Source organism: Narcine bancroftii, chromosome 3, assembly GCF_036971445.1.
Source record: "Narcine bancroftii isolate sNarBan1 chromosome 3, sNarBan1.hap1, whole genome shotgun sequence".
Classification (NCBI taxonomy): domain Eukaryota; kingdom Metazoa; phylum Chordata; class Chondrichthyes; order Torpediniformes; family Narcinidae; genus Narcine; species Narcine bancroftii.
The window spans coordinates 350,172,848-350,244,936 of NC_091471.1; the positions used below are offsets into that span (position 1 = coordinate 350,172,848).

General features: G+C 39.2%; 1 protein-coding gene across 4 annotated transcripts; it reads left to right on the forward strand.

Annotated features, from left to right (window-relative positions):
- Window positions 1-1,032: 1,032 nt before the first annotated feature.
- Window positions 1,033-56,632, forward strand: pecam1a (platelet and endothelial cell adhesion molecule 1a). 4 transcript variants are annotated; one of them, XM_069929716.1, is made up of 14 exons: window positions 1,033-1,108; window positions 2,279-2,308; window positions 21,527-21,829; window positions 24,165-24,458; window positions 26,187-26,471; window positions 36,180-36,476; window positions 38,502-38,774; window positions 40,200-40,271; window positions 40,375-40,396; window positions 41,621-41,649; window positions 49,457-49,507; window positions 51,670-51,729; window positions 52,570-52,595; window positions 56,424-56,632. In XM_069929716.1, exons 1-14 carry the CDS (start codon window positions 1,069-1,071, stop codon window positions 56,523-56,525), a joined length of 1,884 nt encoding a protein of 627 aa, XP_069785817.1. In that variant the 5' UTR covers window positions 1,033-1,068; the 3' UTR covers window positions 56,526-56,632. The 4 variants fall into 4 exon arrangements, with proteins under 4 accessions (XP_069785817.1, XP_069785818.1, XP_069785819.1 ...); XM_069929717.1 differs by having other exon boundaries at window positions 38,502-38,747; XM_069929718.1 differs by having other exon boundaries at window positions 38,502-38,588.
- The last annotated feature ends 15,457 nt before the right edge of the window (window positions 56,633-72,089 follow it).

Here is a 72,089-nt window from a genome sequence, read left to right on the forward strand (position 1 = left end):
AATGGGACCCAACAGTATCAGACAGATATTTTCGCTGTAAAAAGGAAACGGGAACAACAATTCATGCAATTTGGGCTTGTGAGAAAGTGGAAAAATTTTGGGAAGATCTAAACCACATATTAAATAAAATCACAAAAAGCAATATACCAAGAAACCCAGAGATCTTCCTCCTAAGTAATAAGAATTTGGACTCGATTTGGACGGAGCACAAAAAAGATTTGTTATGATAGCCCTAGCTGTAGCAAAAAAATGTATTATGTCAACCTGGAAATTAGAAAATAACTTGAGAATACAACAATGGTATATAGAAATGAATAAATGTATTCCATTAGAAAAAATAACATATTATTTAAGAAATAACATTACAATATTCAAACAAATATGGGAGCCATACATGAAACACAATAGAGAAATCCTACCATGGACCTCCACCACCTAAAATGACAGAAGGAGAAGATAACAAAAAGAACTGACTCAGTAAAATTTCTTGTTTATTTTTATTAAGTGACAACATTGTTTAACGGGTTTAATGTATCTTATAGATTGAACTTCAAATAAATGGGGAAGGGGTGGCGGAGGGAGGGAAGGGAGGGGGAAAAAGGGGGAGAAAATGACACTGTATATATTTAAGAAGAAAAATGTTTGTATGTATCTTGGTCAATATGGTTTATAGTGTGAAAAATAAAAAAAACAATTCTTAAACAGTCAAAATACTCATGATCACATTGTGGTCATGGGATCTTACAGTGTTCAAAATGTTGAATGCACTTCCAAACAGCTGAAAATTAGCCCATATATGTGTTGAAGTTTCTTTCACAGCTAATTGAGATTTGTACTTGTCTCTTGGGAACTGGATTTTAATACCTTCATCAGCCTTCCTCAACACTTTTACCAACCAAAGGGAAACTCTGCTTCTGATAATTCTGAGTGCCTCTATTACAGACATATTGTTTGTTCCTAGTTCAATTGCACATGCTTTCACTTTCCTCTTGAAGTTTGAGAACCGATTTATTTTTTTTGATAGCTCGACTGGAAATCATTTCCTCTTTTTGAAGCACTGTGAAGAATATGTTGAAGGCTGGTATCTTGGTTTTGTCCGAGCTGTTGTGTAAGTTAAATACAATTTTATTATTTAGAAAAGGCAAATGCATGTAGCATGATAAATCCTGTTACAGATGAGATTTAGAATGTTTTAACAAAGGGAGAATCGGGAAATAATTCTGACTCTATGCGTTTCCTGAGTGAACAACACAGTTATAACGACATTAAAAGTCTGTGTTCAGTCTACAAAAAAACATGTAAATCCCTTGAAATTAGCTGAATACTGTGTATAACTGAATGTAAAGTATAAATTATTTGATGTTCCCATATCATTATTTAAAACAGTGGCAATGTCTTTACAAAACAATTGAGGTGTAAAATTATTTCAGGGTGCAAAGGGGTCAAAAACCAAAGTACAAATGTTGGTGCAAGAACTAGTGGGGGAAATGGGGATTTTTTTTTCACCAGGAGGTAATGGTAGAGACACTCTTCACATTTAACCAGCATGTGGATGTATATTTGAAAGGTTGTGCCCTCTGAGCGACAGACATAGTGCTGGAAGAATTGGAATCAGAATCAGGTTCATTGTCATGAACCCTCACCCCCACTACCTAGGCCATCCCCTTTTCATACTGCTACCATCAGGAAGGAGGTACAGGAGCCTGAAGATGAACACCTAACAGCACAAAATCAGCTTCTTCCCCTCTGCCATCAAATCTCTGAAGAGGCAATGACCTATAGACATTACTTCACTTTTTCTCTTTTTTGCACTAATTATTTGTTTTTAAACGTTGTATTTACAGAATTGTAATTTATAGTAATTTTACACCTTGTTCTGCACAATACTGCTGCCACAAAACAACACATTTCGCCACACATGTTCCTGATTCTTAAGATGAGACATTTGGAAACTGGACTTGTCTCCATCAACTGACACAAAGATGATCAGCAGAATGGCTTCTGTGTAAACTCAGTGACTCTAACAGGGATGGCCAACCTTTTCATTTTTAATTGGTAACAGGCCATTTCAGCCCACGAGTTTGTGCTGCCCAATTAACCTATATCCCTGGTACGTACTTGTGGGCTGAAATGGCCTGTTACTGTGATGTATGTCTAAATTAAAAGATTGCCCACCCCTGCTCTAAGGTATGAATAATCATTGCAGTTACTTATATTTTGAACTGATGTGAATGCAAAACTGAATTATCGCAGCAAAACTATATTTTTCTTATTTCAGGTGCGGTTGTTACTGCAGACTTTTCAAAAGGTAAGGATTGTTTTTGATCTCTCTGGATGAAATTGATATGCTGAGGAATACAAAAAAAAGAGCTGCTTAATTTCAGAAATCATGGTAGTGTTCTGTAGAAGGGGAGAAAGGTGTGAAAGCCATTCTCAATCTGTACTGATTGCATAAGGAAACTTCCAGCGGATCCTACAATGTCCCAAGATTCTTACTCTGATTCATTAGGTCTATAAATTAATTAAAACTTTCAAGGAAAGATCACATTAACAGAAAATTAATGAAAATAAAAATGGGTTGCTATAATTGTCCAAGAAACTTGTTGTTTTTAATACCCATGCAGGAACCTTATGTGCTTTCCCCTAACTTATAGAATCTTTGCTTAGTTCCCATTATATCTTTCTCATTTATGTTTGCAAAATATTGTACTTTAATTTCTTATTTAACAACAATTTATTCTTCATTTGATGAATATGTAAATTTTTTATAACTATTATTTCTTCCTCCAGTTGCTCTTCTTCTTGTATATAATCTTTTTAAATCTTAGGTGTTTAACATTATCTGACCTCTTAAATATGCTTTCAGTGCATCCCATAAAACAAACTTATTCATTACCGAATTAGAATTAATTTCAAAATATATCCATATTTCCATTTGAACAATATAGAATTAAATCTTTATCGATAAACTGATTCCTCTCTATCTTCTATTGATATTGCTAAAAATAAAGGTGAATGATCTGATAAAATTCTTGCATTATACTCTTTTTATTCTTCCTTGCAATTGTGCCAATATTAAGAAAAAAATCTATTCTGGAGTAAAAATTATGTCTTTTTGAATAAAAAGTATAATCCCTTTCTTTTGGATGAATTCTCCTCCATATTAAACTCATATCTTTCATTCATGACTGTGTAATTTGGGCAGCTTTACTTTTAATAACATTTCTCCCAGATCTATCCAACAGTGGGCCAAGGCAAAAATTAAAGTCTCCTCCTATTAATACATTTTCATCTGCATTTGCTAAATTCAAAAATGTTTCTTGCACAAATTTCTCATCATCTATATTTGGTGTGTATATATTACAAAAAAGACCAAAATTCAGAAAAAAATTGACAATGTGTACCATTATATATCTACCTACTGGATCTGTGTAATAATACTTTGTATTTTAACTGGAAGGTTTTTATTAATCATAATTGCTACTCCTCTAGCCTTGGAATTAAATGAAGATGCTACAACATGACCAACCCAATCTCTTTTCATTTTTGATGTTCAACTTCAATTAAATGTGTTTCTTGTAGAAAAGCAATATCCACTTTCATCTTTTTCACATATACCATTAATTTGTTTTCTTTCAATTGGATTTTTAATCCCATAATATTAATACTTACAAAATTTGTCATTTCGCCCATTAATTATTATGATAATAATACCATTACCTCATCACTTCCAACTCCTAGTTCTACTACATTATCATATATAGGAATATTGTTATCATCTGTTCCAGATGTAAAGAACATGAGAAAAAGAAAGGAAACCCTGGAAAGATAGAAAAAAGAGAAACCCCGACTAATATTGTTACACAGAAAAACAACATCCCTCCATGTTACGGGCAGTGGCCTGTGCCACAAATGCACACATGAATTGGCAGCTGTCAACCCCTCCCTCCCAGCTCTCCCAAAAATGTTGTCACATTTCATTTATTTAAACATAAACCGATCACCCTTTATCAGTCAAAACTGTTATGGTTAAAAATGTCTTTCCGGTTGCACTCTGCTGCGCAGCCCTCATCTCCTCTTCATGACAAATATCTGGCAAAGAGTCAGCATACTGTTTAGCCTTCCTTGGTTCCACAAAAAAATTGTTTTGACTTCCTGGAACAAAAACCTTCAGGGTGGCAGGATATCTTAAAACAAAAGCGTAGCCTTTTTTTTCTCCCTCAGTTCATTTTTAATTGGATTAAATTTCTTTCTTTTCTTCAGCAATTCAATATCTGGATAGAAAAACATCTTATTTCCATTATATTATAAAGGTCCTTGTCTTTCCTTTGCTTGTTTAACTGCTAGTTGCAAAACGAAGTATTGGTCGCGGGTTTTGATCTGGTTGTGGTCGAGGTCTTTCTATTTCAATATCTCCCTGAAATTCTTTAATTCTAAGATTTTGTGGGATTCATCGTTGCAAAAATTGGCATCTCCTCCATCCCCTTCTTTGAGTCTCATGATTTTTATATTATCTTTTCTACTTCAAATTCAGCTTCTTTAACTCCTCCTTCCATCTCTTCAAATATTTTTTGCATATTCACCACTACTTCTTCTGCATGTTTAATTCTAACATCTGATTTTTCCATTAAGACTCTAATACACTTTTTTTTAAAATTTTTTATTTTTCACACCATAAATCACATTAGCCATGATACACACTTTTTCTTTTTCACACATATACAGTGACTTTTTCTCCCCCCCTCCCTCCTCCCAAGCCACCCCCCCACCCCCCACCTCCCATCCATTTTAGGTATACAATCTAGGTTACATTAAGCCAGTCAGACAATGTTGTCATTCAACAAAAATACACCAGAAATTCTACTGAGTCCATTCTTTTCTTTCCTTCTCCTTCCAGGTAATGATTGTCCCTGGTAGGTTTTCGCTATTGTATTTAATGTAAGGCTCCCATATTTGTTTGAATATTTCAATATTATTTCTTAAACTATATGTTATTTTTTCTAATGGAATACATTTATTCATTTCTATATACCATTGTTGTATTTTCAAATTATCTTCCAATTTCCAGGTTGACATAATACATTTTTTTGCTACGGCTAGAGCTATCTTAACAAATCTTTTTTGTGCATCCTCCAAATCAATTCCAAATTCTTTGTTTTTTATGTTACTTAGGAGAAAGATCTCTGGATTCTTTGGTATATTGTTTTCTGTTATTTTATTTAATATCTGATTGAGATCTTCCCAAAATTTTTCTACTCTCTCACATGTCCAGATTGCATGAATTGTTGTTCATATTTCTTTTTTACATCGAAAACATCTATCAGATACTGTTGGGTCCCATTTATTTAACTTTTGAGGTGTAATGTATAGTCTGTGTAACCAGTTATATTGTATCATATGTAGCCTCGTATTTACTGTATTTCTCATCGTTCCAGAACATAATTTCTCACATGTTTCCTTTTTTATCTTTATATTTAAATCTTGTTCCCATTTTTGTTTAGTTTTACCATTTGTTTCCTCATTCTCCTTTTCTTGCAGTTTAATATTCATAATTGTTATAAATCTTTTGATTAACATTGTATCTGTAATCACATATTCAAGGTTACTTCCCTCTGGCAAACTCAAATTGCTTCCTAATTTATCCTTCAAGTAGGATCTCAGTTGGTAATATGCCAGCGCTGTATCTCCAGTTATATTGTACTTATCTCTCATTTGTTCAAAGGATAAGAATCTACTTCCTGAAAAACAATTTTCTATTCTTTTAATCCCTTTTTTTTCCCATTCTCTAAAGGAAAGGTTATCTATTGTAAAAGGGAGTAACTTATTTTGCGTCAATATTAGTTTTGGTAATTGATAATTTGTTTTATTTCTTTCTACATTAATCTTCTTCCAAATATTGAGGAGATGATGTAATACTGGAGAAGTTCTATGTTGTACCAATTTTTCATCCCATTTATATAATATGTGTTCAGGTATTTTATCTAATTCTAATCTCGTCCAGTCTGGTTTTTCCCTGTTTGATAAAAATCTGATAGGTATCTTAATTGTGTGGCTCTATAATAATTTTTAAAGTTTGGCAATTGTAAGCCTCCTTGTTTATACCATTCTGTTAATTTATCTAGTGCTATCCTCGGTTTCCCCCCTCTCCATAAAAATTTCCTTATTATTTTCTTTAACTCTTTGAAGAATTTTTCTGTCAGTTGTATTGGCAATGCCTGAAATAAGTATAATATCCTTGGAAAAATGTTCATTTTAATACAGTTTATCCTTCCTATTAGTGTTAGTGGTAAATCTTTCCAATGCTCTAAATCGTCCTGTAATTTTTTCATTAGTGGATAATAATTGAGTTTATATAATTGGCCGAGATTTTTGTTTATTTGTACACCTAGGTATCTTATTGACTGCATTTGCCATCTAAATGGAGATTCCTTCTTAAATTTTGAGAAATCCGCATTATTCATAGGCATTGCTTCACTTTTATTTACGTTTATCTTGTAACCCGACACTTCTCCATATTCCTTCAATTTCTTATATAATTCTTTTATTGATAGTTCTGGTTCTGTTAAGTACACTATAACATCATCCGCAAATAGACTGATTTTATATTCCTTGTCTTTTATTTTTATTCCTTTCATATTATTATCTATTCTTATCAATTCTGCTAGTGGTTCTATAGCTAACGCAAACAATAAAGGTGATAGTGGGCATCCCTGCCTCGTTGACCTGCTTAAGTTAAATTGCTTTGATACATGTCCATTTACTGTCACTTTCGCTAACGGTCCCTTATATAATGCTTTAATCCAATTAATATACTTGTCCGGTAAACTGAATTTTTGCAATACTTTGAACAAATAATTCCATTCTACTCTGTCGAAGGCCTTCTCTGCGTCTAAAGCAACTGCTACTGCAGGTGCTTTATTTCCTTCTACTGCATGAATTAAGTTAATAAATTTACAAATATTGTCTGTTGTGCGTCTTTTTTTGATAAATCCAGTTTGGTCTAAATTTACCATTTTCGGTACCTGCTCTGCTAATCTGTTTGCTAATAGTTTAGCTATTATCTTATAATCTGTGTTTAGCAAAGATATTGGTCTATACGACGCTGGTGAGAGTGGATCTTTCCCTTGTTTTAGTATTACTGTAATTATTGCTGTTTTACATGAATCTGGTAAGCTTTGTGTTTCATCAATCTGGTTGATTACATCCAGGAGGGGCGGAATTAATAAGTCTTTAAATGATTTGTAGAATTCTATTGGAAATCCATCCTCTCCTGGTGTCTTATTATTTGGTAATTTTTTTATTATCTCTTGTATTTCTACTGTTCCAAATGGTTCTGTTAATTTATTTTGTTCCTCTATTTGTAGTTTTGGTAGATCAATTTTAGTCAAAAATTCATCTATTTTCCCTTCTTTCCCTTCGTTTTCAGTTCGGTATAATTGTTCATAGAATTCTCTAAAGTTTTCCTTAATTTCTTTTGGATTATATGTAATTTGTTTGTCTTTTTTCCTTAATGCCAATACCATTTTCTTAGCTTGTTCTGTCTTAAGCTGCCATGCTAGGATTTTGTGCGTTTTTTCACCCAGTTCATAATATTTCTGTTTTGTCTTCATTATATTCTTCTCTACCTTATATGTTTGTAATGTTTCATATTTTATTTTTTTATCCGCCAATTCTCTTCTTTTAGTTGTATCTTCCTTTATTGCTAATTTTTTTTCTATATTTACTATTTCCCTTTCCAACTGCTCTGTTTCCTGATTATAGTCCTTCTTCATCTTGGTTACATAACTTATTATTTGCCCTCTAATGAATGCTTTCATTGCATCCCATAGTATAAACTTATCTTCCAATGATTCCGTATTTATTTCAAAATACATTTTTAATTGTTTTTCAATAAATTCTCTAAAATCCTGCCTTTTAAGTAGCATGGGGTTTAATCTCCATCTATACATTCTTGGAGGGATGTCCTCTAGCTTTACTGTCAATATTAAGTAGATTCCAAAACTCCGAATATATCTGACATTTTATCATTACATATCTCCCTGCTGGATCTATTATTTCCTCTTCTATTTTAAATGGCACATTTTTACTAATTAATATAGCCACTCCTCTTGCTTTTGAATTATACGATGCTGCTGTTACATGTCCTACCCAATCTCTCTTTAATTTCTTGTGCTCCAATTCAATTAAGTGTGTTTCTTGGACAAATGCTATATCATTTTTTTCTTTTTTCAGTAAATTTAGTAGTTTCTTCCTTTTAATTTGGTTATGTATTCCATTAATATTTAAAGTCATATAGTTCAACGTAGCCATTTTATACTTTGTTTATCTTCCCTTTCCGTTTTTCCATCATTACCTTTCCTCCTTTTCCATTTCTGTTTTCTTATTTTAAACCCTTTATAAGACAACATTCCTAAAACATCAAACATTTTCCTTATTCTCCTATTTATACCTTCTTTAGCCCCAATCTCCCCTTCCCCTCCTGAGTTGTCCTTTATCCCTTGTCGGACAACCACATCTCCCCTCTCCATTTGGGTTTGCGAATTCACTCGCAAGCGTCAACTGATTTTGCAGTGACCGCTATTCCCCCCCACCCAGCCCCCCCCAGAAAAGATTTCACTTTTCATATGTAACAAAGGTCACTCTTTTAATTCCCTCCTTATTCTCTCTATTCCATTACCTTCCCTTATTAATTCTTGTCTATACTATCTATATTTTCCTCTAAGTACAGATACATTCACATATGCACATTATACCTATACACTCTTATACCTCTTTACCCACATACATATCAATCGTGATCATTTTTACTCTCATTACCCGTCTTCATCCCTCAGTCTATTTTTGTAATTGTTCTGCAAATTTTCGTGCTTCTTCTGGATCCGAGAATAGTCTGTTTTGTTGTCCTGGAATAAATATTTTCAATACCGCTGGATGCTTTAGTATAAATTTATATCCTTTCTTCCATAAAATCGCCTTTGCTGTATTGAACTCCTTTCTCTTCTTTAGGAGTTCAAAACTTATATCTGGATAAATGAAGATTTTTTGCCCTTTATACTCCAGTGGCTTGTTGCCCTCTCTTACTTTTTCCATTGTCTTCTCCAGTACCTTTTCTCTTGTAGTATATCTTAGGAATTTTACTAAAATAGATCTTCGTTTTTGTTGTGGTTGTGGTTTAAAGGCCAATGCTCTATGTGCCCTTTCTATTTCCATTTCTTGCTGTAGTTCTGGGCATCCTAGGATCCTAGGGATCCAATCTTTTATAAACTCCCTCATATTCTTGCCTTCTTCATCTTCCTTAAGGCCCACTATCTTTATGTTATTTCTTCTGTTATAATTTTCCATTATATCTATTTTTTGAGCTAACAGTTCTTGTGTCTCTATAGTTTTTTTATTAGATTCCTCTAATTTCTTTTTTAAGTCCTCTACCTCCATTTCTGCTGCTACTGCCCGCTCTTCCATCTTGTCCATTTTCTTTCCCATTTCTGTTAAGGTCATATCTATTTTATTCATTTTCTCTTCTGTGTTGTTTATTCTTCTTCTTAAATCATTAAATTCCTGTGTTTGCCATTCTTTAAATGACTCCATGTATCCTTTAATAAGAGAAAGTAAATCCTTTATCTTGCCTTTCCCTTCTTCTATTTCACTGTACTCTTCCTCTTCTTCTTCCTCTGGGTTGGCCATCTGTTGTTTCTTTGTTGCCCTTTTCTTCTCTTCTTTCTTGTTTCCATTGTCTTCTGTGTTCTCTTCTTGCTGCAGGTGATCTGCAGCTGTCGTTGCCGGCTATGGAGATCGACTCCCCAGCTGGTCCCCCCTCCTGTCGGTGTGTTTTTTTTCATGCGCACTTTTACTCGGCTCAGCGAGCCATTTTTGTAGTCCAATTTCTCTCTCCACCGTGGTCCTCTTCGAACAGGTAAGGCCTTCTCCTTCTTCCTCCGTTGTCTTCTCTTCCTCTCTTCTTACCGTTGATTTCGATTTTTCTTTATTTGTCGCCATCTTCTTTCCACCTTTATACTCACTTTTCTTTAACTTTTATTTCTATGCCTTTGTGTTTTCCTTTGTTTTTTCTGACTTATCTGGAGAGGGCTGGAGTTCACCGTCCGGCCACTACTCCATCACGTGACTCCTATCCGACTCTAATACACTTAATGTGAGTTATTTCCTTCATCATTACCATCATTTGCTTATTTAAATTCTGTATTCTCAAAGAATTATTAGTTTCCTAACTTTCAGCTGTCTGCTAGCTCTTTCTAATTCTTCTTCTTCAACTGACCGTACACCCTCGTCATCATCACTAAAATTGGATTCCTCTTCTGTTTTTTTCTTGTTTCTTTTTTATTTTTTATTTTTCACACTATAAACCATATTGACCAAGATACATACAGAAATTTTTCTTATTAAATATATACAGTGTCATTTTCTCCCCCTTTTTCCCCCCTCCCTTCCCTCCCTCCCTCACCCCCTTCCCCATTTATTTGAAGTTCAATCTATAAGATACATTAAATCCGTTAAACAATGTTGTCACTTAATAAAAATAAACAAGAAATTTTACTGAGTCAGTTCTTTTCATTATCTTCTCTTTCTGTCATTTTAGGTGGTGGTGGTCCATGGTAGGATTTCTCTATTGTGTTTCATGTATGGCTCCCATATTTGTTTGAATATTGTAATGTTATTTCTTAAATGATATGTTATTTTTTCTAATGGAATACATTTATTCATTTCTATATACCATTGTTGTATTCTCAAGTTGTCTTCTAATTTCCAGGTTGACATAATACATTTTTTTGCTACAGCTAGTGCTATCATAACAAATCTTTTTTGTGCTCCATCCAAATCGAGTCCAAATTCTTTGTTTCTTATATTACTTAGGAGGAAGATCTCTGGGTTTTTTGGTATATTGCTTTTTGTGATTTTATTTAATATGTGGTTTAGATCTTCCCAAAATTTTTCCACTTTTTCACATGTCCAGATTGCATGAATTGTTGTTCCCATTTCCTTTTTACAGCGAAAACATCTGTCTGATACTGTTGGGTCCCATTTATTTAACTTTTGAGGTGTGATGTATAGCACCCTGTGTATCCAGTTATATTGTATCATGCGTAAGCTCGTGTTTATTGTATTTCTCATAGTTCTGGAGCATAGCTTCTCCCATGTTTCATTCTTTATCTTTATGTTTTGATCTTGTTCCCATTTTTGTTTAGGTTTACCGTTTGTTTCCTCATTCTCCTTTTCTTGCAGTTTGATGTATATGTTTGTTGCAAATTTTTAAATTATCATTGTGTCTGTAATCACATATTCAAAATTGCTTCCTTCTGGTAACCTCAGACTGTTTCCCAATTTGTCCTTCAAGTAGGTTTTCAGTTGGTAGTATGCAAACATTGTATCGTGAGTTATATTATATTTATCCTTCATTTGTTCAAAGGATAATAATTTATTTCCCGAAAAACAATTTTCTATTCTTTTGATCCCTTTTCTCTCCCATTCTCTGAAGGAAAGGTTATCTATTGTGAAAGGGATTAGCTGATTTTGCGTCAATATTAGTTTTGGTAGTTGGTAATTTGTTTTATTCCTTTCTACTTGAATCTTCTTCCAAATGTTGAGCAGATGATGCAATACCGGTGAATTCCTACATTGCACCAATTTTTCATCCCATTTATATAGTATATGTTCAGGTATCTTCTCCCCTATTTTATCTAGTTCTAATCTGGTCCAATCTGGTTTTTCCCTTGTTTGATAAAAATCTGCGTCTAATGCAACCGCTACTGTTGGAGTTTTATTTCCTTCTACTGCATGAATTAAGTTAATAAATTTACAGATATTGTCTGTTGTTCGTCTTTTTTTAATAAATCCAGTTTGGTCTAGATTTACTATTTTTGGTACATAGTCGGCCAATCTGTTTGCTAATAGATTAGCTATTATCTTATAATCTGTTAAGTAAAGATATTGGTCTATATGACGCTGGTGGAAGTGGATCTTTCCCTGTCTTTGGTATTACTGCAATTATTGCTGTTTTGCATGAATCTGGTATGCTTTGTGTTTTATCAATCTGGTTGATTACTTCCAGGAGGGGAGGAATTAATAAGTCTTTAAATGTTTTATAGAATTCTATTGGGAATCCATCCTCTCCTGGTGTTTTATTGTTTGGTAGTTTTTTCAATATCTCCTGTAATTCTTCTATTTCAAATGGTTTTCTTAATTTATTTTGCTCCTCTGTTTGCAATTTCGATAGTTCAATTTTAGTTAGAAATTCATCTATTTTGTCTTCTTTCCCTTCGTTTTCAGTTTGATATAGTTGCTCGTAGAATTCCCTGAAGATTTCATTGATCTCCATTGGATTATACGTAATTTGTTTGTCCTTTTTCCTTAATGCCAATACCATTCTTTTAGTTTGTTCTGTCTTAAGCTGCCACGCTAGAATTTTGTGCGTTTTTTCTCCTAGCTCATAATATTTCTGTTTTGTCTTCATTATGTTCTTCTCCACCTTATATGTTTGTAGTGTTTCATATTTTATTTTTTTATCTGCCTATTCTCTTCTTTTAGTTGTATCTTCCTTTATTGCTAATTCTTTTTCTATATTTGTTATTTCCCTTTACAACTGTTCTGTTTCCCAATTGTAGTCCTTCTTCATCTTAGTTACATAACTTATGATTTGCCCTCTGATGAACGCTTTCATTGCGTCCCTTAGTATAAACTTATCTTTCACTGATTCCATATTTATTTCAAAGTACATTTTAATTTGACATTCAATTAATTCTCTAAAATCCTGTCTTTTAAATAGCATGGAGTTTAATCTCCATCTATACATTCTTGGTGGGATGTCCTCTAACTCTATTGACAATAACAGGGGTGAGTGGTCCGATAATAGTCTAGCTTTATATTCTGTTTTCCTAACTCTCCCTTGAATGTGGGCTGATAACAGGAATAGGTCTATCCTTGAGTATGTTTTATGTCTACCCGAATAATATGAATATTCATTTTCCTTCGGGTGTTACCTCCATATATCCAAAAGTTGCAATTCTTGCATCGATTTAATTATAAATTTGGTTACTTTGTTCTTTCTGTTAGTTTTTTTCCAGTTTTATCCATGTTTGAGTTCAAATTAAGGTTAAAATCCCCTCCTATTAGTATGTTCCCTTGTGTATCTGCTATCTTCAAAAAGATATCTTGCAAAAATTTTTGATCTTCTTCATTAGGTGAATATACATTGAGTAAATTCCAAAATTCTGAATATATCGGACATTTTATCATTACATATCTCCCTGCTGGATCTATTATTTCCTCTTCTATTTTGATTGGTACATTTTTATTAATTAATATAGCTACTCCTCTGGCTTTTAAATTATATGATGCTGCTGTTACATGTCCTATCCAATCTCTCTTTAATTTCTTGTGTTCCTCTTCAGTTAGATATGTTTCTTATACGAATGCTATATCAATTTTTTCTTTTTTCAGTAAATTTAACAGTTTCTTCCTTTTGATTTGGTTATATATTCCATTAATATTTAAAGTCATATAGTTCAACATAGTCATTTCATACTTTGTTTATCTTTCCTTTCTGTTTCCTCATCACCACCTTCCCTTCTTATCCATTTCTGCTTTCTTTTTTTGAACACATTATAAGACAACATTTCTAAAACATAAAATATTTCCACTATTCTCATATCTAAAATTCCTTTAACCCCAATAGTCCCTCCCCTTTCTGAGTTGCCCTTTGTCCCTTGTCGGGCAACCACATCTCCCCTCTACATTTGGATTTGCGAATCCGCTCGCAAGCGTCAACTGATTTCGCAGTGACTGTTATTCTTCCCCACCCAGCCCCCCCCAGAAAAGATTTTAATCTTCATATATAACAAAGGTCACTCTCTTAATTCCCTCCTTACTTCCTTTCTTCCCTTTCTTTCCCTTCTTAGTTCTTATATATATATATATATACATACACACATAGTTTGTTGTCATTTTTGTTCTTGTTACATCTCTTCATCTCTCTGTCTGTTTTGTAGTTGTTCTGCAAATTTTCGTGCTTCTTCTGGATCCGAGAATAGTTTGCTTTGCTGCCCCGGAATAACTATTTTAAGTACCGCTGGTACTTAAATTTAACATAAATTTATAACCTTTTTTCCCATAGGGTCGTTTTTGCTGCATTGAACTCCTTCCTCTTCTTCAGGAGTTCAAAACTTGTATCTGGATAGAAAAAATTTTTTGACCCTTGTATTCCAGTGGTTTTTTTGTCTTCTCTTATTTGTTTCATTGCTTTCTCCAATATATTTTCTCTTGTTGTATATCTTAGGAATTTTACTAGAATGGATCTTGGTTTTTGTTGTGATTGTGGTTTAGGGGCTAATGTTCTGTGTGCCCTTTCTATTTTCATATCTTCCTGTAATTCTGGTCTTCCTAGGACCCTGTGGATCCAATCTTTTATAAATTCTCTCATATTCTTGCCTTCTTCATCTTCCTTAAGACCCACTATCTTTATATTGTTTCTTCTATTATAATTTTCCATTATATCTATCTTCTGAGCTAACAGCTCCTGTGTTTCTTTAACTTTTTTATCAGATTCTTCTAATTTCTTTTTTAAGTCCTCTACTTCCATTTCTATGGCTGTTTCTCGTTCTTCCACCTTGTCTACTCTTTTTCCTATATCTGTCATGATCATCTCTAATCTATTCACTTTTTCTTCTGTACTTTTTATTCTTCTTTTTATTTCACTGAATTCTTGTGACTGCCATTCTTTTACTGTTTCCATATATTCTTTAAAAAAAAAATCCATGTACTTGCCCTTCCCTTCATCTTCCATTTCTCTGTGTTCTTCCTCCTCTTCTTCTGAGTCCACTCCAGGATCTGTGTCCTTTACCTCTGTCTCTTCTGGTTTTCTTGTTGGGTTGTTTATTTTATTTTGTTGGGTACTTTTGTTCTTCTTATTTTTATTAAAAGTGTCTTGGTGTTGGTCTTCTTCCTCTGGGTTGGTCATTTGTTGTTTCTTTGATTTCCTATTTTTATTCTTTCTTCTTGTTCTCATTATTTTCTATGTTTTCCTGTTTAGAGTCTTGCTGTTGTGTTGTAGTTGTCTTAGTTGTCTGTTTCAGCTGTGGAGATTTACTCCTCAGCTGGTCCCCCCCCCCCCCCCCCCCGTCAGTGTTATTTTTGTCTTGCGCATGCACGGTTGTGCACTTTTGCTTGGCTCCGTGAGCCATTTTTGTAGTCCTGAGTTCAGGGTTTCCACTGACCTCAGGGAGCGGGCTTCTCTCTCCACGGCGGGCCTCCTCGTACCGGTAAGGCCTTTCCCTTCCTCCTCCGACGTCTTTCCTTCTTCTTTTCTTCCCGTTGTCTTTGGTTTTTCTTTCTTCGCTGCCATTTTCTCCACACTTTCACTTTGTTGTGTTCTCTATGTTTGTGCCTTTGTTTTTTCTCTATCTTTTTTTTGCTTTTCTGGAGAGGGCTGGAGTTCCCCTACCGGCCATTACTCCATCACGTGACTCCTCCTGTTTTTTCTTGTTGAAGCAGTCTATATCTGCTTCCTTCTTCTGACCATGTTCCCTTTTTATTCTTCCGACAGCTCGCTGCCTTTGGAACAGCTCCCGGATCCTTCTTCGAGGCAGGCCTCTCTTCTTTATCTTGTTGTAGTTTCTGTTGTTTTTATTTTGAGCCAGCTTTTTCTTTCTTTGGAGACATCTCTAGGGTGTTCTCTGTTACTTTAATAATAATATGATTATTTCTCCTTTTCCTTCAATCATTTTCTTTTTTTAACACTTTTTTTTGGGTGAGCTAGGTTCTCCAACCTGACCTCCACATGAGAGTTGTGGGTGCTAGAACGCCTTGTTGTGATCATGGCAGAGGCTGAAACATTAGGGGCATTTAAGAGATTCTTAGGGAGGCACATGGATGAATGAGAAATGGCGGGTTATGAAGGTTTAGTATATATTTTTTAGGAGTATATGGGTTGGCACAACATCGAGGACTGAAAGGCCTGAATTGTGCTTCTATGTTCTATGGGTCATACGAAAACACCTGAATTTTGGGCCAAAAAAAGGAGGAGATTTGACTATTACATGGTATTACATTACTGCAATGGTGTTACATTTCCCTATCCCATAAATAGCAAAATATTTTTAAATTTAGAGCTACAACACTGCAACAGGCCTTTCTGGCCCATGAACCCATGCTGCACGATTACACCAATTAACCTTCACCCCCTGTGCATTTTGAAGACTGGGAAGAAACCGTAGCACCCAGAGGAAACCCACGCAGGCATGGGGAGAACCTCCTAGCTCCTTACAGCAGCACCAGATTTGAACCTGAGTCACTGGAGTTGTAACAACATTGCACTAACTCCTGCACTAAACGTGCCATTAATTCTGGGCTCTCAGTTATACTTGAATTTAGTTCCTGCCCCAGTGTTGGGCTTGACTGCATAATCTTTGATATTCTCTTCCCAAGCCTCTCAAACTGTCTACAAGTGCCAGCTGTGTACAGTTTTTTTTGCACTATCAACAAGTGGTAATTCTGCCTTGCCCGCAGATAAAAGAATCTCAGGTTTGTATGTGATGTCACTGTATGTGATGTATGTACTCTAACAATAAATGCAGCAGTTAGGTTCAAATCCAGCGCTGTCTGTAAGGAGTTTGCTATTAGAACTATAGAACAGAAACCGGCCCTTTGGCCCATCTAGTCCATGCTGAACTAATTGTATAAGCTATCGGAATTCTGCACTGCCCTTTTCCAGCTCACCATGCTCTCCACCCTAGTCCCTACCGAGAGTTCCTTGCTGCGAGATGTTGCTTGTTGATTTTTACAATTGGCTCCTTCATTCCAGTTCTTCCAGTTACAGACAGAATTCACAAATCACTATCCAATAATTTGACGCATGGATAAAATTCACTCAAGATTCAAGATTGAATTTATAGTCATGTAATAAAAACAGTGTCATATTACACAAAATCGCCTTTCATCTGCCAAGGCAGACAGATTTGCCATCAGCAGAAATTGCCTTAAGAGCCTCTTACAGTCAGAGAAAGAGAAACAAAAGAGAGTCCACCAGAGTCACCGAGTGTCCACTGATTCGCCTCCAGTTCTCTCACAGCCACAGAGTCCAGTCAAGCCATCGGCAGCTCGAACTTGCTGCTTGTCGGGTGCGTAGATGATGCAGTCTTGCATTCTGGACAATGGGGATATGCTCGTTTATTTGGGTATGCGAGCCCCCTCTCCCACTCCCACCCTCGCATTTCAGGGGTTGCCTGGAATTGCCTTATTGCACGCTGGCAATGTACTGTAATAACCTCATCCCACAGCCCTTTTGATTATGGGCATAAAAACAGTCTGCTGTGCAGAAATACGGGAGTATCAAAGCCAGCACCACCGGGCTGAGGAACAGTTTCTTCCCATGAGCCGTGAGAACGACCAAAGGAACTGCTCACACGAACCATCCGAGGCTCTATTTATTTATTTGTATAGATAAAATACTTGTCCTGCATGGGTATTATTTGTCTGTGGGTGTGTTATGTCTGGATGTGCATCTGCATGCTTTGCATGGAGGACCGGAGAATGCTGTTTTGTTGGGTTGTACTTGTGGAATCAGATGACAATAAAGTTGACACTGGAGAAATTCAGCAGGTTGAGCAGCATTTGTGGGAGAAAAAGAATCAGAGACTCGACGAAGGCAAATGCAATGTTGGCATTTATTTTCGAGGATGTAATGCCGAGGCTTTATATGGCATTAGTTAGACCACGATTGGAGTACTGCAAGCAATTTTGGGCCCCTTATCTGAGGAAGGGTGTGCTGGTGTTTGAGAGGGTCCAGGGGAGGATTATGGGAATGATCCTGGGTATGAGAGGGTTAATTAATTTATGAGGTGCTCTGGGCCTGTACTTGCTAGAGTTTGGGGAAACCACATTGAAACCTCATTTGTGTGACATGGCGAGCGCAACACCTTTAGGGCACCAGTGATTGGGACCGGGGTGTGAATCCCATGCTGTCTGTAAGGAGTTTGTATGTTCTCCCCGTGACTGCGTGAGTTTTCCCCGGGTGCTCTGGATTCCTCCCTCCGTTCGAAATGTATAGTGTAGGTCAATTGGGTGTAAATAGGGAGCATGGACTCGTGAGCTCGTGCTGTATGTCAACATTTTTTAAAAAATTAGAAATATACTGAACATTAGAAGGGCTGGATAGAGTGGACATGGAGAAAATGTTTTCAGTGGTGAGTCTTGGACCAGTGGGCACAGCCTAAGAATGAAAGGATGGCCCTTTAGAGCAGAGATGAAGAGAAATTTCTTCAGTCAGAAGGTGGAAAATCTGTGGGATCCATTGCCATAGATGGCTGTGGAGGCCAAGACATTGAGTAGATTTAAAGTGCAGGTTGATAGCTTCTGGACCAGTGAGGTTGTCAAAGGTTAAGAGGAGAAGACAGGAGATTGGGGTTGAGAGGAGAAATATATCATTTGAATGGCAAAGCAGGCTCGATGGGCCAAATGGCCTGATTCCACTCCTATGTCTTATGTTTCTGACCCCAAAGAGCCACCATTCCTTCTCTGCCACTGATGCTCCCTGACCCGCTGAGTTCCTCCAGCAGATTGCTTGTGCTCCAGATTCCAACATCTAGAGTCTCTTGTGTGTCCCAAGATTCAGGGTGGAATGGAGACATGATGAGATGGTAAATACATAAGCTTGCAGGCGCCTCAGATTGAAGAGACTGCCATCCGTGCGGTACCGGATGTAAACAGCGTCTTCATTGTTGGGGTCTTTCATGGCTTGGTTCAGCATCATGCTGAAGAAGATTGAAAAGAGGGTTGGTGCGAGAACACAGCCTTGCTTCACGCCATTGTTAATGGAGAAGGGTTCAGAGAGCTCATTGCTGTATCTGACCCGACCTTGTTGGTTTTCGTGCAGTTGGATAATCATGTTGAGGAACTTTGGGGGACATCCGATGCGCTCTAGTATTTGCCAAAGCCCTTTCCTGCTCACGGTGTCGAAGGCTTTGGTGAGGTCAACAAAGGTGATGTAGAGTCCTTTGTTTTGTTCTCTGCACTTTTCTTGGAGCTGTCTGAGGGCAAAGACCATGTCAGTGGTTCCTCTGTTTGCGCGAAAGCCGCACTGTGATTCTGGGAGAATATTCTCGGCGACACTAGGTATTATTCTATTTAGTAGAATCCTAGCGAAGATTTTGCCTGCAATGGAGAGCAACGTGATTCCCCTGTAGTTTGAGCAGTCTGATTTCTCGCCTTTGTTTTTGTACAGGGTGATGATGGTGGCATCACGAAGATCCTGAGGCAGTTTACCTTGGTCCCAACAAAGCTTGAAAAACTCATGCAGTTTGGCATGCAGAGTTTTGCCGCCAGCCTTCCAGACTTCTGGGGGGATTCCATCCATACCTGCTGCTTTGCCACTTTTCAGTTGTTCGATTGCCTTATATGTCTCATCCAGGGTGGGAACCTCATCCAGCTCTAGCCTTAGGGGCTGTTGAGGGAGCTGGAGCAGGGCGGAATCTTGGACTGAGCGGTTGGTACTGAAAAGAGATTGGAAGTGTTCTGACCATCGGTTGAGGATGGAGATCTTGTCGCTGAGGAGGACTTTGCCGTCTGAGCTGCGCAGCGGGCTTTGGACTTGGGGTGAGGCGCCTGCAAGCTCACACCAAGACACAAGAGAAACTTGTCCGTGAACTACTCTTTGCAGATGATGCCGCTTTAGTTGCCCATTCAGAGCCAGCTCTTCAGCGCTTGACGTCCTGCTTTGCGGAAACTGCCAAAATGTTTGGCCTGGAAGTCAGCCTGAAGAAAACTGAGGTCCTCCATCAGCCAGCTCCCCACCATGACTACCAGCCCCCCCACATCTCCATCGGGCACACAAAACTCAAAACGGTCAACCAGTTTACCTATCTCGGCTGCACCATTTCATCAGATGCAAGGATCGACAATGAGATAGACAACAGACTCGCCAAGGCAAATAGCGCCTTTGGAAGACTACACAAAAGAGTCTGGAAAAACAACCAACTGAAAAACCTCACAAAGATAAGCGTATACAGAGCCGTTGTCATAGCCACACTCCTGTTCGGCTCCGAATCATGGGTCCTCTACCGGCACCACCTACGGCTCCTAGAACGCTTCCACCAGCGTTGTCTCCGCTCCATCCTCAACATCCATTGGAGCGCTCACACCCCTAACGTCGAGGTACTCGAGATGGCAGAGGTCGACAGCATCGAGTCCACGCTGCTGAAGATCCAGCTGCGCTGGATGGGTCACGTCTCCAGAATGGAGGACCATCGCCTTCCCAAGATCGTATTATATGGCGAGCTCTCCACTGGCCACCGTGACAGAGGTGCACCAAAGAAAAGGTACAAGGACTGCCTAAAGAAATCTCTTGGTGCCTGCCACATTGACCACCGCCAGTGGGCTGATAACGCCTCAAACCGTGCATCTTGGCGCCTCACAGTTTGGCGGGCAGCAGCCTCCTTTGAAGAAGACCGCAGAGCCCACCTCACTGACAAAAGGCAAAGGAGGAAAAACCCAACACCCAACCCCAACCAACCAATTTTCCCTTGCAACCGCTGCAATCGTGTCTGCCTGTCCCGCATCGGACTGGTCAGCCACAAACGAGCCTGCAGCTGACGTGGACTTTTTACCCCCTCCATAAATCTTCGTCCGCGAAGCCAAGCCAAAGAAAAGAAAAAATACATAAGAATGATTTTCCCACAGCAGGGATATTAGTGACCAGGGACATGGGTTTGTTAATTGATAGAAGGATTCAACAGGAATTGAGCAAAAAATATTTCATTACTGGGTATGAGGCTCACTGTCCTGCAAGGATGAAGGAGCCAGAAATTTTCACTGTGTACATAAATACACATGGATCATAACATTGAGAATCATTGTCCAAGCTGGTCCACCTATGGACTAAAAGTGAAAACACAATGCTGGAGAAACTCAGCAGGTGAAACAGTGTACTTTATGAAGCAAAGATAAAGATGTATAACCAACGTTTTGGGCTTGAGCCCTTCATCAAGGTTTGGAAAAAACATCTGCAAGCACCCAGACAAAATGGTGGGGGTGGGAGGAAGAGCACGAACCCACAGGCAGGAGGTAATAGGTGGATAAGGGAGGGAGGGCACCGCAGCAAGCAGTGGGAGGGTGGGTGGCTCTGCAAATGGAGAGGGGAGGGGATGGAATAATTGTTGGAACAATCCTCTCTGTGCTATGTATTTTAAGACTGTGGCTCAGTTTGGGTTTCTGTATGGCAGGGGTGAGGTCGCAGGGCCGGCATTGAAATCCATGACTGCCTTATATTTCCAGAAGTTTCTGAATGAAGAATCAAAGCTAATTCCTGTTGCAGTCTATGTATGGTTCAAATGACTGGCTCCTCCCTTGGCTCCATCCTCACCTACCCCAATATAAACCCTGGTTTTTCTGCCTTACCTCAGATTCACCTGAGGACTATTCTGTCTACCAGCCATTGATTGTAAGCTAGTAAAAGCCTGTTTGTACTCTTCACTGGCCTCTGAGTGAAATCAGTCGCGTTACACCTGTCCCTTCTCTGTTCTCACAGGTGTGACCATAAACCTGGTAGAAATAAAATCTGATCCCGAGGGCTCTGCAAAGATGGGGATCTCCATTAACCTGACTTGTTCTGCAAATATCGTGGCACCCCGTGCCTTGGCACATCAGATTTCCTACTCGTTTTATAAAGGATCAGCGAAAATGTTTCTGCTGGAAAATGTCGTTTCAACTCAGCTACATTCTACTTTTACAATCAAATCTGCTCGAGCCTCACATACTGGGTTTTATGCATGTACCGTGGAAGTAGGAGGGGAAATGATGACAAGTGACCCCTTGCATGTGGAGGTTAAAGGTAATGTGAAATATGGAAGTGTATGAAACATGCAACAGTTCAGCATGAATCATGAGACACAATGTCACTCAGGGTACCCCACAGACAGTGAAGTATTCTTCAGGCTTAATCCGAGGAAGAACCCCATGGTGAAGTTCAAGATCAAGTTTATTATCACCAGATTGTACATATCCAACCTGATGAAACAGTGTCCTCTCCTGACCATGGTGTGCACACAAAAAAAACACACACAGTACACAACACATAATAACCAAACAAATGTGTTGCTAGATGGTCAGATGACTGACCAAATCCAGAGTAGAGTCCTGGAGCCAAGTTTCCATAACAACCAGAGCATAGCAACCCTTCATTCCCCATTGGTTCAGAGGCAACTACAGGTAATCCATAGAACCATAGAACAACACCACACAGAAACAGGCCCTTTGGCCCTTCTAGCCCATGGCAAACTTATTCTGCCTTGTCCCACTGTCCTGCACCCAGTCCATAGCCCTCCATACCCCTCCCATCCATGTACCTATTCAAATTCTTAAAATTAAAATTGAGCCCGCATTCACCATTTCAGTTGGCAGCTCATTCCACCATTTTTAGTGTGAAGAAGTTCCCCCTAATGTTCCCTCAAAACCTTTCCTCTTTCACCCTTAATCCATGTCCTCTGGTTTGTATCTCACCTATCCTCAGTGGAAAAAGCCTACATTTAATCTGCCTATCCCCTTCAAATTTTAAATACCTCTATCTAATCTCCCCTCATTCATCTACTCTTCAGGGAAAAAAAGACCCAACTTGTTTAACCTTTCTTGTAATTATGTTCCTGAAGTCTGGACAACGTCCTAGTAAATCTTCTCTGCACACTTTTAATCTTAAAGATATCTTTCCTCCGGATAGGTGACCAAAACTGCACATAATATTCCAAATTTGGCCACATCAATGTCTTATACAACTGTACTCCTGTACTCAATACTTTGATTGGTGAAGACCAATATGCCAAAAGTTCTCTTTACAACCCTTGCTACTTGTGATGCCACTTTCAGGGATTCAGTTTATTTTCCAGAGATTGTATATTTCCAAGCAATATTGTCGGGAGCACAGGTCTCGATGTTTTCACTTGAGTCTTACACAGATTCCAGCGTTCTTAGCATGACCTGATCAGCTTTTGATTCAGAGAGGAGCGTTGCGGAGACATTGAGGAGAAGGCACCTGCTTCTTTTTGATATGCTGTTAGGGGGTTATTTAACTTCTTAACCTTCAACAGTGCAGCGTTCCCTCCGCGTAGGTGTCACGTTTTGGCTGACACCTAGACTGAGGGAGCACTGCACTACGGAAGATTAAACTGAAATCCCATTGGCTTTCTGAAGTAAGAAATGCCATATGCTACTTGGAGAAGAGCAAGGGTGTTATCCTCGGGTATCCCAACTCATATTTATCCTTTAATCATTTCTGAAAGAGATGACATGTTGTTAGAGAGAGCAATCTCTACACAAACTGCTGGCTGTATGTTGACAGCAGATCAGAGATCACACTTCCAAAATAAAAACTTCCTCAGCTATGAAGAAATTGGGGATGTTCCCAAAGGTTACTGAACTTGCCTATTAGTTCTTTTTGAAGCAGAAATATTAAGAAGATCCAAACCATTGGTTTTGTTTACTGCCACAAATGCTTGGTGGCTGTTATCTGGTGCTGACCCAGATAGTTAACAACTTTGGTCACAGTTGACATTGAGAAGAACCTTGCACCATGTATTGGTGATATTACATCCATCTCCATGTATCTAGCCCTGCTGCGGCTCAGTTGCTATTGGAATTACCAAATGCGTTCATATCTTAATTTGCACCTAAATAGGATCTTTGTCATCCAGAAGTCAAGCAACTGGCAAAAAAAAATTAGGGAAAATAAAAAAGTACAGAAGTTTAAAATTGGCGCACCTTGCTGATAGTTCTCCATTCACATATCACGCAGTCTCAAGCAACCAGAAAATTCTATCAATCCCTGAAGGTGTCGGATAGCAGGGATTTTACAGTTTTACTCTTCCAGAATTGGCCTGTCATACATCTTCAATGGTATCACTCAACATGCCTTCGATTGTCCAATTCCTAGATTCTGGAATCCCATGAGTAACACAAGGATGAGCCATGAGAGTTTATTGTATACACCTAAGTACAATGTTCATATGCATATGTAATATTGTATTTTCAGTTTCATTCCTTTTTCTTCATTATACTGTATTTATTATAAAAAACAATAAAAATGATTGGAAAGGAAATGATCACTGAGTTGCTTCAATGTTGAACAGTTTTCAAAAAACATAAAATGAATTAATATCTTGTCATTTTTACCACAGGGCATTTACAGAAACCTCAACTTGCTGTACATCCAACAAAGCTGATAGTGGGAAGTCAAATTGGGTTGCTCTGTCAAGCTGATGAAGAAATTCCTCCTCTTATATTTGTGTTCCAGAAATATAAAAATGGACAATTCATCAAAGTATATGAAATTAAAAAAAACAGTCAAAACTATACAAATCTCAAAATAAAAATAAAAGATGCAACTGATCAAGCTTATAGATGTAGTATCCAAGGGGAAGATTTGCAGAACATCTCAGATTTTAGTGAAGTAGTCAACGTAACCGTACAAGGTAGGTAAACAGGTACAATGAAGTATCTGCACAGTTAAAGGAAGAGTCACAGTGAGGTGTAACATAGCATGTGGTATATAATCATGATGCCATCGTTAAATTGCCAGATTAATAATCCTGAGGCCTGCATTAGCAATTCAGTGATTTGAATTCAAGCCTGTATGTCTTGTGGCATCAATAGGATGCAAGATCCAACATCTTGTGACTTCCAGATAAGGAGGTGTAGCCCTGCCTGTGAATTAAGATAATCAGAGCAGCTTACATGGACCTGACAAATGGGACACATTTTTTTCAAAATAAAACAGAGAGCAGAACTCATAAAATGTACTTCCTTCTTACCTCATCAACTTATGAGGAGCATAGATAAAGTGAACAGTTTAAATTTAAATTTCAACATTCAGCACGGTAATAGGCCCTTTCATCCCACAAACCTCTCCCACCCAATTGACCTTCAACCCCTGGTACTTTTTGAAGGGTGGGAGGAAACCTGAGCACCTGGAGGAATGTACAAACTCCTTACAGATAGTGTGGGATTCAAACCCAAGACCCGATCACTGGCGCTGTAACAGCGATGCGTTAACTGCCCCGCCCAAATTGTCATTTACCCAGGATAGGGTAAAACCTGCTGGAGAAACTCAGCTGGTCATACAGCATCACGACAAGGGTAACCAATGTTTCAGGCCTGGGTCCTGGATCTATGGTGAAAGGCTTTTCCTCTGCCCAAGGAAGGAGTAGAGGCTGCTTCATTAAATGTATTTAAAACGTTCGATGGATTTTTGCATAGAAACAAAGAACGCTAAAGCACAGTACAGGCCCTTCAGCCTTCAATGTTGTGCCTGCTCATATGTTCCTTAAAAAAAACCCTCTCTGTCCCATAATCCTCTATTTTGCTTCCATCCATGTGCCTGTCTAAGAGTCTCTTAAATGCCCCTAATGTTTCAGCCTCCACCACCATCCCTGGCAAGGCATTCCAGGCACCCACAACTCTCTTTAAAAAGTGAGGTCTCCCCTGAATTTTCCTCCCTTCACTTGGTACAAGTGTCCTCTGGTGTTTGTTATTCCTGCTCTGGGAAAAAAAAGCCACTGGCTGTCCACCCTATCTATACCTCTCAGAATATTGTAAACCTCTATGAAGTCTCCTCTCATCTTTCTATGCTTCAAAGAGAAAAGTTCCAGCTCTGTTAAACTTGCCTCATAAGACTTATTTTCCAATCCAGGCAACATCCTGGTAAATGGGGAAAAGGTGGGTAGGTGGAGCTGAGTCCATGGCCAGATCAGCTGTGATCTTACCGAATGAATGGCTGACTCCTGGTATGTGTTATCAAAGATTTAAAAGGGAGCAGTTTTATTACACAAGCAAGAGGTTGGTCTATGCAACAAGCAGCCAGAAGTTGTGGTATAGGTAGACACAATTGTAAACGATAACAAAGACACATAGGTAGGTAAATAGCCAGGAAAGCTTTAGAGGGATGTGGGGTGAATGCAGCAAATGGGTCTAGGTTGGTCAACATGGACAAGATGGGCTGAATGTCCTGTTTCCACACTGTAGAGCTCTGACAGGAACATTGTAGATTTGGCTTTGAAGTCTTGGAATTTTGTTTACCTACTGGAAAGGTAAATCAAGAAAGCACCAGGCCAGAACAGAATTTGAAATTACTGAACAAGAATAAGTGTTAACTTTATATTGAGATTAACCATCTCTGCACAGCATCTAACTTATCATTTCAGATCCATTTTCAAGTCATCAATTTACAATTGAACCACAGTCTGGATTTTTTGTCGGGGATGAACTGACCATTAAATGCACTGTTCAGATGTCACATTTGAATTCTTCTGATACAAAACTGGAATTAACAATCGTGAAAGATACAATTCCATTAATGACAAATGTGAATGGTAGTCTTGAAGCAAAGATTTCCAAAACAGCCAATACCAATGATTCAGGAGAATATCTCTGCAATGCAAAGTGGCAGTCATCATTCAAAACTGTGAAACAACAGGTGGACGTGACAGGTAAGGTGGCTACTTATTGTACTTTCGCAGACAGACTGTGAAAAACATCATGAGCAAAACACAAATGTGCTGGAGAAACTCAGCAGATCACGCAGCATCCATAGAAAGGTAACCAAGGTTTCAGGCATGGGGTCTTGGTCCAGGCCTTAAATGTATTATGGATGTTATGTGACCTGCTGAATTTCTCCAGTATGCTTGTCAAGTCAAGTTTATTGTCATCTGTTTGCACCAGGACAACCTGATGAAAGTGTTTTCCGGACCTCATGCAAACAATACATATGCGGGACAACTATTCCATCTAGACCCATAAATAAATATCATACCATGAATATGAAAGTCTCAGATGGTTAGTGTGAGCAGTTCTCTTGGTCATTCAGCAATCTACTGCTCGTGGGAAGAAACTGTTCTTCAGCCTGGTGGTGCTGGCTTTAATACTCCTGTATTTTTTTTCCCAATGGGAGCAGCTGAAAGATGCTGTGTGTGGGGTTGTAGAGGTCCTCAATGATTTTGCGTACCTTCTTCAGACAACAATCCCAGTAGATCATGTAAATGGGTGGGAGAGAGTCTCTAGTGATCACTCTTATGGTCCTGTGGATTGACCGCTGATCCATTGTTTGTGTCCTGCATCGACCCCAGCATCTGCAGACTTTACTGTTTTGTTTTTTTTATATAATTTTTTAATTTTCACACTGTGAACCATATCAACCAAAATACATAAAAATATTTCCCTCTTAAATATACACAGTGGCATTTTCTCCCCTTTTTTTCCCACCTACCTTTCCTCCCCACTTCCCACCCCCCTCCAAAACCAATAAACATTCAACATATATAATACAATAAAACCATTAAACAATGTCATGAAAAATAAACAAAAAAATGTGTCATCTACTTTTACACACTGGATCAAGTCATTTTATCTTCTTATCACTTTAGGGGGTGGAGGTCCAAGGCAAGCCCTCTCTGTTATGTTCCATGTACGGTTCCCAAATTTGTTCAAATAATGTGACTTTATTTTTTAAATTATATGTTATTTTTTCCAATGGAATACATTTATTCATTTCCATGTACCATTTCTGTATTCTCAGGCTCTCTTCTGATTTCCAAGTTGATATTATACATTTTTTTTGCTACAGCTAAGGCTATCATAATAAATCTATTTTGCACTTCATCCAGTTTGAGGCCTAATTCCTTACTTCTTATATTACTTAGAAGAAAGATCTCTGGATTTTTTTGGTATGTTGGTTTTTGTGATTTTATTTAATACCTGATTTAGATCTTCCCAAAACTTTTTCACTTTCTCACATGCCCAAATTGCATGTACTGTTGTTCCCATTTCCTTCTACAGTGAAAACATCTATCTGATAATGTTGGATCCCATTTTTTTAACTTTTGGTGTGTGATATATAACCTGTGTAACCAATTATACTGTATCATGCGTAATCTTGTGTTTATTATATTCTTCATAGTTCCAGAACTTAACTTTTCCCATGTTTCATTTTTTATCTTTATGTTTAAATCCTTTTCCCACTTTTGTTTGGGTTTATAGCTATGTTCCGGTACCTTCTCCCCTATTTTATCTTGCTCTATCTTAGTCCAATCTAGTTTTTCTTTTGTCTGATAAAAATCTGATAAGTACCTTAATTGTGCTGCTCTATAATAAATTTTAAAGTTTGGTAACTGCAAACCACCTTGGTTGTACCTCTCTGTTAATTTATCTAATGCTATCCTCGCTTTCCCCCCTTTCCATAAAAATTTCCTTATTATTCTCTTTAGTTCATTAAAGAATTTCTCTGTTAAGGGAATTGGTAATGATTGAAATAAATATTGTATCCTTGGGAAGACATTCATTTTAATGCAATTTACCCTCCCTATCAATGTTGGCGGTAATTCTTTCCAATGTTCTAAGTCTGCCTGCAATTTCTTTATTAGTGGCTGATAATTTAATTTGTACAAGTGTCTTAAATTATTATCTAACCTAATACCTAGGTATCGGATAGCTTGTGTTAGCCATTTAAATGGTGATTCTTTTTTAAATTCTGTATAACCCGCATTACTCATTGGCATCGCTTCACTTTTGATCTTGTACCCCGATATTTCTCCACATTCCTTCAATTTCTTATGTAGTTCTTTTATTGATATTTCTGGTTCTGTTAAGTATACTATGATGTCATCTGCAAATAAACTGATTTTATACTCCTTCTCCTTTATTTTTATCCCTTTTATTTTATTTTCTGTTCTTATCAGTTCTGCCAATGGTTCTATTGCTAAAGTGAACAGTGAAGGAGATAATGGACATCCCTGCCTAGTTGACCTATGTAATTTAAATTGGTTCAATACATAACCATTTACTGTTACCTTCGCCAATGGCCCATTATATAATGCTTTAATCCAATTAATATATTTTTCTGGTAGATTGAACCTCTGTAATACTTCGAATAAATAATTCTATTCTACCCTGTCAAAGGTTTTTTCTGCATTTAAAGCAACAGCCACTGTTGGCATCTTATTTCCTTGAACTGCATGAATTAAATTAATAAATTTACAGACATTATCCGCTGTTTGTCTTTTCTTGATAAATCCAGTTTGATCTTGTTTTACTATTTTTGGTACACAGTCGGCAATCTGTTTGCTAATAATTTTGCTATTATCTTATAATCTGAATTAAGTAGAGATATTGGTCTATATGATGCTGGTGTTAGTGGATCCTTCCCTGTCTTTGGTATTACTGTAATTATTGCTGCCTTAAATGAATCTGGCAAGTTTTATGTTTCTTCTACCTGGTTCATTACTTCCAGGAGAGGAGGACTTAATAACTCTTTAAATGTTTTATAGAATTCTATTGGGAATCCATCCACTCCAGACATTTTATTGTTTGGCAGCTTTTTTAATATATGCTGTACTTCCTCTATTTCAAATGGTTTTATCAGTTTGTTTTGTCCTTCTTCTTGCAATTTTGGCAGTTCAATTTTAGCTAAAAACTCTTCTATCTTATCATCTTTCCCCTCTTTCTCAGTTTGGTATAATTGTTCATAAAATTCCTTAAAGTTCTCATTAATCTCCATTAGATTATATGTAGTTTGTTTGTCCTTTTTCCTTAATGCCAATACAGTTCTTTTAGCTTGTTGTATTTTAAGTTGCCAGGCCAATATTTTGTGTGTTTTTTCCTCCTAGTTCATAATACTTTTGCTTTATTTTCATTATGTTCTTCTCCATCTTATACATTTGTAATCTTTTATGTTTTATTTTTTTGTCCACCAATTCTCTTCTTTTTGTTATATCATCCTTTATTGCTAGTTCTTTTTCTGTATTTACTATCTCCCTTTCCAACTGTTCTTTTTCCCGAATGTAGTTCTTTTTCATCTTAGTTATATAACTTATTATCTGCCCTCTAATGAAGGCTTTCATTACATCCCATAATATAAATTTGTTTTTCACTCATTCCGTATTTATTTCAAAGTACATTTTAATTTGGCATTCAATAAACTCTCTAAATTCCTGCCTTTTAAGTAGCATGGAGTTTAACCTCCATCTATATGTTCTTAGTGGGATGTCCTCCAGTTCTATTGCTAATAACAGGGGTGAATGATCAGATAGCAATCTAGCTTTATATTCAGTTTTCCTAACTCTCCCTTGAAAATGGGCCGGCAACAAAAACATATCAATCCTTGAGTATGTTTTATGCCTACTTGAATAATATGAATATTCCTTCTATCTTGGGTTTTGCCTCCTCCATATATCCATAAGTTTCATTACCTGCATTGATTTAACCATAAATTTGGCCACTTTATTCTTTTTGCTAGTCTTTTGTCCAGTTTTATCCAACATTGGATCCAAGTTAAGGTTAAAATCCCCTCCTATCAATATATTCCCTTGCGTATCTACAATCTTCAAAAACATATCGCATAAACTTTTGATCCTCTTCATTAGGTGCACATATATTGATCAAGTTCCCAAATTCTGAATATATCTGACACTTTATCATTACATACCTCCCTGCTGGATCTATTATTTCCTCCTCTATTTTGATTGGTACATTTTTATTAATTAATATAGCTACACCTCTAGCTTTTGAATTATATGATGCTGCCGCTACATGCCTTACCCAGTATCTCTTTAATTTATGTTCCACTTCAGTGAGATGCGTTTCCTGCACAAATGCTATGTCTATTTTTTCTTTTTTCACTAATTTTAATAGCCTGTTCTGTTTAATTTGGTTATGTATTCCATTAATATTTATAGTCATATAGTTCAACATGGCCATCTCATATCCTGTTTACACCTCATTTCTGCTTCCTCACCACCACCATTTCCCATTTTCATCTCTCAGTTTTCCCTTTTTGAACTCAATGTATGACAACACATTTAAAACAAAATACTTCAACAACTCCCACATCCAATATTCCCTTAGCCCCAAATGTTCCACCCCCCTCTCTGAGTTGCCCCTTATCCCTTGCCAGGCAACCATAACTCCCCTCTCCATTTAGATTACAAACCCACTCGCGTCAACTGATTTCGCAGTGATGGTTATTCTCTCCCACCCAATCCCCCCAAAAAGACTTTTGTTACACATATAACAAAGTTCACCCTCTTTTTTTCCCCTTATTTCCTTTCTTCCCTTCTCTTTCCCTTCTTTAGTTCTTACATATACATTGCTTTTATATATTTATATATATTTTATCACTGTTCTTCATTCTTGTTACATTCATTCTTGTTATCTCTCCTTCTGTCCTGCAGGCATTCTGCAAATTCTCGTGCTTCCTCCGGATCCAAGAACAGTCTGTTTTGCTGCCCAGGGATAAATATTTTAAGCACAGCTGGATGTCTTAACATAAATTTATAACCGTTTTTCCATAGGATCGATTTTGCTGTATTAAACTCCTTCCTCTTCTTTAGGAGTTCAAAACTTGTGTCTGGGTAAAAAAATATTTTTTGAGCCTTGTATTCCAATGTTTTTTTGTCTTCTCTAATTTTATTCCTTGCCCGCTCCAGTATATTTTCTCTTGTCGTATATCTCAAAAATTTTACCAAAACGGATCTTGGTTTTTGATGTCTCTGTGGTTTCAGAGCTAGTGCTCTGTGTGCCCTTTCTATTTTCATTCCTTCCTGTATTTCTGGCATTCCCAGGACCTTCGGGATCCATCCTTTTATAAATTCCTTCATGTCTGTGCCTTCTTCACCCTCCTTCAGGCCCACTATTTTTATGTTGTTTCGCCTACTATAATTTTTCACCATATCAATTTTCTGAGCTAACAAGTCTTGTGACTCTTTAACTTTTTTGTCACTTTCTTCCAATTTTCTTCTTGAGTCATTCACTTCAATTTCTACAGCTGTTTCTCGTTCTTTCACATTTTCTAATCTTTTCCCTATTTCTGTCATGACCAGCTCTAATCTATTTATTTTATCTTTTGTACTTTTAATTTTTCTTTTAATTTCACTAAATTCTAATGTCAACCATTCTTTTAATGCTCTTATTTGTTCTTGAAAAAAAAACTTTATCTATATTCTGTCCATCTATTTTACCTTCTATTTCTCTGTGCAGATCTTGGTCTTCTTCTTCCTCTTTTGTGTCTGTACCTGTGTTTGTGTCTTCTTCTCTTCCTTGTATCTGTGTCTCTTCTGACTTTCCTGATGGGTTGCTTGTCTCACTTTGCTGGCCTTCTTCTTGCTTAACTTCTTACTGTTGGTCCTCTTCTTCTGGGCTACTCATCTGTTGGGCCTCCTGCTGCTGCTCTTCTTTCCTTTCACTCCCTTTCCTGTTGCTTTCCTCTTCTTCCAGCTGAGAGCCCTGGTGTCGGGCATCAATCAGCTGGTCGCATTGTGTTTGCCCACTCCTCGGCTGAGTCCCCCTCCCGTCGGTGTTCTCCTTCTCCTTAGTAAGCTCACAGCGCATGTGCGAGTGCACTTTTGTTTGGCTCAGAGAGTCATTTTTGCAGTCCAGCGGTCGGGGGGTCACGACTCTGCGGGGTCGTCACCAACCTCGGAGAACGGGCTCTCTTCTCCACAACAGCTCCCTGTTTCTTCATGCAGGTAAGGCCTTCTCCTTTCTCTTCTGGCGTCTTTTCTTCTTATTTTTTTCCCGTTGTTTTTATTACTTTTTTCCTTCTTGGGTGCCATTTTCTTTCTTTTCTCTACAACATTATTTTTAATTTGTTATGTTTTGTATTTCTTGAACTTTGTATTTTCTTCACTTTATTTCTTCTTTTCTGGAGAGGGCTTGTATTCACCTACCAGCCACTACTCCATCACGTGACTCCTCCCAGACTTTACTGTTTAACTCCATTCAGCTGCTCCACGGCGCAGCCTCTATGAAGAATGCCTACCCTGAAGAACTTCTCCTCTCTTCGAAGGCTCAGCTGCTCTCAAACTCAATAACCCTGTAATTCCCCAGACTTGCTTCTACAGTCATGTGTTCTTCCTAGCTACTTGTCTCCTCCACCATCTGGTACCCTACCTATGAACTACCCCTTGCTCCCTCCTCTCTTCTCCTTTTCCCCCCCACCCCCCTCCCCCCCACCATCTCAGCTTTTTATACAGGCTCCACGTGACTTTTCCTATATGGTCTTTTCAGGGAATGATAAACCACAGCATAATTGTATTTTGAAGGTCTCCATCTGTATGAATACCCTGTCACATTTGGTAACATGTTCTGTTCAGATTTGCCTATACATGGTTCAAGGTTCCTTTATTTATCACGTAATATTAAAAATGTAATACACATGATATACTTAAACTTTTGTCTTTCATAAGGCAAAAGGTCGCCATGAGCATTGCCCGGCGCCCCTAACAATAGAAGAAAGGGATGCAAAAGAGAGTCCCTTCAGAGACACTAAAAGTTTGTGGATTCACTCCAGTGCTCCCACAGCCTCTGCAGTCGCACAGTCTCCTGTTTGATTCATCGTCAACCTGAGCTCCAGACATGATCAGGAAGACTTCAGCGCCTGAGGCCCTTCGGGAGCCCTTCTTGGTCTCAGCACCCACTCAAATGCCGGTTCCGATAACTGGTTCCCATGAGCAACTCTCCAACAGCAGTCCACTCCTGCTCCAGTCTCCATGGTTGGAGTACTGTGTGTAATTCTGATCATCTCATTACAGGAAGGATATGAAGCTTTTGAACACAGAACATGACAACACAGTACAGGCCCCTCAGCCCATAATATTGTGCCCACCCATATAAACCTACTCTACAATAATCTAACCCTTCCCTATCTCACAGCCATAACCCTCTATTCTTCTTGAGACTTTTGAATGTCCCTATTGTACCAGCCTCCACCACTATCCCCAGCAATGCATTCCAGGTACCCACCACTCTCTGAAGTAAAACCCTACCACTGACATCTTCCCTAAACTTTCCTCCACTCTGGTATTGTCAACTCAGGAAAAAGGTGCTGGCTGTTTCCTATCTAAGCCCCTCTATTAAGTCACCTCTCATCTTTGTTGTTCTGCCAACCTTGCTTCATAGACGTTTTCCAATCCAGGAAATAATCTGGTGAACCTCCTCTTCATCCTCTCCAAAACATCTACATCCTTCCTGTAATGAGATGACCCTTTGGAAAGGATGCCCAACAGATTTGCTGGCAATGACTGGACGAAAGGGTGCGTGTTCTGGGGAGAGGTTTGGAAAATGTGGGATGTTTTCTCTGGAGTGTCGGAGGCTAAGGGGAAACCTGATGGAGGTTAATAAAATTACGGTAGTCATTAATAGGATGATAGTCAGAATCTTTCACCCTGGTTAAAAACATCACTAAAAGGCATGCATTTAGAGTGGCAAGGGAGGGGGGAAAGTTTAAAGGAGATGTGCGGGGTAAGATCAGATTTCAGATTTATTGTCAAAGTACATACATCACATGACATTCAACCCTGAGATTCTTTTTCCTGCGGGTGAGGCAGACTTGCCACTTATTGGCAGTGCCAAAAAATCTGAACACATCCTACACATGTAAACAAAGAAAGAAATGTAAAGAAACTGCAACACACAGAGAAAAAATATCAATGAAGTGCAAAAATAAAAGTCCTTAAATGAATCCCTGAATGACTTTGTCATTGAGGTGTCTAATGGTGGAGGGGCAGCAGCTGTTCCTGAACCTGCTGGTGCGAGTCATGGCACCTATACTTCTTTCCTGATGGCAGCAGCGAGAACAGAGTGTGTGCTGGGTGGTGTGGATCCCTGACGATTGCTACTGCTCTCCAACAGCAGCAACAGTAGATGTTTTTGATAGTGGGAAGGGTTTACTAGTGATGTCCTGGGCTGCGTCCACTGCCTTATGCAGGGCTTTACGCTCAGGGGATTTGGTGTCTCCATATCAGGCTGTGATGCTGCTGGTCAGCACACTTTCCAACGTCTAAAGAAGTTTGCTAGGATTTCAGATGATACACATTGATATCTCACTCTGTGTGTAAACGATATTTACACTAAGAGTGGTGGGTGTCTGGAACGGCCTGCTGGGGGTAGTGGTATTAGCAGATAGAATACTGCAGTAGCATTTCAGAGGTTTTTAGACAGACAAATGAATATGCAAGGATTAGAGGGATGTGCATCAGGTAAAGGCAGCAGAGCTTTTTACATGTTATGTTAGGGTATGGTTAGTGCAATGCTATTACAATGCCTGTAATCGGGAGTTGGGTTTGAATCCTGCGTTTCTACATTCTCTCCGAGCCTGGGTGCATTTCCTCCGGGAACTCCAGTTTCCTCCCACCCTCTGAAATGTACTGGGGGTTGTAGGTCAAGTTTATGCCACATTATACTTGGTCCAGTAAGAAGGGATCTTCCCTGAGCAGGTCAGAAAGTCAACTATAACTTGTGGTGAATGTGGGGTCAATTTTAACATTTTAGAAAGATTTGGACAGGGATATGGATAGAAGGGTTATGGAGCAATGGAATGGGTGCAGATGAGTGGGACTAGGCAGAATAATAGTTGGCACAGACTAGAAAGGCCTATGGCCTTTTCTCTGCGCTGTAATGTTCAATGGTTCTAACATTTACGCAAGTTTTATTGTGGCATGCAATAGAATTTCAAGATGAAGGTATTGGAACATACCATGGTGTGTGCTGGAAACTCTACAGTGGTCCAGGTCCAGCCCAAAAACGTAACAAAGAATTTCACTTGATCTTTCCAAAACTCTGCCATTATGCTGGACCACACACTCCAATGGCTACTGTAGAATTACAGGCACATCCTCTCAGGCACTCCAAGCCACAGGAATTTGTGACCTGTTAAGTGCTTTCCTTTTAACTGGTTATGTTGCCCTAGATTTTAAATTTTAAATGTTTAAATTTAAATGTCTTAAATTTAGACATACAGCATGGTAACGGCCCTTTCAGCCCACAAGGCCCGTGCAGCCCAATCACACCAAATTAACCTACAACCTCCGGTATGTTTTAAACAGTAGGAGGAAACTAGAGCCCATGGGGAAAACCCACGCTGACATGGGGAGAAACTACAAACTCCTTACTGACAGTGCTGGATTCAAATTCCGGTCCTGATCACTGGGGCTGTAACAGTTTTGCGCTAACCGCTTTGTTAATAGTGCCGCCCCGTCTGATTCAAGATGCATCTGTTAAGCTGGCTTCTTGTACAATGTCCAAAACATTATGAGCAATATTGGTTGACTTTGCAATGATGATGTTTTAACTGTCTACAAAACTGACCCAGATAAAGCTGGATATAAAAACACTTCTGATGGCCTCTCTTATTTTTTCTTTTAAAACAGTTCCAGTTTCAACACCAATTCTCAGTTCAACCTCCATTCATCGTTTTGTGGTTCAAGGTGATGGTTACAATCTCACGTGTTCTGTGTCAGGGGGATCTTGGCCAATAACATACACCTTTTATAAAGAGGCAACAGGAAGACCTTTACATCAAATGAATTTAAGTGGTTTTGAAGCCGTCTATAGCATTCCCTCAGCTCAGACTTCACAGAGTGGGAAGTATTTCTGTAAAGCAACAAACTCTGCAGGTAAAAGTACTCGCACAAAAAGAAGTCTGGATATTAATATAACTGTGAAAGGTAAGATCAAGGTTGCTTCTATAAGATATTCTATTGTAAATTTGACAGCTCTAGTACATTTTGAATGGTGGGAGAAAACCAGAGGAACTTGGAGGAAATCCCTGCAGTCACGGGGAGAACGTACTGTGACAGATTATGATGTATTTTATATTGCATATAGATATGTTTTAAAGGAAATAAATTGTGGCAAGTTTTTTTTAGTGTAGGTCACCTACAAACATTTCAAACAGATCTCGTTTAAAATGCTGGAGCTCTGCTCAAGCCAGATAGTCCGGCTCCGAGTGCCTTTGCAAAACCTTTAGGGAGTGTCTATAGAGATTTTACTAATGGATTGTTGTTTTGGAAAGCAACAGATGAAAGAACTCGGAGGATTAGGTCCAGAGCCGCAGGCTATCTGATTGCAGTTTGCTGTTCTAAGAGGGTCATGTGGTTTTGCAAGCAGAGAGGGGGTCAAACAGACTTTTCTCTGGGAGTGAGAGAGAGAGAGAGAGAGAATTCAGTTCCACAGTTCAGCAGCAGCAGCTGGGACTGGAAAAGGACAAGCTGGCCAGCTTGTGGAAAACCCCCACTTTGAAGACAGGTTGTGAATGCTTAGTTCAGCCTGGTCAAAGCCCTTGTAGTTCATACAAGAGGAGAGGACTGGCTGCCTAATGTTTCACTTGAAATAAGAGAAATAAAAAGGCACATTGAGGTGACCTGAAAGAAAGGGGTTATCATCTGGAAAACCCTGATGGGCAAGTTTCTTTGGCAAGACACTGACGTGGCTGATTAAAAGAGATAAATTTGTATCCAGGAACAACAAATCTCTCTCTGAAACAAGAACCTTCCTGAGCGGTAACCATTTACCCTTCAAGCACCAAAGCCTGGTGAAATTCATAAATGTTAAATTCTGTGCACAGTATAAGAATTGACTGCAACCAATGAACTTGGAGAAGTGAGAAGTGAGATTTGACTGAGAATCAAATAACTTTTCTAAACTTACATACACATTAGATACATGTGCGCTTAGAATTAGAAGGGGGTTAAGTTAGGATAAGTTAATAGTAATAAGTTAACATTTGATCCTCTTTTCATGTTTAAAGATAATTAAAAGCAACTTTTGTTTAAGTAACCATTTATCTTGGTGAATTTCTGTTGCTGCTGGGTTTTGGGGTCCTCTGGGCTCGTAACAATACAAACTCTGTATGGACAGTGCAGGATTCCAACCCTGGTCACTGGTTAGCGTTGCGCTAACCATGCTGTTCTACGCTAAACTTGCTGCAAGACTCTTGCAGTTTTTCCAGATGTAAGGGATAAAATGGAATGAGCTGAGCTGGTAAGAATTGAACTGAGGGATCCCAACTGATCCAGAGCTTCATCACGGATATGTACTTTGAGAGGGATATTGCTTCACTGGGTCACATCTGTTTCCTTGACCCTCAGAGCCATGGTGAACAGGATTCCTTCATTCACCAGATGGATTGGAGAGCTTTTGCATTGAAATTGTCTGATACTAAGCTAGCTGCTGAGATCCTCCATGTATTATTATCCCAGATTAATAGCTCTCAAAAGAGTACTTGATAAACAGAAGACAAAAAATGGCAAAGCTGATCAGTGCTTCTTTCAAAGCTGAACTCAAGATGATGTTCTATTCTCATACAGAATGACTATCTTTGTTCCCTCATGGAAATTCTTGAACAGACTGATCAATTTTATAGATAGCCAGTTTTCTACAGGATTCCTGCCAAGTGTGTCACAGATGTTTTGCCATTGCATTACCGACTACCTTGGAGGGGAGAGCTCAAGCAGATAGCGAGCTAACGAACTAGGGGCATGCAAGGGTTTCTCCAGTAATCTCACAGGAGATTAGCTAATATTGTAAAATATGGCAATTTCACCACATTTATTTGAATGGTCTCACACTTCTGAGACGACAATTTTGCAGAGATGGCCCTGCTGCGTTATCAGGGGATATGCTGCCTGATGTTTGGCCTTATTTGATTTTCTTGGCAGATGCACATCTTCAATTTATCATTCTCATTTCAGTTCCTGTATCCACACCACAACTCTCTGCTCTGCTGAACACTACCATCGTGAACTTTGGAGATAACGTGACACTGCAGTGCATAACAAGTACAGGAACTCTTCCCATTACTTACAGCCTCTATCGCAATCACTCGCACCTCGCAACAATCTTGACAGCACAATCAACAGTATTTCAAGTGACAATAAACTCATCTGAGCATTATGGATATAGCTGTACAGCCGAAAATCATATCTCTTCACAGAGCAGTAACATAATAGCATTTTGTATTTTAAGTAAATATATGCTACATAGAAACTTCACTTGCATGTTACTCCTACTCTGTGTTAGTTACGATTGTTACTGTATCTTTGTTGATTGATAATATATCTTTACTCTTTTTCCTAATTCAATTGTTGATTTCAGTGTCAACGTTAAGTGGAAATGTGTTAATTCCTCTCATTCCTTGCTTCCCTAAGTATGGTGATTTATTTAAAACAATAGCCTATAGGTATAGTCATTCAATTAGTACTTAGCCTGTGCCATCTTGGGTCACAGGTGTTGGTAAACTAACAAATTAAAGGGAATGAAAAACGAAAGTCTTCAGATGCAGTGATTGTAGTAAAAACACACCAGAATGCTGGAGGAACTCAGCTGGTCTTTTCAGCGTCCATGGGGACAGAGATATATTGCCCACGCACCTGGCCTGAGCCCTTCTTCAAGGAATAAGCAGAATGAGCCAGAAGCAGAAAATCTCAGAAAGTGTAGTGCTGGCTGGGGGAGGAATCCTGACCAGCAAAAGGTGTTAATTGAATATGATAAGGGATGAGATAAGAATTTATCATGTCTCTGTGAAAGGAGTCAGGGAAGGGAAAGAGAGTTTGAGGGGGGGGGGACAAGCGACGGTGGAAGAAGTGGGGGGGGGGTGCTTTTAAACAAAAGCCAGAGAACAGTATTAATGCCATCTGGTTGGAGGGTGCCCAGTCGGAAGATGAGGTGTTGCTCTTCCAATTTGCTGGTGGTTTCGGTCTGGTAGTGCATAAAGCCATGGACATGTCAGATAGGGAATTGAAATGGGTGGCCACTGAAGATCCACTTAAAGAGAGATTCTGACCATCCATATAATTCAACAGAGACGTGAATGATGATCAGGAGGAAACCAGAGAAGTTGATGTCTCATCTTTCTTTCTCTCACATACCACTTTAAGTAATCCCTATGCCATAGGTGCTCTGTCATTAGTAAGGGATTGCTTAAGGTATTATGTGGGTGGAAAGAAAAAGGCTGCGAACCACTGCACTACAGCAAATGCAACTATTTTGAAACTTATAGGTGGTGTCTTAAGACCCCACCACCCAGGCCATGCCCTCATTACACTGCTACCATCAGGAAAAAGGGTCAAGAGCCTGAAGACAAGCATCCAGTGGTACAAGAACAACTTCTTCTCCGCTGCCTTATTTTGCAAGGTGGTTTGTCTGAATGTTTGCTCCGTGACGCTGCTGCAAAACAATGAATTTCGTGGCATATTCATGACAATAAATTCTGATTCTGAAGTTATTAACGGCAAGAATAGTCACATGAAGTTGCAAATTAAATACTTCTGGAACTGTTGTGTCATTTTAATGCATGAGCAGTTCCAATATATACAGCAGCTTCCTCCTACAAACACTGACGATGGCAAAAGTTAAAATCTCTAAAATAAAACATACGTTTTCCCCTTCAGGTCATTCATACCAACATTGGCTAGTTTATTCACCAATTTTACTTGGAATAATGTTAATTCTCTGCTGCATAGGTAAGTGTCACCGATTTGTTCCATTAACTGCTCATTGTTATTTTAAGAACTTCGCTAATTTTATGAGTTAACATGTATTTTTATTGCTTTTTTTTTCCAAAAGTTAAACACCAAAAGAGTAAAAGGTAAGATTTTTAAATTTGTCATATGCTAACCATGTCACCTAATGACCTGCTGTATCTGCTTTTCTTGAATATGAATGTCAAAGGAATCGTGGATGCCTGATATGGAAAATTTCCAGTTGCCTGAGATTCACTCTTAGAATGCCTTAACTAATATACTTGCATGAAGAATAAACAGTTCAAAAACCAAAAGACAAGATGGGAAATTATTGCAAAATGTCAAGTAATTTGAAAAAAAAATGTATTGTACTTAATTATGTAAAGTTCACTTTAATCAGGTCATTCTTGTAATTTACAAAGTTTAAGCTTGAACCCAGGTCGCTGGCACTGTACCATTGTTGCGCTAACTGCTATGCTAACCGCTCCTGTAATTAACCCCCCCCCCTCCCCCAAGTTTACAGATAGTGCTTTACTAATATACTTAATAATAATAAAGACTTACTAGGCAGGGATAGGGAAGCACTTTGGGACAGTCAGCCTAGAGCCGATTGGCATTGGCTGGCTCTCCACCCTGGGCCCTGCCATTTTATTCAAACAGCTGCTGCGGGCAGGGCACAACCGGGGTGCAAGGTACCATTCAACAATCTCACAGCCTGTGGGGAAGAAGCTATTTCCCAGCCTGGCAGACCTTATTTTGATGCTCCAGTGCCTCCTTTCTGATGCTCCTGGGTAAAAGATCCTGTGCGATGGATGGTAGGAGTTCCCAATAATTCTTTGAGTCCCATTGAAACAAAGCATCTGGTGAATGTCATCAGAGGAAAGAAAGACCCCAGTGATCTTCTCGGCCATTTTGATCATCCTCTGTATTGACTTCCAGATGCTTTGCAGCTACCATCCCACACAATGATGTGGCCAAGCAGGACAATCTCAATTGTGCTCCTGTAAAATGTTGTCAAGATGGAGGCTGCTAGCTGGACATCAGGATTGAACTAAGTTGCTGGAGCTGTAATAGCTGAATCACTGTGAATGACAGCAAGAGTGCAATAGAGAATTAAACCTGAGAGGCAGCTGTCCAATTCAGGATCGTTTGCAGAGCAGATAACTAACAGGAATAGATCTCCGATCAATGTTAGTTGACTTAGTCAATGCAATGTTATCTTCTGCCTGTCTCTACCTCTTTATATTTAGATTCTATTTATAAAAAATAAGGACTTTCTTGAACAGCAGTGGACATCAATAGTTTACAAATCTTATCTAATACCATTCATTTTTAAAATGCAATTGCAGGCTGAAAGCACAGAATCAACATATTCAAGGTAAATTTACTTTTTTGTTTATAATCTCATAGCTTAGACGTGGGTTGCATTGATTCTATTGAGATAAAATCTTGTGCCTTTCAAATACGCTGAACTTATTTAATTTTCTTTCTAAGATCTCTGAATGAAAATACCTTGATTGTGTATCATAAATTCAGAAAAATGACAAAATCAGATTTTGTCAGAGTGCATCACATACAACCCTGAGATTCCTTTTTCCTGTGGGCGTGGCAGAATTACCACTAATTGGTAATGGAAAAAATAAACGGTACACACTGTAAACATGTAAACATATAAAAGAATTGTAAGCAGATAACAAATGTAAACAAACTGACTGTGCAATAGCGAGAGGAAAAAAGAAAATCCCTAAAGTAAGAATACTTAAATGAGTCTCTGATTGAGTTTGTCGTTGAGGAGTCTGATGATGGAGGGGTAGCAGCTGTTCCTGAACCTGGTGGTGCAAGTCTTGTGGTAAGTCTTTCCTGAAGGCAGCAGCAAGAACAAAGCATGTACTGGGTGCTGTGGATCTTTGATGATTGCTGCTGCAATCCAATGGCAGCGTTCCCTGTAGATGTACTCAATAGTCAAAGTCAACTAAGAAACTCAAAGAGCTTCTCAAAAGTTCCCCACAGGCAGTACACAGTTTTATAAATCAGAATGACTTAAATATTAAAAAAGAGATAACGACCACTGATCAATCTAGTGCAGCCATTCTCAACTGGGGGGGGGGGGGGGGGAGGGGCACAGCACATTTAAGTAAGAGCTTTGTTTTCACCTCACATACCTCAATGGTTGTTAAGTTTTTTTAATGAAGTTGATAGGAGTGAAGTACAGAAGAAAACAAAACTTGACTGCTTCACAGGGAAGGGGGTCCATAAACTTCGAGCAGAGTCCTGGGTCGGGGTAAGGTGGGGCATAGCCAAAAAAAAAAGGTTGAGAATGGCTGATCCAGTGAATAAAGACCACAAAACCAATGGCAGCAAGATCAGGTGCACAACTTGTTACATGACTCGAACTTGGAAACGCATATTGTAAAAATCAAAAGTAAAGTCAAGAGTGTTGTTTTAAATACAAGTTTAATTGTGGAGGAGTCAGGGTTCAAAGTTCAGATTTATTGTCAGAATACATACATGAGAATGTCAAATGTAGTCTCCTTGTTTAAAAAAAAGTAATAGGGAGAATTCTAGAATTATAGACCAGTGAATCTTACATCAGTGGTGGGCAAACTAATGGAGAGGATTCTTAAGGACAGGATCTACAAGCATTTAGAGAAGTACAGTCTTCACAGAGATAGTCAGCATGGTTTTGTGAAAGGAAGGTTGCGCCTCTCAAGCCTGATAACAAAAGAAGCTGGTGAAGGTAGGGCAGTAGATTTGGCGTATGTGGATTTTAGTAAGGCATTTGACGAGACACTCATTCAGAAAATCATGAAAAATATATGGAATCTGGGCTGTGTGGATTCAGAATTGCCTTGCCTGTAGAAAGCAGAGTGGTAGTGGATGGAAAATATTTTGCCTGGAGGTCACTGACAAGTGGAGTTCTGCAGGGATCTGCTGTGAGACCTCTGCACTTCATGATTTTTATGAATGACCTGGATGAAGAGGCGTAAGGATGGGTCATTCAGTTTGTGGATGATACGGAAGGTTGAGGAGTTGTGGATGGTGATGAAGGATGTCATAAGTTAAATAAAGGATATAGACAGGATGCCGTTGGGCAGAGATGGAGTTCATTCTGGATATGTGAGGTGATCCATTTTGAAAGGACAAACCTGAGGGCTGAATACAGGGTTAATGTTGAATACTTAACAGTGTGGAGGAACAGAGAGACCTTGGGGCATAAATCCATATAGCTCTCAAGGTTGCCATATAGCTTGATAGGATAGTTAAGAAGGCCTATGGGATGTTGGGATTCATTAGTTGGGCAATTGTTGCAACTCTACAAATCTATGGTGAGACAACACTTGGAATATTGTGTTCATTTCTGGTCATCTCATTATAGGAAGGATGTGGGAGCAATGGAGAGGGTGCAGAGGAGACTTAACAGGAAGTTGCCTGGATTGGAAAATAAGTCTTATGAGGCAAGGTTAGCAGAGCTTGGACTTATCTCTTTGGAGTGCAGAAGGATGAGAGGAGACTTAATAGAACTTGACAAGATTCTGAGAGGCAAAGATGAGGTAGACATCTAGCATTTTTTCCCCAGGGCAGGAGTAGCAATTACAAGAGGATATGTGTACAAGGTGAGAGGAGGAAAGTTTAGCAGAGACATTAGGGGTGTTTTTTTTACACAAAGATTTGTGGTTACCTGGAATTCCTTGCCAGGAGTGGTGATAGAGGCGGAAATATTAGGGACATTTAAGACACTCTTGGTCAGGCACATGGATAGAGGAAAATAGATGGTTATGAAGGAGGAAGGGTTTAGTTTTTTTGGTGGGAATATATAGGTGGGCCCAACATCGAGGTCAAAGGGCCTGTTCTGTGCTGTAGTGTTCTATGTTCTGTGGCATCAAATACAACCATGAGATTCTTTTTCCTGGAAGTCAGGCCTAATCATGTTCTCAGGAGAGTGAATCCGAGGAAAGTATTTAGCCCAGAAGGAGAACCTAGCCAAGAATTAAAGATCTGTGCTGATCAACTTACCAAGGTATTCACAGATATCTTCAATATCTCCCTCCAGCAGGGTGTGGTACCCACCTGTTTCAAACAGGTGTCAATCATACCCAAGAAGAGTGTAGAAACCTGACTTAACGACTATCGATCAGTAGCACTTACATCAACAGTGATGAAGTGTTTTGAAAGGCTGGTGATGAAGTATCTCAAGTCCTGTCTGAGCAATGACATGGATCCATTCCAATTTGCCTATGTAGTAACAGGAGTTTGCAGCAGATGCCATCCACTAGCTCTGCACAAAGCCCTGGAACACTTGGACAGCAAAGATGCATACATTAGGATGCTCTTTATCAACTACATTTCAGCATTTAACACCATCATCCCCCCCACCCCCAACACTGATCAGTAAAGTCCAAGACCTGGGAGCTAACACCCCACTGTGTAATTGGATCATGGATTTCCTCACCTCCAGTCCACAATCAGTAAAGTTTGGTAAGAACTTCTCCTCCACAATCTCCATCAGTACCGGAGCACAACACGGCTGTTCTTAGCCCCCTGCTTTACTCACTTTATCCTACGACTGTGTAGCTTGGTATGACACTACAGGGCTATGTTCTTAGCCCCCGCTCTACCTCACTTTACTTCTATGACTCTGTAGCTTGGTATGGCAATGACAACAATAACACCATCTACAAATTTTCCGTCAATATCATGGTAGTGGGTTGTATAAGGGAAGGGATGAGTCAGTGTACAGGATGGAGATTGAAAACTTGCCTGAATGGTGCACCAACAACAATCTTAGACTCAATGTCACCAAAACGAAGGAGTTGATTGTTGACTTCAGGAAAGGAAAGCCAGAGGTACACAATCCAGTGATCATTAGGAAATCAGGGGTGGAGAGGGTGAGCAAATTTAAGTTCTTGGGAGTCACAATCTCGAAGGATCTTTCCTGGACCCAACACGCCAATGGCATCATGAAGGAAGTATACCAGCACCTCTACTTCCTCGAGAGTTTACGGAGGTTTGGAATTACATGAGAAATCCTGGCAAATTTCTACAGATGTGTGGTGGAATGTGTGCTAACTGGCTACATCAAAGTCTGGTATGGGAACTCCAATACCCCTGACCATAAAGCCCTCCAAATGGTAATGGACACAGCCCAGGACCACACAGGCAAAACCCTTCCCTCTATTGAGTACATCTACAGGGAACACTGCCATCGGAGGGAAGCAGCAATCATCAAAGACCCTCACCACCCAGCACATGCTCTGTTCTTGCTGATGCCATCAGGAAAGAGGTATAGGTGCCATAAGTCTTGCATCACCAGGTTCAGGAACCGCTGCTTCCCCTCCACCATCAGTCATCAATCAAAGACTCATTTAAGTATTCTTACTTTTGTCCTCTCCATATTGCAGTTTGTTTACATTCATTATCTGCTTACAGTTATTTTATTTGTTTACATGTTTACACTGTGTACCTTTATTTTGCAATACCAATTAATTCTGCTGCACCCGCAGGAAAAAGGAATCTCAGGATTGTATGTGATGTCATGTGCTCTAAAATCTGAAATCACGTATACTGCTCAAGTCCACTAAATCCAACTCTACTAATTTTAACATGTGTTTGGCAGGTTGAATATATTTTCTGAATTTTCCCCATTAACTGCCAGTCTCCTATTGTTACACTTTGCTTCGGAGAGTGGATTTCAGTTCAATCCGAAGTACTACACATATAACATTACAACTTACAAGTAAAGAAACAAGGATAATGTTGTAAAAGTTCGCACCTCAATGATTTCAATCTACTAAGGACAAATATGCAGGAAGTAGATGATGAAGAACGTAGTGTAGGTGGTTTTCTTGATCTTTGTGGTCCATTTGGAAAGAATATATATTTCTTATTCACATGTTTGGACTCTTCATTTGTAATCCCCTTGATGCAGACACTTACATCAATTTGGAGCATAGTGACTACATTCATTCATGACTAAGCATGACAATCCCTGGCCATTTTTAACTTAGACATACAGCACAGTAGCAGGACTTTCCCGCCCTCGAGCCTGCGCCACCCAAATGCATCCGTGGCCAATTAACCTACTAACCCTGTACAAGTGCATCTTTGGACCGTTGGAAGAGACCAGAGCGCCCGGAGAAAACCCACGCAGACCCTGGGAGAATGTACAAACTCCTTACAGACAGCACTAGATTTGAACCCGGGTCGCAGGCGCTGTAATAATGTTGTGCTTACTACTTCACTAAGCATGCCGCCGCTTACTCAATACCACCAAAAAAAATCACTGATCATTGTCACATTGTTGCTAGTGAAATTTACAATGTAGAAATGCTCAATTTTAATATACTGCAGCAATAACTGCACCTAAAATAGTATTCATCTTCTATAAAGTATAAGATATTTAAAGGTGCTATATAAATGTAAGTCTAATTTTCTTTTTTTTTTCCTCTCTACTTTGACTCTTTTCAGTTCCATACTCTCATTCATTCCAAAACCAGCTCTCCAACATGACACTCTGTGATATGATTCATATTCATCACCTCCTCCCCACTCTCTCCCCAGCCTATTTCTCATTGACTCATCTGCCTCTGAAATTCTCTGCTAGAATATTTTTCGTTGCTGGCCAGCCTGTAACTGTTTCCTCTGCTTCTTCTTCTTCTTAATGGGGAGCATTCTCCTTGTTTTTGGTACCCTGTGCCTGTTTGCTGCTCCCTTGGCGTTGGCAACCCCTTGTGGTCCACTGCCCAGCACAGGCATCGCCATCTTGGGCATGATGACTGGTCTCAACAAGACTTTAACATTTTTGGATTTAAACTGATTTTGTAACTTTCTTAATCCATATAAATGCTAAACATCATTCCCAAATCCCTCGCTTCCTTCTCCTATTGTTATATTTTCCCTACCTTTCGGCCATCTATTAGCATACAATCACCAACGATTTTTTTAAACTCTTTTAACTTCTGAGCTCTTCCTTAAATTACTCCAACACTGCATCTCAATTTTCCTCATTCATCTGTTACAAGATCAAACCAGCAACCACAAAGAAGGCATATCACTCAAGGGTAAAGATGAACAATTACTTTATTAACAAAAAATTCACCTTCAAACTTTAATTCAAAATCTCCCCCCTTTTATAACAATGCCCACTAGTTACTATGCAAATTTATATAACAGTGTAAAACTAATAAATTCCCCAGCCTAAATATAACATATGTAATTTGTTATATTTCCAACCAGCCCACAGAAAAACTTAGACACAAAACACACAAGACTCACAAAACTTCAATCTCAACCGAAGCAAAGATCATAAACAAAATTTAGTTTGTTTGGTAAACTGAAGGCAAAAGATCTTTGAGAAAGAGAGAGAGAGAGCACAAAATTCGAAGTTGTCTTGAGTTGTTTTCAGAGAGAGGAACCACTGGCTTGGTCTGGATCCTTCTGGCTGCCTTCGGAATATTCATTCTTTTTGAAATCCCAACATTCTAAACTGTCCTCCAGACCATAACTCATGCCCTGGGCCTTCTTCCATTCCACAGCACCACCCAGTGCTAGTTTATCATCCGTCCAGAAATTTTTAGATCATTTTCTGAACATGCTCAGTCCATCTCCCACTCTCTCAGCAGTCCACCTTCACCTTGGCTCTCTAAGGCAAACTGTCACTTTTTAACATAAAACCACACAACACATAGGCCAATACACAACACAGAACTCTGTAACACATCCCATAAAACTCTATGGAGTGGCTTGAAGTCAGGGAGAATGTACAAACTCCTTACAGACAGCGCGGGATTCAAACCCTGGTCCTGATTGCTGATGCTATAACAGTGTTGCGCTAACCGTGCCATCTTCCTCTTTGTTCACTCAAGGGTCCAGCAGCTGTAGTTTTTGCCTTACTCTGAGCTCTTCCAGCAGTTTGTTTTGTGTTCTTTCTTTCAATAGAGTTTGTGAAACATTACAAATACACAAATCAACCTGCATGTAACACCTGAGGTGCACAAAAAATATGTTGTAATTTGCAATACAAGTCTTTCTTTACTACTTTTATATAACGTCTGGGATTCTGTGTTTGCAGGACTCAGTCAAATGGACTCCTACACACTTATTGAAGGTTTTAAGTCGCATTTAGAAACCTCTATTGCCAAATAGTATTCAATCTCCACTGCAATAGATTCAGTTAAATTATTTCATGAAGGAGCATAAAATCTAGCTTAAATTTTTGAGGATGAGGAGTAGCTTGTGGAAATCTGCGGAGTTGTATGGCACGGAAACAGATTTTTCTTCACAACTTGTTCATACAACCAAAACGCCCATCTAAACTACCATATATGCTGGCATATAGTACGACCCTGGAACTGAGACCACCTGCAAATTGGAGGAACAACACCTCATCTTCCAACTGGGCACCCTCCAAATGGATGGCATTAATATCAACTTCTCTAGTTTTCGTTAAACCCTCCCCCTCCCCCAGTTCTGTCTCTCTCCCTTTTCCCTGTCTCCTTTCACACAAACATGATAAATTCTTACCTCATCCCTTATCACATCCAATTAACACCTTTTGTTGGTTTGGATTTCTCCCCCAGACAGCATTGTTTGAATTCTGAGACTTTCCGAGATTTCCTGTTTCTGGCCCATTCTTCTTATTCTTTGAAGAACTCAGACCTAAAACAATGGAAATATATCTTTGCTTTTTATGGACACCAAAAAGACTGGTTGAATTTCTCCCAGCATTTCCATGTGTTTTCACAACAATCACTGCATCTGCACACTTTCGTGTTTCACTCCTGACCAAAGAACCCAACCTCTCTCTATATCTCATACCCTCTCATCCAGGCAACATCCATAAATCTCTTCTGCATCCTTTCCAAAGCTCCACACCCTTCCTCTGATGGGTTGACCAGAATTGAACACAATACTCCCAAGTGTGGCCTCTCACCAAAGTTTTGTACAGCAGCAACATGGCAACCTTGCTATTGCATTCAAAGTTCCAACTTTATCTTTAGATTTAATTAACTATTTATTTTATTTTCAGTATGGGTTCTTACACAATTTTGTTATTAGTCACTTACTAAATGAAAAAAATAGAGCAGATTTAGCAGTGCCTTAGTTGCTAATTACCAGAGAACAAATGATTTATAAAGTACATTGTATATGTCATATTTCTTGTAATTGACTGTAAATTTTCAATTCAGACTCATATCGGGAAAATGACTATGTTATTGACTTGGAATTGGATAAAACAGGTAATATTACATGACAACTAATTTATAAATATAGGATGCATAATTTGGAATGTATTTTGTACATTAAGAGTGCAGCACCAAAACCAATCTGATCTTTAATCATCCAGGGAATGTTTTACTGTCTCTGATATCAATAGATCACATGTTTAAAAAAAAAACGATAGTCTAAAACAGTGCACAAAAGTGGTGGAGAAACTCAGCAGGTCACGTAGCAACCACAGGAGGGAAAAGGCAGTTGGCGTTTCAGGCCTGAGCTCTTGGTCTGGAGTAAAGAAGGGCTCCTGAAGAAGGTCTCAGACTCTACACATTAACTGCTTTTCACCTCCTATGGATACTGCATGAACTACTAAGTTTCTCCACCTCTTTTGTGTACTGCACTGGACCCCAACATATGCAGATTTCCAAGTGCACCTCGAGAGACTGAAGGTTGCACGCCTCTAATGAGGAGATGTGAAACTTGAGCTGATAAAATACCAATAAATTGGTTTCATTTTTGGCTATTTTGTGTGGATCCTCGCCCTCAGGATGCACATGCATTTCAGCAGAGATTCTCTCCTGAGATGGTCAGCAACTCTGTCATTGTGGGAGTCAATGATTTATCTGCTGGGCTCCTCACTGGCTATGAAAACAGAATAAAGGTTCACAAGATCAGCTAATGGATGATCGTAGGATTGGTAACAGAGACACAAAGGGATTGATGCATTTGGTCATGGATGGCCTGTAAAATGCCATCTTTGTCATTTTTTATATTGTGTGGATATTTACCAAATTGGAATGAGATTTACTCTAATTGCTCCCTTGTACGTTCATCTGCTATGTATAAAACAAAACAATGGGGGTGTAAAGAGACCAGTATGAAGCCCAAAGGAAACTAGACACCTCATATTCTGCCTAGGCAGTCTACAGCCCAGTGGTATCAATGTAAGATTTTCTCATTTCAAGCAATGAGTCCTCCTTTCCTCTGTACCCCTTTCACTCTTCCCCCTTTTTTCTTTTGGTTTGTGGCCTTTCCCACCCATCTTCATGTAGACCCCACTTATTCTCACTCCCCTCCTCTTTGGTTCCCATCCCTTTTCACGCCCATTTCCCCACTGGATCCTTCCTTTCTCTCCTCCCTCCTCCAGTCCTTTACACCACAATTGTCACTTCTCCTATTAGATTCCAGCATTGCCTCCCTTTGTCTTCCAATCACCCAGCTCCCCCCCCATGTGACTCATCTTTCTCCACCTGACCCCTCTGTTTCTCTGGCCTTTCTCTCCCTTTATAGAACCGTAGAATAGCATAGAAATAGGCCCTTCAGCCCATATAGTCTCTGCCAAACTATTATTCTGCCGAGTCCCACTGATCTGCACCCAGTCTAGCCCTCCATACCCTTCCCATCCATGTACCTGCCCAAATTCTTCTTAAATGTTAAAATTGAGCCCACATTCACCATTTCAGCTTGTTCCACCCTCCCATTACCCATCACTCTGAGTGAAGAAGTTTGCCATTATGATCCCCTAAACCTTTCCCCTTTCACCCTTAACCCATGTCTTTCGGTTTGTTTCTCCACTACCCTCAGTGAAAAAAGCCTACCTATGTTTAGTCTGTCTCTCCCCCTCATAATTTTAAGTGTCTCTATCAATCTCCCCTCATTCTTCTACGCTCCAAGGAAAAAGTCAACCCATTTAACCTTTCCCTGTAACTCAGTTCCTGAAGTCCTGGCAATATGCTAGTAAATCTTCTCTTTCAATCTTATTGATATCTTTCCTGTAGTTAGGTGACCAAAATTGTATACAGCACTCCAAATTTGGCCTCACTAATGTCTTATACAATTTTACCATAACATCCCAACTCCTATACTCAATACTTTCAGTAAAGAAGGTCAATATGTCAAAATCTATTTGGCGTCTGTCAGTCTTCTGCCTCTGTCTGTTATGCTTCACCACCACCCCCAGTCCACCTACTGACCTGGGTTCCAGGTTCCAGTCCTACTCCTCTCACCCACTTCTTTTTCCATTGCCTTCTCTCTCTCTCTTCATTTCCGTGTCTCCAAGGAAGGGTCCAACCTAAAATGCCGCCCATTCTTTTTCTCTGCCTGATGCTGCTCGACCTGCTGAGTTCCTTTGGCCGATTGTGTTTATAGGAACTACCCAAGTATTTCTCATACCATGTTTTCGCAGGAAGTGCTTCTGGGAGCAGTTGTGAGGCCCAGTACATTAATGTCAAGCGACAAATGAAAGGTAATATTTTTTTCATTTTACACTCAGTAATGTAACTGTGAACATGATAAGGTAGACTAAAATCACTTCTGCTGGTTTATTTGATACATGGAGAGCAAACTGATGCTTTATACTTCACCCTTGAATTATAAGAGGTAATTATATATGGCGACACTGCCAGAGCTGCTGTAACGGTGGTGCTGCTACTGGTGCAGACCCAGGATTGCTCCAAAAGGTTCAACTGCCCTGTCCTAATGCCAATGGCTCTGTAAAGCTTGTTAAGGGAGCCAATGGTGTTTTGTATTTGAAATACAACTACGAAGATTTGTGCCCAAGATGGTGGCCCCTGTGCTCAGCAGTGGCCATGAGGGGTTGCAAACTCAAGGGGAACGGTGGATCAGCGCAGGGCACCATAAATGGGGAGGACACCCCCTATTGAGAAGCAGAAGCAGAGGAAATGACCCGCTAGGATGGTGACCATGGCTTCTGTGCTTTTATCCTGATGGTAGCGGAGTGAAGAGGTCATGGCCTGGGTGGTGGGAGTCCTTGAGGATAGACACTGCTTTCTTAAGACATATAGATGTCCTCAATGGAGCGAAGTCTGGAGCCCGTGATGTCGCAGGCCAAGTTAACAACCCTCTGGATTTTTTTCTTGTCCAGAGCAGGAAAACTTATCAGAAATGACAACTTCAGGAGCATCAGACATTGCAATACTGGAATAAATACTCATGAAGACAAAATAAAATGAACACTGGGGCAGAGACACACTAATGAACAAAATAATGTGACTATAAGCATGAGGTGTTATTATTTGTGTGCATCTTAATCAACCACCAAATTATATTCATTTTGTTTTTGCAGAGCCAAAAATGGAGAATTCTGGTTCTGTAAGTAAAACTTTACAGATGCTATTTTACTTTTTGTAACATTACTGTGAAAATGTGCTCCACATTCCAAAAGATTGTGTAAATTTTCAGCTTTATGAGAGCTGGAGATGGTGGAATCTGGTGCAAAGGAACAACCTTGACGAAGGGCTCAGGCCTGAAATGTTGACTGCCCTTTACTTCCAATAGATGCTGCGTGATCTGCTGAGTTTCTACAGCAGGTTTGTGTCTTGTACTGGACCCCAGCATCTGCAGACTTTCTTGTTTAACTCCATTTGTTTCATTTATCTTCCTCAATGTGTTTTATGCTTTTACTGAATTTTTTTTCTATTTGCTTAGAAAGAATAATGATTACAATAAATGTATATTTACAGTTTATTGAAGCAACAATTGAAGATTGGTGAATGAAATATAAGGAGAGCAAAATCACACTGCTGGAGAAACTCAGCAGGTCAGTCTACTTGATATAGTAAAGATAAAAATACATAACCATTGTTTTGTGCTTGAGCCCTTTATCAAGGTACTGAAAGCCCAAAACGTTGGTTCTGCATCTTTATCTTTGCTATATAATGTACACTGTTTCACCTGCCAATTTTGTCCAGCATTGTGTTTTTACTTCAGCCATGGTGTCTGCAGACTTTCATGTTTTACTCATGAGATTGTGAGGTGTTTTTGTAAACACTTATTTTCTTTTCAAGTTTTTTTTTATTAACATTGAAATTTCACATCCAAAAATACAGAGTACATGTGGATATATATTAAAATCCAAAAAGATACATTACCCTTAAATCATATCATTTCATCCAAGGTACTCCATATTTTAATCAAACAGATCATATTGTATTGACTTTATTTTATTATTTAAAAAAAAGGATCATCTAAACTCACTACCAAGAAAGAAGCTGTTTGACCAAAAAAATACAAAATTCTTATTCGAGTGATTAACTACCTTATTAGTCAACAGTTCTACCTTCATAAGAAATCAAAGATTATAAAAGTAATTCAAAAGGGTCCCTGCAGTGTTTGAAAATTTACATTAAAATCGGAAATTGAGCGTCTAAGCTTCTCTAAGTTTAAACATGATATGACGTCACATAGCCATGATTAGGTGGGGTAACTCCCTCCATCTGAGCAACACTGCCTGCCTCGCCAGAAGAGAAGTAAAATCTAATGTAAAAGCTCAGATGTCATTAACATTATGTCACTCTCTCCAACAATATCAAATAAAGCAGTGAAGGGATTTGGTTTAAAATTAACTTTAAAAAGTGCAGAGAAAGACTCTGGCATGTCTAAAACATATGAATTAATGAAGCATCTCTATTGTTGCATTTACCACAATGAGCCATATTTTAATTTAATAAGGCAATAACATGGGGATTAAGCAATAGCATTCTAATTCTAGGGGAATAGAACCATAGAACATTACAGCACAGAAACAGGCCCTTGTAGTCTATGCCGAACCATTTTTCTGCCTAGTCCCAATGACCTGCACCCAGTCCATAGCCCTCTATACCCATCCATGCACCTATCTAAATTCTTCTTAAATGTTAAAATTGAGCCCGCAGTTACGTCAGTTGGCAGCTCGTTCCACTCTCTGTGTGAAGAGGTTCCCCTAAATATTTCTTTTTAAATTTTTCCCCTTTCATTCTTAACCCATGTCCTCTGCTTTGTATCTCACCTCAGTGGAAAAAGCCTACCTATATTTACGCCGACTCTCCCCCTCATAATTTTAAATGCCTCTATCAAATCTCCCCTCATTTTTTAATGCTCCAGGGAATAAAGTCCTAACCTGTTTCACCTTTGTGGTCAGATCATTAGAGAAGTTGAACACGGACTACAAGGGACTACTAGAATTAGCAAATAGCGTTTAATGTGCAATGTGCAGAAAAAGTTGTTTTAGATTTAAAAACACAAGTGTAATGTATCTTTTTAAACTTTTAACATATATCCATATGTACTCTGTATTTTGGATGTGAAATTTCAGTTAATAAAATATTGAAAAAAAAGATTTAAAAATACATGAATAGATATTGAGTGATAAGAATTTTTTACTTTTGACAAAAGATAGATAGATCAGATACTATTTATTATCATGTGAGAAAACAGACATTTTCCTGAAATTTTCTTTAGTGTGCCATAAGGCAGAGAAAAATTCACCATTAGCATTACCCAGCAGCCCATGCAGTTAGAGAAAGAGAAGCATAATCACCAAACCTCTGTCGATTCACCTCCAGCACTCCTGCAGCCTCTGCAGCTGCACAAGACTCCAGATCAGTTCAAACCATCGGTAACCAGAGCCCAGATCCAAATCTCCAGCACAATAAGGAAACTTTCAGCACCCAGGGCCATTCGGGAGCCCGCCCTGCTCTGAGAACTTCTCAAATCCCAGTTCCGATGCCTGGTTCCCATGAACACATTTGATGTTTGCTGCACTGCTGTTGGAATCTGGTGTGCAGTACTGCATCACAGGAATTAAAGTAAGTTGGCGTTCAAGACAGAAAAAAAAGAAAAAGCTGGGAGCCTTTGGCTTTTTCTAGCTTGGGGAACATGCTTGGCTTCCTTCCTCGCATTCCTTTTTTCTGTACCCTGATATTCATTCTTTCCTTTATCATCCAGGTAATTACCTGTCAGAGTGTAGGGTCAGCTTCTTTATGCAAGATAATGACAAAACACTCCATCTCAGCACCTTTTCCATCAATTCCAAATTTGTTGTTATGCCCTTCAACTTATCTTTACAACAATGCCCACCAAAACCAACGGCATCAAATCAAATTAAATCCATTACACTCCAATTAGAATGTTTCTGGTCTTGATTTAAACAATTTTCCAGAATCCAATTATCCTGGTGTGATATGGAAAAGCCTCGAATCATGCCTAGAGTTCAGTTATCCTCTAATCTTCTACCTTAAAACCACACTCCTGCCTCTCCCACAGAATTGAATTTGCCCTGTTTCTGATTTGCCAATACAATATTGCATGCTTTCATGAACCCGAAGGTCAAATTCACTGTTAATTTTGTAGCTGTGCTCACGAGATTCAAGAGATTAAATTCACTTCTAACATTTGAGCTGCAAGTAGAACAAGCCATTCCTTCAGCCTCACTTTCACCCAGGTCAATTAGTGTTCAATTTCAATGTCCTCAGAATGCTACTCTTTCTTGGGATTTTTACTTTTGTTTTACCTCCCCTTGAGCTCTGGGAATAATGGCTCTTATCACACTCCTGATTATTTTCATTTCGATGATCGGCATCTGGCCATGCAGGCTCCTGTCCTCTTCAATATCTTGCCCAATTCTCTCAGCTATATCGTGAAACATAGAAATCTGCAGATGCTGTGATTGTAGTAAAAATGCAGAAATGCTGGAGGATCTCAGCAGGACTCGCATCATCCATAGGATATAAAGATATATTACCAAAATTTTGGTAATATATCTTTGCGTCCAATGGACGTGACCTGCTGAGTTCCTCCAGCATTTCTGTTTCTCGAAGACATGTCACCTACTTTGGTTTATAAAATTCTTTGAAAAACTATATGTTATCATTCTTGAATGGGTTCTACAGGAGGGACAGTACCTCTCAAAAAAAAAACCCTTTTACCAAAATTACAGCAACGAAATTAAAAATTGATCATCACGAAAAGAATATGATAATGGATTAGGGGAAATGCTTAGATACAATTTTGTTACAGTTTGCTTACAGACATCCGGTCATTATCTTATAAAGAAATAGTTGATTTTTAAATAGGTATTATACAAAAGAACAAGTCCTCATCTAATTACTACAATGACAATTCACAAATGGAAACAGTTCTGACAGTTTTTTCTTTCAACAGAATGAAAATAATGTCAAATATACTGAAATTAATTTTGCATGCAGGAAGGTGCAGCAACAAAACCCAACGATATACGCCAGGATTGATATGACAAAGTTGTGATGAATGAACTATTGAAAAGTCAGAACTTTAGATCCATAAAAATATTTTTCTAGTGGGAGACTTCACTATGAAGAGATTTAAATAAAGAATAGTTGTAAAAATACAAAGTGCTGGAAATAGTGAACAGAACCTGATGACAGTTGCAGAAAAAGAACATTTAAGATCTGAGACCATTAACATTAACTTTGTTTCCACCGATGGTCTTTGTTTCCACTGATGGTGTCCTGTCCCGTCCTGCTGAGCAGGGACAATTAGCTCAGCAACAATTTCAGTTTTTATTCCAGATTTGTATTCTTTCAAATTTCCAGTAGAAGATAACAACCCTTTTCATTAATGGAGCTTTTATTTTCTTTAATTTTGCATTATGAAGCGACCTTCATATTACTAGATGAAAAGCAATTCTTTATTTAAACCTGCTTGTACATAGTGAAAACATAAGTGGTTGCACATGTGTGTGCCCAAGTTCATTTATTATCATCTGACTGCACATATACAACCAGACGAAACAGCGTTTCTCCAGACCATAGTACATCACATACACACACCATACACAGTATGTAATAATCACATATGTACATAAAGACATATAGTAAAATCCCTGGTATCTGGATTTCAAGCAATAGGCAGCCTCAAGCAATTGGCAAAAATAATCTAAGAAAATAAATTTTAAAAATTAAAATAATACATAGCAGTTGATTGGGCAATTGAGTTCAATAGTTGAAGACAAAGGAGGGAGCGGTCATCGTCGGAGTGGGCTGAGTCAGAGTGGTAAGGCTTTGGCTCAATAGGCTTTTCAGCAAGAACAAGTACGAGGGGAGGAATAGTCAGAGTTGAATTCAGAAAGGACCACCCTATTCGAAGAACAAAAAGGATTCAGTAGGTAGGCACAGGTAAGGGCAGGTTTCTTTTTAAGATATCATATTTTGTTCATCTAGTCATAGACAGTGGGAATAGCAGCCAAGGCAAGGGAATGCTTCTCTTGCAGAATATCGGTTGTCATGGAAACCAGCAGTACCCCTGACAACTTCATCTGCAAGAAGTGCCTCCAGCTATAGCTCCTGACGAGCTGTTAAGGAATTGGAGTAGCTGGATGAACTCCGGATCATTTGGGAGGCAGAGGTGGTGATACACAGAAGTTATAGGGACAGAGGAGGAGGGTAGATGGTTGACAGGAGAGGGAAAGAGAACAGGCAGATAGTGCAGGCCACCCCTGTGGGTGTCTCCCTAAATAAACAAATATACCATTTTGGATACTGATGGGGGGGAAACAACCTACCAGGGATGAGCCACAGAGATCATGTCTCTGGCATGGAATTTGGTCCTTGTCTAAGAAGGGAAGGAAGGAGAAGAGGCCAGTGTAGTGATAGAGAATTCCATTAGTTAGGGAGACAGATAAGAGATTCCGTGGAAGAGATCAAGTATCCCAAATGGTAAGTTGCCCTCCCTGGTGCTATGTCTGAGATATCTCAGATTGAATTCATGGCGTTCTCAGGAGGCAGGGTGAGCAGCCAGATGTTGTGGTCCATGTAAGGACCAATGACTTGGGTAGGAATGGTGAGGAGGTCCTGCAAGGAGAATTCAGAGTGTTAGGCACTAGTTAAAGGGCAGGACCTCCGGGGTAGTGATCTCAGGATTGCTACCCATGCCACGTGCTAGTGAGGTTAAGAAATAGGAGGATAAAGCAACTTAACACATGGCTAAAGACATGGTGTAGGAGAGAGGGGTTCAGGTTTCTGGATCATTGGACTCTCTTCCAGGGAAGGTTAGACCTGTTCTGACAGGACAGTTGCATCTGAACTGGAAGAGAACTAATATGCTTGCTGGAAAGTTTGCCAGCGCTGATCTGGTAAGTTTATACTAGATTTGCAGGGCGAGGGGAACCAGAGTGCCACAGCAGATAGAGGTGTGGAGGAGGGAAAAGATATTTGTTAAAATTGCATGCACCATTAGAAGTCAACAGGTTGAATGTGGTAGAAATGTTCTCAGGTACACCTATTTCAGTGCAAGGAATACTGTAGAAAAGGCAGACAAGCTTAGGGTGTGGATTGGCTTGTGGAATTATAACATTTTGGCCATTAGTGAAATTTGGTTGCAGGAGGAGCAGGACTGGCAGCTCAATGTTCTGGACTTCTGTTGCTTTAGATGCAACAGAATGGGGGTGGGGGAGGAAGGATGAAAGAGGGAGAAGTGGCATTACTCGTCAGGGAATCTATCACAGCTGTACTTGGGCAGGACAGACCAAAGGGCTCATCTACTAAGATTATATAGTGGAGCTGAGGAATGGGAAAGCTATGACCACACTCAGGGGGTTGTATTATCGACCGCCCAATAGTCAGCGAGAATTGGAAGAGCAAATCTGTTGAGAGATAGCAGACAGCTGCAGGAAACATAAGATTGTGACAGTAGGAGGTTTTAATTTTCCACATACTGTAAAAGGGCTGGATGGCTTGGAGTTTGTCAAATGTGCTCAGGAAAGTTTTCTATATCAATATATAGAGGTACCAACTAGAGAGAGAGCAATACTGGATCTCCTATTAGGAAACGAGACAGGATAGGTGACAGAAGTATGTGTAGGGGAACATTTTGGGTCCAGTGATCATTATGCCATTTGCTTCAAGTTAATTATGGAGAAAGATAGATCTGGGCCTCGGATGAGATTCTAAATTAGAGAAAGGGCAAATATGAGGAAATGAGAAAGGATCTAGAATGCATGGATTGGGACAAGTTATTTTCGGGCAAGGATGTGTGAGGTAAGTGGAGAACATTCAAAGGAGAAATTTTGAGAGTACAGTGTTTGTATGTTCCTGTCAGGATCAAAGGCAAGTTTAGAAGGCATAGGGAACCATGGTTTTCGAAGGATATTGGGATCTAGTTCAAAAGAGAGAAGTGTGTTACAGGTATAGGAAACATTGAGCAAATGAGGTTCTTGAGGAGTATAAAAAATGAAAGAAACCTCAAAAAAGAAATCAGGAAGGCTAAAAGAAGACATGAGTTTGCTTTGGCAGACAATCTGAAGGAAAATCCTAAGTGTTCCTACAGGTATATTAAGAGCAAAAGGATAGGATGGGACAAAATTGGACCCCTTGAAGATCAGAGTATGTATGGAGCCAAAAGAGGTGGGAGGGATCTTAAATTTTTTTTTACAGTATTCACTTGGGAAAAGGGCAGAGTTATGGGAAGTAAGGAAACAAGCAATGGGGTCATGAAACCTATACATATTAAAGAGGAGGAAGTGCTGTCTTAAAGCAAATCAGGGTGGATTAATCCCCAGGGCTTGACAAGTTATTTCCTCAGCCTTTGAGGGAGGCTAGTATAGAAATTGTAGGGGCTCTGGCAGAAATATTTAAAATATCCTTACCACGGATGTGGTGCCAGAGGATTGGAGGGTAGCTCATGTTGTTCCATTGTTTAAAAAAGGCTCTAAAAGTAACCCTGTAAATTATAGACCAGTGAGCCTGACGTCAGTAGTAGGTAAATTATTGGAAGGTGTTCTACGAGGTCGAATATACAATTAATTGGAGACCCATGAACTGATTAGGGATAGTCAACAAGGCTTTGTGCGTGGTAGGTCGTGTTTAACCAATCTTACAGAGTTTATCCAGGAGGTTACCAGGAAAGTTGACAAAGGAAAGGCTGTAGATGTTGTCTATGTGGACATTAGTAAGGCTTTTGACAAGGTTCTGCATTGAGAGGTTGGATAGGAAGGTTCAGATCCTAGGTATTAATGGTGAAGCAGTGAACTAGATTTGACAATGGCTGGACGGGAGAAGCTAGAGAGTAGTGGTGGATGATTGCTTCTCAGACTGGAGGACTGTGACTAGTGGTATACCTCATCTACACCAATGATCTGGATCAGCAAGTTTGCAGATGACACTAAGAGTGGAGGCGTTGTGGACAGGGAAGGTTTTCAAAGCTTGAAGAGGGATCTGGACCAAAAGTTTATGCAAGATATTTTTTTGAAGATTGTAGATAAGCAGGGGAATATATTGATAGGAGGGGATTTTAACCTTAACTTGGATCCAATGTTGGATAAAACTGGACAAAAGACTAGCAAGAAGAATAAAGTGGCCAAATTTATGGTAAAATCAATGAAGGAAATGAAACTTATGGAGAACTCCATGCTACTTAAAAGGCAGGAATTTAGAGAGTTTATTGAACGCCAAATTACAATATACTTTGAAATAAAAACGGAATCAGTGAAAAACAAATTTATATTATGGGATGCAATGAAAGCCTTCATTAGAGGGCAGATAATAAGTTATGTAACTAAGATGAAAAAGGACTACAATTGGGAAATAGAACAGTTGGAAAGGGAGATAGTAAGTACAGAAAAAGAACTAGCAATAAGGGATGATATAACAAAAAGAAGAGAATTGCTGGGCAAAAAAATAAAATATAAAACATTACAAATGTATAAGGTGGAGAACAACATAATGAAAATAAAGCAAAAGTATTATGAACTAGGAGAAAAAACACACAAAATATTGGCCTGGCAACTTAAAACAGAACAAGCTAAAAGAACTGTATTGGCATCAAGGAAAAAGAACAAACAAATTACATACAATCCAATGGAGATTAATGAGAACTTTAAGGAATTTTATGAACAATTATACTAAACTGAGAACAAGGGGAAAGATGATAAAATAGAAGAGTTTTTAGCTAAAATTGAACTGCCGAAATTGCAAGAAGAGGAGCAAAACAAACTGATAAAACCATTTGAAATAGAGGAAGTACAGGATATATTTTAAAAAACTCCTGAACAATAAAACGCCTGAAGAAGATGGATTCCCAATAGAAATCTATAAAACATTTAAAGAGTTATTAATTCCTCTTCTCCTGTAAGTAATGAACCAGATAGAAGAAACACAAAACTTGCCAGATTCATGGAAGATAGCAATAATTACAGTAATACCAAAGACGGGGAAGGATCCACTAACACCAGCATCATATAGACCAACATCTATTCAGAAAAGACGAACAACGGACAATATCTGTAAGTTCATTAACTTAATCCATGCAGAACAAGGAAATAAGACGCCAACTGTGCCGGTTGCTTTAGACGCAGAGAAAGCCTTTGACAGAGTACAATGGAATTATTTATTCAAAGTACTATTGAGGTTCAACCTACCAGAGAAATATATTAATTGGATTAAAGCATTATATAAGGGATCATTGGCGAAGGTGACAGTAAATGGATATATATCGAACCAATTTGAATTAAGTAGGTCAACTAGGCAGGGATGTCCACTATTTCCCTCACTGTTCACGTTAGCTATAGAACCCTTGGCAGAACTGATAAGAACAGAAAATAAAATAAAAGGGATAAAAATAAAAGAGAAGGAATATAAAATCAGTCTATTTGCAGAATGCACCATAGTATACTTAACAGAACCAGAATTATTAATAAAAGAATTACATAAGAAATTGAAGGTATGGAGAAGTATCGGGGTACAAGATCAATGTAAATAAAAGTGAAGCAATGCCAATGAATAATGTGGATTTCACAAAGTTTAAGAAAGAATCACCATTAAAATGGCAAACACAAGCGTATTCAACTAGATAAGAATCTAGCCCATCTATACAAATTAAATTATCAGCCATTAATGAAGAAATTACAAGATGACTGAGATCATTGGGAAGATTTACCGCTAACACTGATAGGAAGGGTAAATTGCATTAAAATGATTATCTTCCCAAGGATACAATACCTATTTCAATCGTTTCCAATTCCCTTAACAGAGAAATTCTTCAATGAGCTAAAGAAAATAATAAGGAAATTCTTATGGAAAGGGGGGAAACCGAGGATAGTGCTAGATAAATTAACAGAATGGTACAAACAAAGAGGCTTACAGCTACCAAACTTTAAGAATTATTATAGAGTAGCACAATTAAGATACCTATCAGATTTTTATCAAACAAGGGAAAAACCAGATTGGACCAGATTAGAGCTAGATAAAATAGGGGAGAAGGTATCAGAACATATACTATATAAGTGGGATGTAAAGCTGGTGCAAAATAGGAGTTCACCAGTACTGCACCATCTGCTCAACATTTGGAAGAAGATTCACGTAGAAAGGAAAAAAACAAATTACCAACTACCAAAATTATTATTGACGCAAAATCAACTAATCCCTTTCACAATAGATAACCTTTCCTTTAGAGAATGGGAGAGAAAAGGGATCAAAAGAATAGAAAATTGTTTTTTGGGAAATAATTTATTATCTTTTGAACAAATGAAGGACATATATGGTATAACTCACGGTACAATGTTTGCATACCACCAACTGAAAACCTACTTGAAGGACAAATTGAGAAGCAGGCTGAGGTTACCAGAGGGAAGCAGACTGAGGTTACCAGAAGGAAGCAGCTTTGAATATGTGATTACAGACACAATGATAATTAAAAGATTTATAACAAACATGTACATCAAGCTGCAAGAGAAAGAGAATGATGAAATAAGCTGTAAACCCAAACAAAAATGGGAACAAGATCTAAACATAAAGATAAAAAATGAAAAATGGGAAAAGCTATGCTCCGGAACTATGAGAAATACAATAAACACGAGGTTACGCATGATACAATATAATTGGTTACACAGGCTATACACCACACCCCAAAAGTTAAATAAATGGGACCCAACAATATCAGATAGATGTTTTCGCGGTAAGAAGGAAATGGGAACAACAGTACATGCAATTTGGGCATGTGAGAAAGTGAGAAAGTTTTGGGAAGATCTAAATCAGGTATTAAATAAAATCACGAAAAGCAACATACCAAAAAATCCAGAAATCTTTCTTCTAAGTAATATAAGAAGTAAAGAACTACGCCTCGATTTGGATGAAGCACAAAAAAAATTTATTATGATAGCCTTAGCTGTAGCAAAAAAAATGTATAATGTCAACCTGGAAATTAGAAGAGAGCCTGAGAGTACAGCAATGCTACATAGAAATGAATAAATGTATTCCACTGAAAAAAATAACATATAATTTAAGAAATAATGTCACAGTATTCGAACAAATTTGGGAACCGTACATGGAAGAGAACACAGAACCTACTGCAGACCTCCACCCCCAAAAATGACAGGATGAGAAGACGACGAAATGAACTCTCCCAGTATGTAAATGTGGATGACACAATTTTCTTGTTTATTTTCACTGTATGATGACATTGTTTAATGGGTTTATTGTATTGTATATGTTGAACGTTTAATGGGTTGGGAGGGGGGGTGGGAAGGAGGGAGGGAAGGGAGGGGGAAAAGGGGAGAAAATAACACTGTGTATATTCAAGAGGGAAATGTTTGTGTGTATTTTGGTTAATATGGTTCATAGTGTGAAAAATAAAATTAAAAAAAAAATAGACCAATATATCTACTTAATTCAGATTATAAGATAATAGCAAAATTATTAGCAAACAGATTGCCGACTGTGTACCAAAAATAGTAAAACAAGATCAAACTGGATTTATTAAGAAAAGACAAACAGCAGATAATGTCTGTAAATTTATTAATCTAATTCATGCAGTTCAAGAAAATAAGAAGCCAACAGTGGCTGTAGCTTTTGATGCAGAAAAAGCCTTTGACGGGGTAGAATGGAATTATTTATTCAAAGTATTACAGAGGTTCAATCTACTAGAAAAAAAAATACCAGAAAAGCATTATATAATGGACCATTGGCGAAGGTAACAGTAAATAGATATGTATGGAACGAATTTAAATTAAGTAGGTCAACTAGGCAGGGATGTCCACTATCTCCCTCACTATTCGCTTTAGCAATAGAACCATTGGCAGAACTGATAAGAACAGAAAATAAAATAAAAGGGATAAAAATAAAGGAGGAGTATAAAATCAGTTTATTTGCAGATGACATCATAGTATGCTTAACAGAACCAGAAATATCATAAAAGAACTACATAAGAAATTGAAGGAATATGGAGAAATATCGGGGTACAAGATCAATGTAAATAAAAGTGAAGTGATGCCAATGAGTAATGCGGATTATACAGAATTTTAAAAAGAATCACCATTTTAATGGCAAACACAAGCAATCCAATACTTAGGTATTAGATTAGATAATAATTTAAGACACTTGTACAAATTAAATTATCAGCCACTAATAAAGAAATTGTAGGAAGACTTAGAACATTGGAAAGAATTACCGCTAATGTTGATAGGGAGGGTAAATTGCATTAAAATGAATGTCTTCCCAAGGATACAATACTTAATTCAATCGTTACCAATTCCCATAACAGAGAAATTCTTTAATGAACTAAAGAGAATAATAAGAAATTTTTTATGGAATGGGGGGGAAACTGAGGATAGCATTAGATAAATTAACAGAGAGGTACAACCAAGGTGATTTGCAGTTACCAAACTTAAAAAATTATAATAGAGCAGCACAATTAAGGTATCTATCAGATTTTTATCAGACAAGGGAAAAAAAACCAGATTGGACTAAGATAGAACAAGATAAAATAGGGGAGAAGGTACCGGAACATATACTTTATAAGTGGGATGAAAAGCTGATACGATATAAAAGCTCACCAGTATTGCATCATTTACTCAATATATGGAAGAAGATTCACGTAGAAAAGAAAAAAACAAATGACCAAATACCAAAATTATTATTGATGCAAAATCAACTAATCTCTTTTACAATAGATAACCTTTCCTTGAGAGAATGGGAGAGAAAAGGAATTAAAAGAATAGAAAATTGTTTTTTGGGAAATAATTTATTAACATTTGAACAAATGAAGTACAAATATAGAATAACTCATGGTACAATGTTTGCATACCATCAACTGAAAGCTTACTTAAAGGATAAATTGGGAAACAGACTGAGATTACCAGAAGGAAGCAGCTTTGAATATGTGATTACAGACACAATTATAATAAAGATTTATAATGGACATGTACATCAAGCTGTAAGATAAGGAAATAGCTATGCTCCGAAACTATGAGAAATACAATAAACACAAGGTTACGCATGATACAGTATAATTGGTTACACAGGTTATATATCACACCCCAAAAGTTAAAAAAATGGGATCCAAAATTATCAGATAGATGTTTTCACTGTAGAAGGAAATGGGAACAACAGTACATGCAATTTGGGCATGTGAGAAAGTGAGAAAGTTTTGGGAAGATCTAAATCAGGTATTAAATAAAATCACAAAAAAACAACATACCAAAAAATCCAGAGATCTTCCTGCTAAGTAATATAAGAAGTAAAGAATTAGGCCTCAAACTGGATGAAGCACAAAAAATATTTATTATGATAGCCTTAGCTGTAGCAAAAAAAAATGTATAATGTCAACCTAGAAATCAGAAGACAGCCTGAGAAAACAGCAATGGTACAATCTTCTTCAGCATGATGCTGAACCAAGCCATGAAAGACCCCAACAACGAAGACGCTGTTTACATCCGGTACCGCACGGATGGCAGTCTCTTCAATCTGAGGCGCCTGCAAGCTCACACCAAGACACAAGAGAAACTTGTCCGTGAACTACTCTTTGCAGATGATGCCGCTTTAGTTGCCCATTCAGAGCCAGCTCTTCAGCGCTTGACGTCCTGCTTTGCGGAAACTGCCAAAATGTTTGGCCTGGAAGTCAGCCTGAAGAAAACTGAGGTCCTCCATCAGCCAGCTCCCCACCATGACTACCAGCCCCCCCACATCTCCATCGGGCACACAAAACTCAAAACGGTCAACCAGTTTACCTATCTCGGCTGCACCATTTCATCGGATGCAAGGATCGACAATGAGATAGACAACAGACTCGCCAAGGCAAATAGCGCCTTTGGAAGACTACACAAAAGAGTCTGGAAAAACAACCAACTGAAAAACCTCACAAAGATAAGCGTATACAGAGCCGTTGTCATACCCACACTCCTGTTCGGCTCCGAATCATGGGTCCTCTACCGGCACCACCTACGGCTCCTAGAACGCTTCCACCAGCGTTGTCTCCGCTCCATCCTCAACATCCATTGGAGCGCTCACACCCCTAACGTCGAGGTACTCGAGATGGCAGAGGTCGACAGCATCGAGTCCACGCTGCTGAAGATCCAGCTGCGCTGGATGGGTCACGTCTCCAGAATGGAGGACCATCGCCTTCCCAAGATCGTATTATATGGCGAGCTCTCCACTGGCCACCGTGACAGAGGTGCACCAAAGAAAAGGTACAAGGACTGCCTAAAGAAATCTCTTGGTGCCTGCCACATTGACCACCGCCAGTGGGCTGATAACGCCTCAAACCGTGCATCTTGGCGCCTCACAGTTTGGCGGGCAGCAGCCTCCTTTGAAGAAGACCGCAGAGCCCACCTCACTGACAAAAGGCAAAGGAGGAAAAACCCAACACCCAACCCCAACCAACCAATTTTCCCTTGCAACCGCTGCAATCGTGTCTGCCTGTCCCGCATCGGACTGGTCAGCCACAAACGAGCCTGCAGCTGACGTGGACTTTTTACCCCCTCCATAAATCTTCGTCCGCGAAGCCAAGCCAAAGAAAGACATGGAAATGAATAAATGTATTCCATTGGAAAAAATAACATATAATTTAAAAAATAAAGTCACATTATTTGAACAAATTTGGGTGCCGTACATGGAACATCAGAGAGGGCTTGCCTCAGACCTCCACCCCCTAAAATGATAAGAAGACAAAACTACTTGATCCAGTGTGTAAAAGTAGATGACACATTTTTCTGATTTATTTTTCATTGTATGATGACATTGTTTAATGGTTTTATTGTATTGTATATGTTGAATGTTTAATGGGTTTGGAGGGGGGTGGGAAGGGGGGAGTGAAGTTAGGGGGGAAAAAAAGGGGAGAAAATGCCACAGTGTATATTTAAGAGGGAAATGTTTGTATGTATTTTGATTGATATGGTTCACAGTGTGAAAAACAGGAAAAATGGGCTGGAAATGGCAGATGAAATTTAATTCAGACAAATGTGAGGTGTTGCATTTTGGAAAGACAAACCAAGAAAGGTCACGTACGGTAAATGGTAGGAGTGTGGTAGAACAGAGGGATCCCGTAATACAGATACATAATTCCCTGAAAGTGGCATCACAGGTGGATAGGGCTATAAAGAGAGCTTTTGGCATATTGGCCTTCATCAATCAAAGCATTGTGTACAGGAGTTGGGATGTTATGTTAAAGTTGTATAAGACATTGGTGAGGCCAAATTTGGAGTGTTGTGTGCAGTCTTGGTTACCTAACTACAGGAAAGATCAATTAAAATAGAAAGAGTACAGAGAAGATTTACTATGTTAGAAACAGAAGTACCTTCACAGAAATTGCTCGAGACAAAAATTGAGAACAAAGAACATTTATTATACAACAATGCAAAGTTGGGTGCTTCCCCTTACCCTGGGAATACACACATACACTGGGGCTCACCCAACTTTTATACAGTTTATTTCAGTATAGGAATACCCTCCCCCTTACATTCTTCTGCCTCCTGGATAGGTTTGGCATTAGGCAATCCTGCCTGCCTAAATGGTGTTTCTGTGAACTTGGAGGACCAGGGGGTATCCTGTCGGTGTCTCATCATGTCATTATTCTCATTGTCCTTATTCACAAACCTGTCTTTGTTCTAATTTACACCTTCCCAACTCTCAGGGCTACAACCTCTTCATATGTAGAACTTACTAATACCTGTCTAGGGCTTACTAATTACATATGCAAAACCTACTAATTCTATCTAGGGCTAGAAGACCCTTATCTTATTCAGACTAACTCTACTTCCTACATTCTATTATCTATTGTCTATCCTTATCTCATTCATATGGTGAACTTGCTCTGATTCTGTCTAAAGGCTAGAAGATTTTTATCTTACTCAGACTGACTCTGCTTCCTACATTCTAATATCCATGTCTTATCCTGTTCACACTGGCTTTATTCATTTACCCATATATCTATATTAGTTTCCTCATCTTCATATTTTTATATCAGTTTTACTCATCTCTCGCAACTAGAATGTTGCCCATACTTCAGGAACTGAGATACAGGGAAACATTGAACAGATTAGAACTTTATTCCCTGGAGTTCTGATAGAGGTATTTAAAATTACCGATGGAGATGTGGGGGGGCTGGTAGTCATGGTGAGGAGCTGGCTGATGGAGGACCTCAGTTTTCTTCAGGCTGACTTCCAGGCCAAACATTTTGGCAGTTTCTGCAAAACAGGACGTCAAACGCTGAAGAGCTGGCTCTGAATGGGCAACTAAAACGGCATCGTCTGCAAAGAGTAGTTCACGGACAAGTTGCTCTTTTGTCTTGGTGTGAGCTTGCAGGCGCCTCAGATTGAAGAGACTGCCATCCGTGCGCTACCGGATGTAAACAGTGTCTTCATTGTTGAGGTCTTTCATGGCTTGTTTCAGCATCATGCTGAAGAAGATAGTAAAGAGGGTTGGTGCAAGGACGCAGCCTTGCTTCACGCCATTATTAATGGAGAAGGGTTCAGAGAGCTCATTGCTGTATCTGACCCGACCTTGTTGGTTTTCGTGCAGTTGGATAACCATGTTGAGGAACTTTGGGGGGCATCCGAGGGGCTCTAGTATTTGCCAAAGCCCTTTCCTACTCACGGTGTCGAAGGCTTTGGTGAGGTCAACAAAGGTGATGTAGAGTCCTTTGTTTTGTTCTCTGCACTTTTCTTGGAGCTGTCTGAGGGCAAAGACCACGTCAATAGTTCCTCTGTTTGTGTGAAAGCCGCACTGTGATTCTGGGAGAACATTTTTCGCGACACTAGGTATTATTCTATTTAGGAGAATCCTAGTGAAGATTTTGCCTGCAATGGAGAGCAGTGTGATTCCCCTGTAGTTTGAGCAGTCTGATTTCTCGCCTTTGTTTTTGTACAGGGTGATGATGATGGCATCACGAAGGTCCTGAGGCAGCTTTCCTTGGTCCCAGCAGAGCTTGAAAAACTCATGCAGTTTGGCATGCAGAGTTTTGCCGCCAGCCTTCCAGACCTCTGGGGGGATTCCATCCATACCTGCTGCTTTGCCACTTTTCAGTTGTTCAATTGCATTATATGTCTCTTCCCGGGTGAGGACCTCATCCAGCTCTAGCCTTAAGGGCTGTTGAGGGAGCTGGAGCAGGGCGGATTCTTGGACTGAGCGGTTGGCACTGAAAAGAGATTGGAAGTGTTCTGACCATCGGTTGAGGATGGAGATCTTGTCGCTGAGGAGGACTTTGCCGTCTGAGTTGCGCAGCGGGCTTTGGACTTGGGGTGAGGGGCCGTACACAGCCTTTAGAGCCTCGTAAAAACCCCTGAAGTCGCCAATGTCCGCGCTGAGCTGGGTTCATTTGGCGAGGCTAGTCCACCACTCATTTTGGATCTCCCGGAGTTTGCACTGAAGATGGCTGCATGCGCCACGGAAGGCTCGTTTCTTCTCTGGCCAGGTCGGCTTTGCAAGGTGAGCCTGGTGGGCAACTCGCTTCTTTGCCAGCAGCTCCTGGATTTCCTGGTTGTTTTCGTCGAACCAGTCCTTGTTTTTCATGGAGGAGAAGCCCAGTACCTCTTCAGTGGATTGCAGTATGGCAGTCTTCAGCTGATCCCAGAGGGTTTCAGGGGACGAGTCCGTGAGGCGGATTGCATCCTCGAGCTTTGCCTGGAAGTTTCCTCCACATCTCCATCGGGCACACAAACCTATCTCGGCTGCACCATTTTGTCGGATGCAAGGATTGACAACGAGATAGACAACAGACTCACCAAGGCAAATAGCGCCTTTGGAAGACTACAAAACAGAGTCTGGAAAAACAACCACTGAAAAACCTCACAAAGATTAGCGTATACAGAGCCGTTGTCATACCCACACTCCTGTTCGGCTCCGAATCATGGGTCCTCTACCGGGATCACCTACGGCTCCTAGAACGCTTCCACCAGCGTTCTCTCCGCTCCATCCTCAACATTAATTGGAGCGACTTCATCTCCAACATCGAAGTATTCGAGATGGCAGAGGCCGACAGCATTGAATCCATGCTGCTGAAGATCAAACTGCGCTGGGTAGGTCACGTCTCCAGAATGGAGTACCATCACCTTCCCAAGATCGTGTTATATGGCGAACTCTCCACTGGCCACCAAGACAGAGGTGCACCAAAGAAGAGGTACAATGACTAAAGAAATCTCTTGGTGCCTGCCACATTGACCACCGCCAGTGGGCTGATATCGCCTCAAACCGTGCATCTTGGTGCCTCACAGTTCAGCGGGCAGCAACCTCCTTTGTAGAAAACCGCAGAGCCCACCTCACTGACAAAAGACAAATGAGGAAAAACCCAACACCCAACCAACCAATTTTCCCTTGCAACCGCTGGAACCGTGTCTGCCTGTCCCACATCAGACTTGTCAGCCACAAATGAGCCTGCGGCTGACGTGGACATTACCCCTCCATAAATCTTCGTCCATGAAGCCAAGCCAAAGCTTTAAAATTATGAATGGGATAGACAGAGTAAATCTGGATAGGCTTTTTCCATTGAGGGTAGGTGAGATACAAACGAGAAAACATGGGTTAAGAGTGAAAGAGGAAAAGTTTAGGGGGAACATGAGGGGAAACTTCTTCAGAGAGAGGTAGGGGTGTGGAATGAGCTTCCAACTGAAGCGGTGAATGCAGGCTCAATTTTAATACTTAGGAGGAATACTTAGGACAAATACAGGGATGGGAAAGGTTTAGAGGGCTATGGACTGGGTGTATGTCAGTGGTTTTAGGAAAAAAAATGGTTTGGCACAGACTAGAAGCACTGAAGAGGCCTGTTTCTGTGCTGTAATGTTCTATGGTTCTAAGATTTTTTTTTAAATCTGCAAGTTTAAAATTGTAAAAGTAAATGTTCTTTGAAGTAACCATAAATGTTTGGTGAAGATGGGAGCAAATATTCAGCACTTTGCTTGTAGCAACTATTTAAATAAACTTGTATGAAACAACAGCGGCGTTGCCCCAGATGAAGAGCTGCTCGCCATCAGGTGACTCCCTTAAAAGTGTCTCAACCCTGCTTAGCAAGACTCACCACGGTCAGAATATTTATTTGTAAATTTGAAGGAATGGGTGTTAATTACCAATAATCATTGTTCATCTTTTAAGTGACTTCCTGGAGGGTGAGGAACCTGCAGATTCACCAACTGTTAAATATTTTCAAAGAACGTGACTGAAAATAAACTGCTTTAAGGTTTATATATTAATTTATGTTTGATCAGTCAAAGTACAGTATAGTATTTTTGACTTTTAAACTGTTTATTCTTAATGCAGTTGTATTAGTTATGCATTGTATGAGTAAGTTTCAAGCAACCAGGAAGTACACCAATCCCCATAGGTCCCAGATACTAGGGGTTTTACTATGATTTAAAATAAATATACATAAATATTTTGGGGTATTTTACTCAGTTACAGGTGTTACAGAGTTCTGTGTTGTGTATTGGCCTATGTGTTGTGTGGTTTTATGTTAAAAAGTGAGTTTGCCTTAGAGAGCCAAGGTGAAGGTGGACTGCTGAGAGAGTGGGAGATGGACTGAGCATGTAAAGAAAATGACCTAAAAATTTCTGGACTTGGACGATAAACCTGTGGAGTTGAAGAAGGCCCAGGG

What these genes read in the sequence shown, in the direction of transcription:
- pecam1a (XM_069929716.1), top strand. Translation starts at nt 1,069, where the DNA reads ATGTTGAAGGCTGGTATCTTGGTTTTGTCCGAGCTGTTGT. An exon ending in AGTCAACGTAACCGTACAAG is followed by an intron (nt 24,459 to 26,186) that starts GTAGGTAAACAG and finishes TTATCATTTCAG; the next exon opens with ATCCATTTTCAAGTCATCAA. An exon ending in TGTCAAGCGACAAATGAAAG is followed by an intron (nt 51,730 to 52,569) that starts GTAATATTTTTT and finishes TTGTTTTTGCAG; the next exon opens with AGCCAAAAATGGAGAATTCT.